The sequence below is a fragment of the Eretmochelys imbricata genome, chromosome 20 (genome assembly GCF_965152235.1).
Source record: "Eretmochelys imbricata isolate rEreImb1 chromosome 20, rEreImb1.hap1, whole genome shotgun sequence".
NCBI classification, from domain to species: domain Eukaryota; kingdom Metazoa; phylum Chordata; order Testudines; family Cheloniidae; genus Eretmochelys; species Eretmochelys imbricata.
The window spans coordinates 11768163-11840084 of record NC_135591.1 but is presented as its reverse complement, the minus strand read 5'-3'; positions in this window follow the sequence as shown (position 1 = coordinate 11840084).

Genomic DNA, 71922 nt, shown 5'->3' with positions numbered 1-71922 from the left:
TATTGATCTTTTAACCATTTGTAATTCTCTTTTAACAATAAGTCTTAGGTTTAGTTATTAAGGATTGGCTGACAGCATGATATTTAGGAAAGACCTGAGATTCACATTGACCTGGGCATAAGCACCTGGTCCTTTATGATCGGTGAACCTCACATATAGTGCGGGGTTACTGAATACCTGATTCACCATATTAGACTGGGCTGTTTACATGGGAGCCAAGATCTGGAATGCCAAAAAGGGACCGTTTTTGGCATCTTGTTAACTAGGGTGCAAGCTCCTCTGCTATTGACTTGGTGAATCTAATTCTAGAACAAGCCATCAGTTTGGGGGATTGTCTGCCCTCTACTTCTTGCAGTCTGCCTGGAGTGTGGTCACAGCATTGTTGTGTAAACCTCTCTTATGGAAGCAGAGGGATCTTAGTAACCTTGAGATCCCAGCTGTTGCCCTGGAAGTATTTTTCATGCATTTGCATTGAGTGTCAGATCGGATATAAGCAGGGAAGTCAGCTCAAGGAAGAGGAAAGCTATAGTCACTGTGCTATTAACTGTCTCTTGATAGGCAGTCAGCAGCTGGATGGTGGCCTGCAAGGCCCTTTCTCTCTCCCACTCCTTCGCTGAACTGAAGGATGCCTCTAGTAGCTGTTGGTAGAGCACGGGATTGGACAGAGTTAGTACCAGAAAATCCCTCCCAAACGTTCCTCTTAAACAGGTTTAATTGTCACTAAAATCCCTCTCCAAAGCATCTGACCTCCATGGAGCAAAGGAATTACATGTTTAATGGAAGAGCACCTTAGATATTCAAGTCCCAGGGACCAGATTCACCTCTGGTGATTGAAGCCAAAGGAGTTCCATGAGAGATGAATCTAGGCCTGTGTAGGTGATGTCTCCTGTAGACTGTCTGATGGGAGTGGTCTACCACATTGCATGCTGTTCGATGTCTGCTGCTGTGTTCTGTTTCCTGGGCAACTTCTCTCACGTTGAGTGGCCAAATGACAGAGAGGAGCATTTCTTTTTATTAATTTGAAGAAGAGCAGAGAAGTCCCCCCAGCCCAGCTCCTTTTATGACTTCATTTTTGTACTGAAGGTGCATCAAACTCCCCACCCCTCAGCTCTTCAAGATATTCTGTTCATGTCTGAGGAACAGGAAGTCTCCTCTGAATGAGTTTCCATACACAGGGTGTGACTCAGTATGAATAAATTTCTCTTCGAAGAAGTGATCAGTTTCAATTGGTTCTCTTGGATTTGTCTACTGCAGTGGTGATTTTCTTGCCAGTCCAAGTAGTGTCAACTACATTGTAAGAACTTGGTCCCAATCCAGCTCTGGCATAAAATGGCATAGCTTCGTGGATTTCAATGGGGCATATGCCCGCTTATCCCAGGAAGAATTTGGTGCTTTCTCCCTAAAATTCACTCCATTGTGGAAAATCCCTCCACAACTGAAGCTTGACCCCCTAAATCTCTGACTCTTCCCTGCTGTAACACAAGAAACAATCTCCACCACGGTTCAATGGTCTACTCACTTGAAACATTTCCTGGAACCAGTGTGTGGTTGGTTCTTCCTCCAGCAAAGTCTTCATTAGCTTGCCAAGGGCTTTCAAGGACTCTACGTACAGTGACTGAAACCAGAAGAGAAGGAGTGAGGCTCAGCACAGATAATGTGTGTTGGGGCTGGGGAAAGCTAACCATAACCTTGCCAGGGAGGCCATGTGTGACTGCCATCACCCAGTGCCTGCTGGGCAGAAATACAGTGGATGGTGCCTGCGGAGAATTGTTGTCACGTACCTGTATAGGCAGAGCATCCTTTACTGTCTCGCCTTCCTCTTTCATCATCTTCTCCAAGGGAGGGAGGGGAAACAAACTTTTCAAACACTGATCAAGGAGCTCACAGTTTTCTTCCAAGATCAAAGATGGTTTGAGTTTGCTGGCAGAAGAAAGAGAGAGAGAAAAGTCATGCATTAGACTCAGTACCACTTCCAAGTAAAAGAAATGGGTCCAATGACTGGAGATTGTCCCAATCTAATACCCCACATGCAAACAACACTTCACTTTGCAGCTGAGCACCTCTTTGCACCTCTATTAAGTATTGGCTCATCGAGAAGTAAAGCTAAAGCTTCAAGTCCCCTTTTTAGAGAAACCCACAAGCTTCCTTCCCCCTGCCAGCTAGCCAGACAACTCCCTCCCCATCTGAACTCTCCTGCATTGGACTGCATGCCCCACAACCTCCAAGTTTGTGTCTTTCAAGCACAAACCTCCAAATGGACACATTCAAACCCTCAAGAACTAAAGTTCTGCTGGTGAGCAGCATGTGAGCCAAACCCGGCAGGCATCAGACTGCTCCCAACCTGACACTCATGAATTAGCAAAGAGGATGATGTCACAGTGCCAGGAAATATGGCAGAAAATAGCCTACCTCAGATGTCCAATGGCAAGAATTGCCTTGTAGCAAACTGGACTTGAAAGGCAGAGAGGCCTTCCTCTCACACCCTGAAACAGGGCCATATGCCAGACCTGTAATAAACAGACACTGTGCTCGGCAGGCTCTCTCCCTCAGAAATGGACCATAGGGCCATCTGCAGGCTATACAGAAAGATAACTCCCCAGACACAAGCCATTACTGCCACTTACAGCCCACAATAGGTCGGCATCCCTGCCAAGCTCAGAGTGGACCCAGCAGCATTCTGGGTGCCATGCAGGTAGCTTATGAGACTGCAGTGGTACAGTCACAGCCAATGGATAAAACAACATCTACCTGGAAACCCAGTCTTATGACATTACAACAAACTCCTTTGTACTTCAGTCCTCAAAGCTCCTCATCACTCACCAGCATGTAGCCAAGGAGCTCCAGTTTGTAAGAGAATTCGAACTTCTGGGAGTCTCTGGTCTCCAAAATGGCACAGCTAATCTCCATGACATTCTGGATGAAGGTTAATTTTAGGTACATGTCCTACATAATCCAGAAGGAGAAACAAGAGGATGTGGATGAGAAACGGAGAGAAGAACCAGAGTCCAGAAGATAAAGATCAGGAATTAAATCTAGCCTCAGCCCTGGTCTACACTAGGACTTTAGGTCGAATTTAGCAGCGTTAAATCGATGTAAACCTGCACTCGTCCACACAATGAAGCCCTTTATTTCGACTTAAAGGGCTCTTAAAATCGATTTCCTTACTCCACCCCTGACAAGTGGATTAGCGCTTAAATCGACCTTGCCGGCTCGAATTTGGGGTACTGTGGACACAATTCGATGGTATTGGCCTCCGGGAGTTATCCCAGAGTGCTCCATTGTGACTGCTCTGGACAGCACTCTCAACTCAGATGCACTGGCCAGGTAGACAGGAAAAGAACCGCGAACTTTTGAATCTCATTTCCTGTTTGGCCAGCGTGGCAAGCTGCAGGTGACCATGCAGAGCTCATCAGCACAGGTGACCATGATGGAGTCCCAGAATCACAAAAGAGCTCCAGCATGGACCGAACGGGAGGTACGGGATCTGATCGCTGTTTGGGGAGAGGAATCCGTGCTATCAGAACTCCGTTCCAGTTTTCGAAATGCCAAAACCTTTGTCAAAATCTCCCAGGGCATGAAGGACAGAGGCCATAACAGGGACCTGAAGCAGTGCCGCGTGAAACTGAAGGAGCTGAGGCAAGCCTACCAGAAAACCAGAGAGGCGAACGGCCGCTCCGGGTCAGAGCCCCAAACATGCCGCTTCTATGATGAGCTGCATGCCATTTTAGGGGGTTCAGCCACCACTACCCCAGCCGTGTTGTTTGATTCCTTCAATGGAGATGGAGGCAATACGGAAGCAGGTTTTGGGGATGAAGAAGATGATGATGATGATGAGGTTGTAGATAGCTCACAGCAAGCAAGCGGAGAAACCGGTTTTCCCGACAGCCAGGAACTGTTTCTCACCCTGGACCTGGAGCCAGTACCCCCCGAACTCACCCAAGGCTGCCTCCTGGACCCAGCAGGTGGAGAAGGGACCTCTGGTGAGTGTACCTTTTAAAATACTATACATGGTTTAAAAGCAAGCATGTGAAAGGATTACTTTGCCCTGGCATTCGCGGTTCTCCTAGATGTACTCCTAAAGCCTTTGCAAAAGGTTTCTGGGGAGGGCAGCCTTATTGCGTCCTTCATGGTAGGACACTTTACCACTCCAGGCCAGTAACACGTACTCGGGAATCATTGTAGAACAAAGCATTGCAGTTTATGTTTGCTGGCATTCAAACAACATCCGTTCTTTATCTCTCTGTGTTATCCTCAGGAGAGTGAGATATAATTCATGGTCACCTGGTTGAAATAGAGTGTTTTTCTTCAGGGGACACTCAGAGGAGCCCATTCCTGCTGGGCTGTTTGCCTGTGGCTAAACAGAAATGTTCCCCGCTGTTAGCCACAGGGAGGGGGGAAGGTTGAGGAGGTAGCCACGCGGTGGGGGGAGGCAAAATGCGACCTTGTAACGAAAGCACATGTGCTATGTATGTAATGTTAACAGCAAGGATTACCCTGAAAGAGTGTAGCCACTGTTTTATAAAATGTGTCTTTTTAAATACCGCTGTCCCTTTTTTTTTTCTCCACCAGCTGCATGTGTTTCAATGATCACAGGATCTTCTCCTTCCCAGAGGCTAGTGAAGCTTAGAAAGAAAAAAAAACGCACTCGCTATGAAATGTTCTCCGAGCTCATGCTGTCCTCCCACACTGACAGAGCACAGACGAATGCGTGGAGGCAAATAATGTCAGAGTGCGGGAAAGCACAAAATGACCGGGAGGAGAGGTGGTGGGCTGAAGAGAGTAAGTGGCGGGCTGAAGAGAGGGCTGAAGCTCAAATGTGGCGGCAGCGTGATGAGAGGAGGCAGGATTCAATGCTGAGGCTGCTGGAGGACCAAACCAGTATGCTCCAGTGTATGGTTGAGCTGCAGCAAAGGCAGCTGGAGCACAGGCTGCCACTGCAGCCCCTGTGTAACCAACCGCCCTCCTCCCCAAGTTCCATAGCCTCCACACGCAGACGCCCAAGAACGCGGTGGGGGGGCCTCCGGCCAACCAGCCACTCCACCACAGAGGATTGCCCAAAAAAAAGAAGGCTGTCATTCAATAAATTTTAAAGTTGTAAACTTTTAAAGTGCTGTGCTTAAAGTGCTGTGTGGCATTTTCCTTCCCTCCTCCATCACCCCTCCTGGGCTACCTTGGTAGTCATCCCCCTATTTGTGTGATGAATGAATAAAGAATGCATGAATGTGAAGCAACAATGACTTTATTGCCTCTGCAAGCGGTGATTGAAGGGAGGAGGGGCAGGTGGTTAGCTTACAGGGAAGTAGAGTGAACCAAGGGGCGGGGGGTTTCATCAAGGAGAAACAAACAGAACTTTCACACCGTAGCCTGGCCAGTCATGAAACTGGTTTTCAAAGCTTCTCTGATGCGTACCGCGCCCTCCTGTGCTCTTCTAACCGCCCTGGTGTCTGGCTGCGCATAACCAGCAGCCAGGCGATTTGTCTCAACCTCCCACCCCACCATAAACATCTCCCCCTTACTCTCACAGATATTATGGAGCACACAGCAAGCAGTAATAACAGTGGGAATATTGGTTTTGCTGAGGTCTAAGCGAGTCAGTAAACTGCACCAGCGCGCCTTTAAACGTCCAAATGCACATTGTACCACCATTTTGCACTTGCTCAGCCTGTAGTTGAACAGCTCCTGACTACTGTCCAGGCTGCCTGTGTACGGCTTCATGAGCCATGGCATTAAGGGGTAGGCTGGGTCCCCAAGGATAACTATAGGCATTTCAACATCCCCAACAGTTATTTTCTGGTCTGGGAATAAAGTCCCTTCCTGCAGGTTTTGAAACAGACCAGAGTTCCTGAAGATGCGAGCGTCATGCACCTTTCCCGGCCATCCCACGTTGATGTTGGTGAAACGTCCCTTGTGATCCACCAGAGCTTGCAGCACTATCGAAAAGTACCCCTTGCGGTTTATGTACTCGGTGGCTTGGTGCTCCGGTGCCAAGATAGGGATATGGGTTCCGTCTATGGCCCCACCACAGTTAGGGAATCCCATTGCAGCAAAGCCATCCACTATGACCTGCACATTTCCCAGGGTCACTAGCCTTGATATCAGCAGATCTTTGATTGCGTGGGCTACTTGCATCACAGCAGCCCCCACAGTAGATTTGCCCACTCCAAATTGATTCCCAACTGACCGGTAGCTGTCTGGCGTTGCAAGCTTCCACAGGGCTATCGCCACTCGCTTCTCAACTGTGAGGGCTGCTCTCATCTTGGTATTCATGCGTTTCAGGGCAGGGGAAAGCAAGTCACAAAGTTCCATGAAAGTGCCCTTACGCATGCGAAAGTTTCGCAGCCACTGGGAATCGTCCCAGACCTGCAACACTATGCGGTCCCACCAGTCTGTGCTTGTTTCCCGAGCCCAGAATCGGCGTTCCACAGCATGAACCTGCCCCATTAGCACCATGATGCATGCATTGGCAGGGCCCATGCTTTCAGAGAAATCTGTGTCCATGTCCTGATCACTCACGTGACCACGCTGACGTCGCCTCCTCGCCTGGTATCGCTTTGCCAGGTTCCAGTGCTGCATATACTGCTGGATAATGAGTGTGGTGTTTAATGTGCTCCTAATTGCCAAAGTGAGCTGAGCGGCCTCCATGCTTGCCTTGGTATGGCGTCCGCACAGAAAAAAGGCGCGGAACGATTGTCTGCCGTTGCTCTGACGGAGGCAGGGGCGACTGACGACACGGCTTACAGGGTTGGCTTCAGGGAGCTAAAATCAACAAAGGGGGTGTCTTTACATCAAGGAGTATTTCAGGCAAGACTTCACGGAGGGTTCCAATAAGAAATGGTGCACCTAAGTTATCGTTCTTATTGGAACAAGGAGGTTAGCCTGGCCTCTGATTGATACATGGCTAGATTTACCTCGCTGCACCTTCTCTGTGAGTGACTGCAGTGTGACCTAGAGGAATGAGTCCCCTAGACAGGGGAGGGGGGGAAGCAAATGAGTACAAAACAAATCTGGTCTATTTCTTGTTTTGATCCACTCCATCTATCTTTTACATCTTTGGCTGGCAGCAGATGGTGCAGAAGGACTGCATGCCATCCACATCTCATGGCTGCTCAGCAGAAGATGGTACAGTACGACTGCTAGCCATCCTCATCTCTTGCCTGCCCGGCAGAAGATGATGCAATAGGACTGCTAGCAATCCGTATCGCCTGCCTGCTCACCATAAGATGGTTCAATAGGACTGACTGCAGGACTAAAGAGAATGACCTGGTCAAGTCACTCCAAATTTAGTCCCTGCGCCCATGTCTGTCCAGGCGCTCCCGGCCAACGTGGCCAGGAGCACCTTGGACATGACAATGAGGGTTACCAGTGCTATTGCACCGTCTGCTGCCACAAGGGAAGGGGTTGCTGCTACTGTGTAGCAAAGCCGTACCGCGTCTGCCAGCACCCAGGAGACATAGGGTGAGCGGGCTCCATGCTTGCCGTGGTATGGCATCTGCACAGGTAACTCAGGAAAAAAGGAGCGAAACGATTGTCTGCCCTTGCTTTCACGGAGGGAGGGAGGGAACGGGGGCCTGACGATATGTACCCAGAACCACCCGCGACACTGTTTTAGCCCCATCAGGCATTGGGATCTCAACCCAGAATTCCAATGGGCAGCGGAGACTGCGGGAACTGTGGGATAGCTACCCACAGTGCAACACTCCGGAAGTTGACTCTAGCCTCGGTACTGTGGAAGCGCTCCGCCGAGTTAATGCACTTAGAGCATTTTCTGTGGGGACACACACACTCGAATATATAAAACCGATTTCTAAAAAACCGACTTCTATAAATTCGACCTTATTCCGTAGTGTAGACATACCCTCAGGAGAGGAGAGAGGTGTCCCAGAAGGCAGAGGACCCCGGCTCTGCACCTACCTCAGAAGAAGAGAAAACCCAGGTTCATGAAAGAAATCCAGGGCCACTTACACCAGAGCAGCCAGGACTCCTGCTTGATGTAGCAAGGAAATCAAGCTCTGAGCAATTTAAACAAGCAACTTGAGTATAGAAAAGGCAAAGATCTGTGGGCAGATTATTTAGAATTTACCTTGTTTGTAACAGCGATGCCCAGCACCTGAAAAACAAAATGCAAAACAGCTATTAGCAATGTCTATAGTCCCACATAACACACATCCTCAAAATGGCCTGGCTGGCGAATATGGAGCAGAAAGAAATCATGATTGTTAAATCTTCCAAAAGGCAGGAAATGTATCCAGAGGGGGTGTTTTGCAGAGATCAATATCAGGGGCCATCCTACGGAATATTTGCATTTGTGAACTCCTGGAAGATATCCGTTTGGTTCAACTTTTTTGACAATGGCTAAATGAGAGTCTCACTTAGACAGGGCAGAATTGAATGGCAAAGTGAAATGGCGATTTTGCACGGAGAGGAGAGTCAGTACCAGCAGTCAGACACCTAGGGAACAGAAATAATGAGCACACAGACAAACAAGACAACAGAGAAGAGGTAAGGGAAGTAGTGAGTCCAAGAAACAGAGTGACAGCAAATAAACTAAATACAAGTTAGCACCATTCTCTCTTGGGTAGCAAAAGATAGAGCTAGATACACATACATATTAGGGGAGTTAGAGTGTTATTCTGAATAGCCTGAGTGTGGCTGCATCTGAATTACTGTGTAGCTGTGGGTTGACAGAATTTCAGAAGAATATAGAAAAACTAGAGAAAATACAAAGAAGAGCAACAAAAATGAAACAACATGTGACAGCTCATGCTCCATCCATTACAGTTTTAAATTTCAGTTATGTGACAAATTATTGCTCAAAGGAGAGTTTTAGAAAATACAAGCCCTCTCTCTGTAAACTCAGAGGCAATGCTATAACTTCAGGGTAATGCCCCTCACAGTTGTCACGCAAAAGCTCTTACCTGATAACTGGTTCTGTAATGGTGAAGGACGTTCCCTGTGATGTCTGCCTCTACTCAGGATAGAAGCTGCTTTTTTGGAGCATGGACAGCCACGTTGCTGTATGTCAGCATCAGGGTGCTGCGAGTCTTGCCTCTTGTCCCATGGTGGTAGTCCTAGACAATCGGAAACGTCACTAGGGACAATGTCACTTCAGATTCATTTGGCCTTGGAATTCTGATCCGCTGCTGACCAAGAAATTGCTCACAGCAGCAATATCAGCTCGCACTTGCAAAATTCTTTTCAGCCAAAGATCTCAAACCACTTGCAAAAAAGTATTTAAGCAATATAATAACTGTGTGAGGTAGGGAGATTAGTATCTCCATCATTCCCACTGGGTAGCTCTGACACAGAGAGCCAAAAAGGCTGAACCGACAGCAGTGAAATACACGGGAGCTTAGTCACTGACACTGGTGGGCAGAAGATCAGGTGCTAAATGTTTTGCCTAAGGCTGCACAGAGAGTAAATGGCAGAGCCAGCAATGGGAGCCCAGAGGCCTAGTCTCCTGCTCTATCCTCTAGATCAGTGGTGTTCAACCAGGGGTACTTGTGTACCCCTGAGGGTCTGCAGAGGTCTTCCAGGGGGTATATCAACTCATCTAGATATTTGCCTAGTTTTACAGCAAACTGCAAAGAAAGCAATTGCAAAGTTACTAACTCAAATTTCATACAATGGCTTCTTTAGACTACTCTATATACTGCCCACTGAAATGCAGGTGCAATATTTCGATTCCAGTTGATTTATTTTCTAATTCTAGGGTAAAAATGGGAAAATAAGCAGCCTTTTTTCAGGAATAATGTGCTATGACAATTTTATGCCTGATTTTGTAAGCAAGTAGTTTTTAAGTGAGGTGAAATTTGGGGTACACAAGACAAATCAGACTGCTGAAAGGGGGACACTAATCTGGAAAGGTTGAGAACCACTGCTCTAAATCAGAGGTTCCCTAATTGTCATCCGTAGACCACTGGTGGTTTACCTAAAGCGGGTTGGTTAGCCACATGTCGCTTGCAACACCTCCTCATTTCCGGGTACTAACCTGGAATAAAAAACAGCTACAAATACCTTCAAAGCTTTTCCATGCAAGCGACTGATGTAGCTCCCACACATTGTGCATGGGACGGGCGCTCAAGCCATGAGACAGACGATAATCATTTGGGAACCCCTAAGCTCCAGATTGTGCTCCTCTCTGCTTAACTGCAGGCATCACGTAGAACGTGTACATTGGGGGACAATGCTAGCTGAGCAGAGCCGACACTACCATGGGGCTGCTGCCCCTGCTTTAGAGGAAGAGGAAGTTTGAGAGAACCCCCTGGCTCCTTTACCTTCAGGCGGCCGATGAACCCAGAAATCTTAACCTTACTCACTGCAGCCCCCAACTCCTGAAGTGCATTCAAGGTGAGGTCCAAGTGGCTCTCAGCACAGACTGTGAGGATGGAAATGACTCCCTGTCACCCAAGAAAAATACGGGTTAGGATCGAACCAGGTGTCTGATAGATCCCACGAGTGCACTCCTTTCACCTGAAGTGGCGTAAAGTGAAAATCAGGCCTGAGACACATGGGGAGCGGGGGCTGAGTGAAATAGCAATGAAGAGGATAGGAAACAAAATGGCATCTGTCCCAGACCAACTCAGAGCAGAGCCCCACAGGGAGTATTCAGGAATTACTTGGTAAAGAGTGGGAGGGACAGAGTCCTCACCTGTCTCTCAGGGGCTTCCATATAATCTGTTGTCTGTATGAATTCAGAAGTGTATGAATTTGTGATTTCACAAGGACCAGGTCCTCACAAGCTGCTAAGGACGTTCCTAGCGCCTTATACAGGAAGGTCTGAAAGAAAGAGACCAGCACTGAGATATCAGTAACACAACGTGCCTCTCAGTACAGACTCAGCTCAGCAACACTCAGGAAGGAACAACTGAGCCAAGTCCAAGCACCATGTTGCAGAAACATCCTATCATCTAGCCCAGCCAGAGAACCAACAATGCAGTACAGACAAGCAGCTTGTCCAAGCAAATATTGGAAGGGCGGGGGGCAAAAGAGCAGCGAATAAGTACAAACAAATTTTACATGCAGAATAGAATATAAAGTAATGAAGCCTTGAGAGAAGCCTTATGCAGCCCTCCAGCCAGAATTTCAAGGGAAAGTAACTAGAAACTAAGCCTTACCAGAGAACAAACCATCTCTTTGGAGGGGCTGGCATAGCTGGCCATCTGCCGGCTCAACTCAAGGCTTCTCTGGCTGCTCCAGGTGTGAGTTCCACCTATTCAAATTATAAGCGGATACTTGGTAATGGTGTTTATGATGGTCCGCCATTTTGTGTTTGTAAAAGGACAAGTCATCTGCCATGTTGGAAAGCCTTCTCGTTCCCTTCAGGAACAAAGAGGCGGGAAATCTAGTGGCCCATTGCTAGGCAACGGGGGATGGGGAGAGAGGCTGAGAGGAGGTTGCTTCTTGCTTCAGACCTTGGGAAGCAGTCAGACCCCGTTATCCGCCTAGACAAGGGCTCACCTCTAAAGGGAAAAGGTCTGGTTTATTGTTGGGGTATGTCTGTAATTTTAAGGGAAGCATACCTACCTTCACGGGGTATTACCTCGAGTGATTAGGGCTCACACTCGCAGACAGGACGTTGCAAAGGGGGTCAGGGTGGGAAGCTAGTTAGGCCTCTCACCTGATGCATCGTCGTCCATCCCCACCCTCCGCTGTGGCAGCGGTTCCAGTGGTGATCATGGTCCGGGAGGTCGGTGTTCTTGGTCTCAACAGCAGCTTCTGGACAGGGTCCACAGAGACCAGTTATCACTCATCCCATCGTAATTCCTGTGTGAAAGAGTGTGTGGTTGAATCTGTTCAGTATTAATCATTTCCCCCCCCATTCCCTTGGTTCATCCCATTCCAATTCCCCCTAGTTAATAAAAGATCCGTTGTTTCAGTGGTGGTTTCTGTAATCATTTTTTATATAAGCTCTGATAGATGGGCTACACTGAGGGAATCTTGGGAGACTTCTGTTGGCTCCCTGCAGTTTTCTGAAAATAGGGTCCTGAAATAAACAAAAACTAACAGAACTAACACAGGCACGGTCGTCTACCATCTCCAGAGATGTGCTTAGGAACTGAGTGTAAAACCAGAGTTAAAGCAGATGGCTAATCGCAAGAATTTTGGGGTTGTTGTGGGGTTTGTTTGGGTTTTTGTTTGTTTGTTTTGCTTCTTTGTTCTCTGTTCTAAACTTTCCAATATTCAGGTGTCATGGGAAGATTTCCCTATTGAGAACTAGAAATATCGACAACCCAGACTTCCTCTGCCTGTTCTTCTTGAACCTTTGCCTGAGTATTCCTCTCAGTCCCCAAACCCAGATGGACAGTGAGTTAGAGAATGAGATGGAGCCAAGACATCTGACCATTGAGGAGTGATTTTAGAGTGGATGGAAGATGGGTCTAGTCAACTTTGAACAAAGGGCCCTGGACTACAAAGGACCAGACACCTTCTCTGAAGTGCTATGGACCCTTTATGACACCTCCCGAGGGTACCCAGGGTTGTGAGGGACCTCACCACCACCTGCCCTTACCATGAGGAAGCCTTCTCTGTGCCTGCCAAGTGTCAGCTCCTGACTCTGCCAGTCACAGGAAACACAAGCACACCCTTCTCACCCCATCCAGGCTCCACTGTCCTACAGATAAGCAATCGGTACCCTCCAACTGCCCAGCCCTCTGTGCATCCCCAGAATGTCCAGCCCCTGTTCCACTGGACACTCACAGAATTCAGAGGTTTGCTACACACCACCTTACCAGTTTCACCTCAGCATCACCGCTCCATTTCACACACTTAGATACGTTGATAGTGAAAACAAGTAGAGTTTAATTCACAAAGATCAGAGATTTGAGAAGCAGCAAGAAAAATTAATGTAAACAAATGGTTACATAAAAATAAAATCCTAACACACTTCTAGAGCTTCAACTTAAATAACCAAACATTCCCCTGTCTCACAAAGGATGGCTCCCCCAAATCTCTCTCTCCCAGCATGAAACACCCAGACCACATGTGATCCTCCATTCATAAGACAAGCCAGCTAGCAGTTCACCCAATAGGAGAAGGATACCTGGTGCAGGATACCTCTGGACCTCCAGATTCAGTTCCAAGCATCCATTCTCTTCACTTCTAAACACGGTACCCCCTATTGTTTGTTTGTTTTTCGTGTATTGAATCTCCTCTGGAGACTTTGCAATCACTTGATTAGAATTTTGCTCTATTGATTAGCATCCACTGTGAATAATTACTCAGTCTACATACAGCCATTCAGGCATCTCCTGCCTGAAAGAAACTTCTTTATCACCTTTCTGGTGACCAGCCCCAACTCACAGACCTTCAAAGCATCAATTTCAGTAGACAACCATAATGCTTTAGATATTATCCACCCAGTCACTGTACAATGATTATGAGGAGCAGTGTGGCACAGGCATCCAGTAAAGGCTTTACATGACACCCTTTGATTACATACACCGCCTTTCCATAGTGCTTTCATTCTGAGCATCTCAAAATGCTTCACAAACATGAATGAATTTTTCCTCACAGCACCTCTGTGAGGTTGGCATTAATTACTCCTTCATTTCACAAGTGGGGAAGCTGAGAGAGAAAGATCAAGTGATTTCCCCAAGGTCACATCAGAATTTTCATGGCGAGCTGGGAACAGAACCCACATTTCCTAGCTCCCTCCCATGGCCGTGTTGTAATCACAAGACCATCCCTCATCCATTTTAGCCTCCTGATTGCAGATGAGAGAACTGAAGCAGACTGAACCTGTTCATTTCATAGTTCCTGGAGAGAAGAAATGAAAGAGTTTCTGTTATAAACCTCATCCACTGTAGCTGAGGCAAGGAGCTGTTTCTCCTTCCTGCTGCTTTTTCTCAGCCAGTTCCCTAAGGCATCTGCAGAGAGGTTTCAAAGTACCAGTGTACTGAGCTGGCACCACATACTCCAGAAGCCTTGGCCATAACACCTGCAGAGAAGAGTGAGACTGTTCAGTACAGAGCTATTTCCATTCCCCCACCTCTAGTATTCTGCTGTCTGAATCCCTCCCTGTCAAGTAGCTTCTCCTTTAAAAAAAAACTTGACTGAAGCCTAGCTCATTCCCTGCTCTGACTCCACCTCCCGAAGGGCAACACTCCTAACCCACAGCCCGTGCACAGCAGAACCTACAGCCCACTGGAGCCAGCCCACCTACACCTGGGGTCAGAGATCACTTATGTCAAACTCAGGGAGGGTGATGGTGAATCTGAGCAGGGCTGTGCTGCTCCTAATGGCTCTGGCTCTCTCCTGGGACACCCTGGACACTAGCCAGAAGTTGACATGCTGTGGGGGAAGGAGGCAGGTGAGGATCAATGAACAGGTGCACATTCTGTGCAAATGAGCTCCTTCCCATCCCCAGGGGGCTGAGAGATTGTGCACCCGGGGCGGGGGGGGGGGGTTTGAGAATATCTAAGTCATTGATCATAGAGCTTTAGAAGGGGATTCTTGCTCCCAGGACAATGCTTGTATTCTGCAGGTCACAAATTGTCATTGTCTCTCTAGATTGGGAGATGTTCGGTTTCGGGGCTGGTCCCATCCTCCTTGAACTCTTGATTCCTGAACAGCTCACCAGGAAGGAGACAGACCCCTCACCGGCTCTAAACTCTTTGGTGGGCTGAAGGAAGTGACTGTGAGCACAATCCCCTCTGGAATCTCAGGCCCTGTCGGAGAGAAGGACTGATTCCCTGCAGCCTTCCTGTTTCTCTAGGAAGGAGCCTGTGCCTCTTCTGAGGACCATATCCTGGATCTCACTTCAAGGAGGAAGGGCCTGACACTTCATTGCACCAACTGCCCGGACCCAGGACGGCCCACTGGGGGCCCAGCTAGGAGGACAGACTGGAAAAATGGATCTTCCAGTCTCTCCTTACCATTCCTCCTAAAAGTTCAGTTAAAATTGCCCCCTGCTTCTCCACATGGGGCTCAACTCCAAGATGTAGTGGAGCCTGTCTGTGTCTGGGGACCCTGCCAGCAGGTACCCCAGCATGGCACCCACGAGCTCTGGCAATACTTTGTGCAGAGCCTGCAAAGCAAGGGAGAGCCATGGGTCAGAGTTAGGGAAACTGGGGCTACACCTGCCACAGGTGTTATGCAGACAAAACTACACAGGATTGTTTCAGGGGCAAGACAAGATGTCACGTTTATTATAACACAATTTTGTTTATGACCAATAACTAATACCTATGTACACACACACCCACGCACACACACAAAATGTTCTGCAGCTGCTAGATAGTTACCAGTCCTGAATGTAGCTTGAGTTTGTGGCTTGGGTTTGTAGCTTGTGGCGGCTAACTGGCCAGGAAAGCCGGGCACGAGGAAGAGCTGGGTCTCTGTTGGGCATGCACCAATGCCCTTCCTTGTTGGCAGCAGAATGTTACCCTCTAAAGTCTTCCATCTCACCTATCCTTTTTGTCGGCTTTAGTTTGAATCCAGAGTCTATAGGTGTTGTAGCTAGAAACCAGGGCTACCCCTGCCGCAGGATGGGAAGAGGGGTCTCTGGGAAGCACTGGTGAGACCCCCAGACACATATCCTGGCCGCTCTCCCCAGACACATCCCACTGCAGGCAATTAGCAAGGGTTCATGACAGGATGCCAGCTGGCTCTTTGATCCATGACCTAAGCAGGCCTCTGCGGAGGGCCTCGCAGGAGTGCCAGCTTCCATCCAAGCTGCTGTGGATGGAAGCTGGGCGGGACACAGCATGTGCAAGGAAGGAAGGAATCCCCCAGGGAGGGGTAACATGATCCCCCTGGAGGAAAGGATCCAACTCTGCAACTTGTTCCATCTCTGCCCACCCCACCCATATCTCTGGAGCTCCAGTGAATCAAGGGAGTAGGGCCCAGAGGCCACTCCTGCTCCTTGGAGTTGGGTGGTGTCCTTCTCCGTGCCCAGGGTGAAGACGGCATGCAGGGCAGCTCGCAGGAGGTGGGTCTCCAGCTTTAGGGCAGGATTCATTGTGCTGGCAAGGGAAAGGGGCCTGTATTAGACTGTGCAATGTGGAGGTGGGATTGGCACCAACATCGACATAAAACTGCAGGGAAATAGGCACAGGTTGGAGAGAATGGAAACTGAGGCACCAAGTCAGGGAATGAAGAGTCCAAGGCCTCACAGACCGATAGTGGCAGGGCAGGAATAGCGCCTGTTCCCTGGACCCTGCTGCCCCTCCTTATCTGACCCCAAGAGTAAGCCTCTCACCAAGGCTCCTGTAACATTACTGAAGCGAAAAGAACAGCCCAGCCAGGAGAGAGTAAATTTTCCAGGCCACCTCTGCCAGAGGAGCCACCCTTGGGAGGTGACTGGGGACAGGGAGGAGCAGGGACTCCCAGCCCTGGCCCGGAGCAGCAATGGGGTTAGGGGAGCCGGGGGGGGGGGAAGTGTCTCGCTACCTGAGGTTGCCCACAGTGATCAGGGAGTTGGCAAGGATGGCACCAGGTGGAGAGTCATCAGGCAGCTCCTCAATGAGCTCCTGTGTGAGACCCAAAGGAGACAAAAGAGCGTGAGAGATTCAGGCCCCATGGACACTTCCTATATCTTACAGTCAGCACCAACAATAGCTCTGAGCAGATTCAAAGATGCCACACAAACAGCCTGATTCTAAATCTTCAGCTGTGAGTGCAGAAATGCTATCAGTTGATCAGGAGAAGAACGGGCTGCAAGGGAAGAAATCACATCCTCCGGCGAGGACTCCTGCTGGGAATCAGGGCTAGATTCCTGGAGCCCGTGAATCCCACACAAGAGGCCACAGAGCCGTCCTGCCCGGCTCCGCTCCTGGGCTGGGTCCCGCCCATCCAGCTGCATCCTGGGCCAGCTCCATTTGGGCCTGGCACCTGCTCCAGTAGGTAGCAAAGGAAACTCGGAAGGCTGGGCACTTCAGCTCCCAGCCAGGCCAGGAGGTGGCTTCCCCGCCAGCGGGGACAGAGGGGCTGCTCTGCTCCTGGGGAAGATGGCGGCTGCTTCCCTCAGGCTCTGGGGCCACCTGCAGAGCTTGGCTATCCTGGAACCAAGCAGGGAGCAGGCGTGAGTCTGGGTTCAAGTCCCTCCCCATCCCTTCCCCAGCCAGAGCAGCTCCTCCTCCCCCACAGGTGTGCAGGAAGTGCAAGCTACACACCGACAGGAGCTCAGTGCATGATCTGCTCCCAATGTTCCCTCTTGTCATCCCTGGGGCTGCAATACCCCAGGAGTCTACTCCTTTGAGAGCAGTGAGGTCAGTCACAAAGACCATTGGTCACTTTGGAGAGGCAGCCCCCTCCTCCCATCCCAGGCCACACTCCCACCCAGGCAAGAGAAGGAACATAGCTGCTGACTCCGTGGGTGCTCCGGGGCTGGAGCACCCGCAGAAAAAAAGGATGACCAGCTGTTGGCCGCTAGGGATCAACTGTTTTGCAGGTGCCTCAGCAGATGAGCTGTTTCACATGGGTAGCCTGCTGTTTGGCGGGCAGGCTCAGATCAATGGTTTTGTGTCTCCCTGCTCCAGCAGGGGCTGAGGGAGTCTCAAAAAAAAAAAAAAAAGCCTTAGGGTTGGCGTGGGCAGGAGTGCTGGGCTATCAGCAGCAGCACAGCCAGCCCCTGCTCACCTAGGGCCACCCCACACCTTTTGGGCTGATGGCCATGGCATCCACCTGTATGGTTGCTCCCTCCCAGCCAGGCTCAACTCTGGCTACAACAGGCAACAGGTGACCCAAGGAAGCCCAGTTAGGCTAGGGCTGGGGTTGGGTGCAGTGGTGGATTCAGGGGAGGAGAAGCCCTGGAGTCTGGCAGGAGCCACGCTGGGTGCAGGGGGAGGAGGAGCCCCGGAGCCTGGCAGGAGCCACACTGGGTGCAGGGGGAGGAGAAGCCCCAGAGCCCGGCAGGAGCCACGCTGGGTGCAGGGGGAGGAGAAGCCCCAGAGCCCGGCAGGAGCCACGCTGGGTGCAGGGGGAGGAGAAGCCCTGGAGCCCGGCAGGAGCCACGCTGGGTGCAGGGGGAGGAGAAGCCCCGGAGCCCGGCAGGAGGTGTGGGACTGAAGCCCCCAGCTCGGCAGCCCCAGCCACCCTAGTGGCTGAAGCCCTGACCCCACTCTGTGGGTCTCCCATCCCCCCTGTGGAGCTGGCTCTCTCTCAGGATGTGGAGAAATTCAGCCCAAATCTACCCACCTTGGTATCTCCATTCTCCCCACCACCATCACCACACAACCATGAGTGGATTTAGCCTGGGAAGCAGGGTCAGCATTAGCCCCATTGGCAGGTGGGATCTAGGGTACGCAGTGGTGAAGTGACTTTCCCAAGGCTAAGCAGGGAGTCTGTGGCAAAGCAGAGAATCAAACACAGAACACCTGAGCCTGAGGCCTGTGCCTTAACCACTAGGCAACCCTTCCCACTCAAGGAGGGGGAACCTCCTCTGCCACTTTGAGTGTGTGGGTGGGAGCAGGCACTAGACAGACACCAGGAGGTGGTGAGCAGAGAGAGATGGGAAAAGGGACATGGGTGGGAAGCAAGAAGGGGGAAACATCAGGAAGAGGAGCAAGGACTTAGAGAAGAAAGAAGTGAAAGGGATAGGGGCAGGGAGAGCGATAGTCACTTAGCCCTTCTGTACATCAGTTCCCTGCCATTAACATTAACACTTTAGAAAATCAAAATGACGTGAGGCCTATGCCCGGTGTGGAGCACTATGGTGTAGAAAGCATGATGCCCAGGGAAAAAGCAGAGTTTCTCAACTGGTAGCAGGCCCACAGGGAGAAGACGTTTGACTTGCTCGCGTATTACTGTCAGCAGGATGTCAAAATTTTGAGACAGCCTTGTATCCTATACAGAAAAGAGATTATGAAAATGATGGAGAAGAGAGATCTAGTAGAGAGAGAACCTGGTAAATTCACTGAGATAAAACGGTGTATAGATCCATTCTGGTACATAACACTGGCATCTGTCTGCATGGCTATGTACAGGTTTATGTTTTTGGAGCCTAACTCAGTAGCTCTTCTCCCTCCAGACAATGATCACAGGCAGAAAAAGATATTTGACCCCATCTATTCAGTGGCTGTTGTATACCTCTCACAAAGAAACTATATAAATACGGCATGCTTTACAGGGTGGGGAACTACAGGTAGGCCCCTACTCTTTAGACGGTTATGCCAGTGTTGACAGGGTACACACAGCCTTAGAGTTTAACGGGTGTTCTTTTCCACGCTTGTGCCACCTGTCATTGTGAAAAAGCACAAAACCCTATGACGGGGACAACTTTTGGGTTTCTTTATTACAAGACGCAGCTCAAGACCGACTATCTGAAACAACTTGGTTTTGTGGTGAGGAGTCTTTGGGAGCCCGAGTGGGAAGTGATGAAAGAAAGAGACAGGGAGCTTGCAGGTTTTTTAAACTGAGCCCAGTTGCTCTAGCCACTCGAGCCTAGGGATGCTCTTGTTGCCGGCACTCAGTGCCGAGAGGCAAAACAACAGCAGGGGGTCGTTATCCCAGTGTGTTTCACGCAATAATCACAACGGGGTGGAGAAGCAGAAAAGTTTATTTGCAGCTGCAAACAAGGTACAGGGAGAATAGAATCTCAAATCCTGCACACCAGAGCAGGTCATTACACACACTTTTATATTCCTTAATGCTACTGCACTGCACATCAGCCAATTAAAACTTTGCACAAATACTCTGCCTTCCTTATATGGGTTACAACAATGTTTATTTCCTGCAACCTCTAACAAGCATTCCTAGGAACTTAAACAACCAGCACGTTCTGTCTGGCCTTGTAGTTGTTTCTCTCCTATTATCTTCAACTTGGCGTCAGCAAACCTTACACTATAAGGCATTATCTGTGGCTGCAACATTGTTTTAAGAGCAAAAGAGCTTACTCAAACCAGCCAGGCCTGAATTCTATTAAGGGGGGTTGAGAAGAAGCCCTTAGGCCTTCAGCAGGGAGACCTCCTTGACCCTTATGGCCTTCCATCCCCTCGACTTAACTAGTGGCCATGCCCTGGGGTCTCCAACACTCTTTTTGGGGGGAGGACCAACGCTATCCGCCTATATTACAAACTTCACCCCAGGGAAGAAATCTACTATTATGATTTTACCAGCTTCTACCCTTTCATAAAGAATACCCTCTCGGACACTCCGATATGACAAATGACAAATTTAGACCCCTTGCAAATTATTTTGGAATTGCAAAAGTTAAAGTGTACCCCCCCACAGGGCTTCTTTTTCCCATTGTTACCTGTCAGAGTGGGTGGCAAGCTTATATTCCCGCTATGCAGAACCTGTGCAGAAACGGAGCAGTGGGAGACGTGCATCCATACTGACGAGGAGAGGGCCAACCTGGGGACTTGGTGCATGGTGGAATTGGACGCAGCCATAGTGAAGTGGCTAAAATATAGGAAATCTGGCATTTTAATGAAAAATCTGATGAACTCTTTTCAGAGTATATCAAATGACACCTCCGCCAGAAACAAGAGGCTTCCGGGTATCCCAGTTGGTGCACAGACGAAGAAAAACAAAGTAAGTACATGAACGATTTCTACCAGAAAGAAGGCGTGCGTTTGTGCCAACACGAGATCAGGTTTAACCCTGCTAAACGCCAAATCGCTAAACTGTTTTTAAATTCCCTCACGAGTGAGATCCCGCCAGATCAACACATTACCGAGTTTGTGTCGGCAGGCCCGAAAACATATGGGTATAAGCTGTCAGGAGGAAAAGCCTGTCTGAAAGTCAAAGGTATTACCCTGAACTTGGCAAATTGTCAAAAGATCAACTTTGACAGTTTGAAAGACAGAGTCCTGGACTATTACACGGGCCTGCGAGAAAACACCTCAAAAAAGAGAGAGGTGCAGCAGCCCTCTATCGTAAGGAACAAAAATCAGTGGTAAATGGAGACAAAAACCCTTAAGAAAAGACAGAAAGTCATTTACAACAAGAGGGTCCTAGGAGAAGGGTTTAAAACCTTGCCCTATGGCTTGTAAAATGGATACGAGGTGGGGGGAAACACCCCTTTTCTGCAATTCTCGCGGGGCCTAGCAACTGTGGGAAAAGGTACTTTATAAAAAATGCGTTGGATAATGCCAAACAAAATATTGTCTGTTATGCCTGAGAATATTGGATAACATGGCTATAAAAAGCATTGCAAGATACACGTCTGGGCTTGTTGAAACACATTTTGAGCAAGGCTAGGCATGCCCAAGAATTTAAAATTTATTTTTTACAAAATTCATCACCATCCGGTCGTTTTAATCATAGAATCATAGAATCATAGAATATCAGGGTTGGAAGGGACCCCTGAAGGTCATCTAGTCCAACCCCCTGCTCGAAGCAGGACCAATTCCCAGTTAAATCATCCCAGTTTTGCACTAAGTCATTAGAATACAATTTTAAAATCCGGTCAAAAGATAAACCCTTACTCCGATGATGTAAGAAAAACACTCAGTGATAGCTGCAGGCAACAGAGCGGGGGTCTTGTAATTGTCTATTGTGAAACACAATGCCTGTGGCATTTTTGTTTAAAAATTTCATAATGCTTTTAGGAAACAACATGCTCTTCGGGGGGTGCCCATATGAGTCTAAAAACTCTCCTCCATTACGCTCCGCCAGACACAAGACAAGCCAGTGTTCACCAGGTTGGTTGTGTGGATGCGTGTTGACCACCAAACCTAGGGGTCTCTGAGACAGCTTGTCGCCAGGGAGCCAATGGCAAGGGAACGCACCTAAGAAATTCTTTTTCGTGTAAGGCACATTGATAAGACACGAGAGCTGCACGGTGTCCATGTTCACATATACTCAAACAGAACGTCTCTCCTCTGATTTCTCTCTATGATGTTGTCAAAAACACCATGCACGATCAGATTGACAGTGATGGTTAAAGCCTTCCCAAAACGTGTTTCTGCTGTCGGGTTCCTGGTTTTAATCAGGGAATAGTTATAGGCGCATTCCTGGTCAGGAGACAGGTCAAAGGCAAACAAGGTGTAACCCTGTGCAAACTCCTCACGGTCGATTAACAGAGAACGATCTGTCATGTGCTTACCAGCGTCTGTACCAGATTCATGTATTCTCTCACGCAGCGTCCTGCCTCAAAGTCTGATTGCAGAGGCTTGGTTGGTATCTGTTCACCATCCACATACAAGGTCACAAAATTAATATCATAATGTTTAAAATGAAAGGGATTTTTCGTGTAACTTCCACTCAAGGCATAGGACAAACCCTAGGACAAGCATTTTGGGTAACTGTCCCAAAAAACAGGTTCTCCTGGTTATTGACCCTGCTGCACACGGGGATGCAAAACACTTTCATTTGCACACGGTCTACGGGATATTTAGCATTAGTGGTAAGCAGGGACTCCGCGTGCCCGAGACAAACGCTCAGGGCCACCCGTACTTTCTTCACAAACGCGATGCTGATACAATACGCAATTTAAAGCCTTCGGCTGCACTGCCCATTAAACAGAAAGCGTCTTTACTGCGCGTCAGTTTAATTTTCAAATCAACTCCGTTCAACAAATGAGATGCATCTGTTCTGGTCTGTCTTTATTTCAATGGTAATGGTATCGATGTGGTGTTTTCTGACAGGAACGTAATGAGGTTTATCGTAGGTGATGGTGACAAACTCGTTGTTCCTTCCTCAGACAGGGACACAGCGTAACAGGGGAACAGAAAAGTCCCTCACAAACTGGTGTTCTACAATATCTGTGTGCAGATACAAGGAATTAAACCCCCCTGTGATGTCTGCCCAGAAGGAGAATTTTTGGACTCTGCGCTTGGGGCCCAAACCTAGAATGTTAGCTAGCTCCCTGCTGGTAGAAAACATAAAAGTAAAATCAGTGGATTTAAGGCTAACTTTTCTACCCACAGGGTCGTAGTTCATGACCACCTCAGGCGGTGCGGGATGACGAGCCACGGTACTGTTCATATGATCCAATCATTCGGGTATGGACGAGTAATAACCTCGTCGTAGGATAAAACTCTATGCCATATCTCTAAAGGTGATTTCAAAAGGGGTGTCCTCGCTGATAGTGTTCCAGCTGTGAGGTTATTTCCATTAACCCCACCTCCCAGGCACCTGGGAGATCCAAGGGCTTAATTAGCTGTATTGTAAAGTTCGAGCTGGTGTTTTGAGGAAAAACTGCAGAGCTGGCATTGCTGGGCAAAGTCATATAAAACCCGCCGTCGCTCATTTTTATCTCCCTCAGTCTTTGCAGGAGGAATCTTTTTGTTTGTTTGTGTCTAAATGTCAGAATTGAGAAGCTTCCACCCAGCTGGTAAACTTATCGCCCCCCACTCCCTCCCCCCGCAAACCATTTCACCAGTAGCTGCTTTTTTCTCCCTTTTCCTTTCTCCGCTAGAACTTTTTCGATCCTGCAAATCCTGTCTCGTTTGGGGTTTACTTTTTGTAAATCTTCAGGGTAAAAAGATCCAGTAACTGTCTCACCCTCATAATCTTTTAATCAGTATACAGGTCTCTGGCTCCCGGTTAAGGCTTCATCCACTATAAATATCTCATTGGTAAACGTCTGTTCACAACCTTTTTCAAAAGCTCCTTTGGTTTTAGATAGTCTCACGTGGTCGCCTTTTCTAAAAGGGGCAAGAACTGGTTTTATTGTAAAACCATCTCTATCAACCGGTTTCCATATCTTCAGAGAATCGGAAGGGTTAACATCAGCAGGTCTGGTATGTAGAGTTCTGTAAAAGCTCTGGTTGTAACTCTTCATAAAGTCAGGTAACCGGTGAATGTGGCGAAAGGCATTATGGGCCGTAAAATATCTCCATATCCTCCACATCTTTTTAAAGTTCTGTTAAATCGCTCCACAACCCCTGCTTTGACTTCATTATTAGTAACAAAAAGCGTTAACGCTGTGCCGTTTTAACAATCTGCTAAAAGGTTTGTTTCAAAATTCTTTCCACCATATCCATATTTGGATAGAATGTCTATCACTGTTAAGATGTACTTAAAACCGCTGTTGTGTTTGGAGAACTGGTGCATATGGACCAAATTTGCCTGCCATTGCGCGTCCACATCTGAAACAACGGTCTTGGTTCTTTTAAAACGTATTCGAGCTGGTTTGTGTAAAGTGTAAGCATCCTGGTGTGAAAGCCAAGCTCCTACCTGTCTTCTATTTAAATTTTTATGATGCTTTTTGGCCACTTGATAAAGAGGATTTACCCCGTCAAAGCCCCCAACTTTCCTGGGGATGTAACAGATTTTCTTTAACAGAGCCATCTGTGGAGACATGACTGTTCCTGGGACCATCTTTTACGAACACAAGTATGGAGCGGGACATGTTCATTCTGACACATTTAAATACGTTTTATTAATCACCTGGTTTAACACAACCTTTTACAGCTGCCTGTAACAAAGGACGCCATGACCCCTACCATGAGGGAGTCTGAGCTGGTTCATTCTTCCATTTTTGTCCTTTTCTGGATTTTCCTCTTGAGATCTGGGTCTCAGACAGGAGCAAAAACAGCTGATGCGCGATAGATTTACTCCCACAGGGCTACCGATGTGTAACTTCTCAAAGGCCTCTAGAAAGGCATCGTCCAGCTGTTGAGAGATTTTCAGACAAAAAACACAGTGTAAGCACCCCACTGCCTGTTTTTAGATTTATGCAATGCCAGGTCGATTCCTAACCCCATTACACCCCCATGATCGACCGTTGCTTCTTAATCATTCATTTACCTGAGTGCCGTCTTTCCCGTTCACCTTGTGACTCCCCCAAGCCACAATTGCCTTCCAACTTTAGGGCATGGACAATGAGAGGCTGTCACACTCATCGGGGTGCCTCACAAAGGTTTGGATTTTGGGGTCGGGTTCCGATGTATCCATCAACGGTTGAGTCAAAGGGCCCTCCTCGGAACTGTCACTGCCGTAGCGCTTTCTCCACACAACTCCAAAGATCCTCGGGGCTAAAACAAAATCTGAAGTTCTCACGGGGGTGGTAAAGGAGTTCATGTTTCCTCTCAGCCTTTGCACAATTTCTAAAACATGTCTTCTTGGTAAGAGATGGCTTCCTCTGCCCGGCGCTGGGACTTATGGGGTGATGGTGCTGCACTCTGATTGGCAGAGGGTGTTGGGAGGAGTTCTTAGAGTGGTCACACGACACTCTTCTGGACAGTTCACCCAGTCCGAGAACCTGCCCCATTTTGGTCAAATCTCTTCTTGGGGCAGTCCTCTGCAGCCGAAACCCATCGCGATTGGTAGAAGGTGGTGGGAGGAGTTCTTAGAGGGGTCACATGAAGCACTTCCAGACGGGTCACCCCACCCCGGAACTCCCCCCAGTTGGTCAAATCTCCTCTCGGGGTGGTCTCCAGTGGCTGAAACCCCTCCTGATTGGTAGAGGGCGGTGGGACGAATTCTTAGAGGGGTCACACAAACCACTTCCAGACAGATCACCCTGCCCCAGAACTCCCCCTGATTGGTCAAATCTTCTCTTGGGGCGTTCCTATCAGGGCGAAACCCATCCCGATTGGTAGAAGACAATGGGAGGAGTTCTTAGAGGGGTCACATGACACACCTTGCTTCCGGTCATTTGTCTGCCTTGACCCTGGAAGTAATACCCCATGCCTTGGGACTTCCAGTGACAGGTGGGCAGGGCTTATGGGGGCCAAGGGTGGGGTTAAAGTTTGATTGACGGTAGGGCCCTTATACTACATAAACATATACATATATGTTTATGTAGTATAAGTATAGTGTATAGTTTTATGTTTAAGTATAGTTTATGTAGTATAAGTATATAAGTATAGTATATACATATATGTATATACATATACATAAAGATTCCTCTCTTTATGCCTCCAAGGATCATTTCAGCCCTTTTGGCCACAACTTCGCATTGGGAGCTTATGTTCAACTGATTATCTGCCATGACTCAAGTGGTTTTCAGCATCATTGCTTCTTGAGATAAAGTCTCTCATTCTGTAAGTATGGCCTGCATTTTTTGTTCCTAGATATAGACATTTACGCATGGTCATATTAAAGTGCACAGATTGTTTGCTTATGCCCAGCTTAGCAAAGGATCCAGCTTGCTCTATATTGACTGCAAAGAGGTTACTCGGGTATGTGAGAGAGCAGAATTTGGCCTAGTGCATTGTATGCAGCCTCTGTAAACTCTGAACAACTATTTCTCTTGGTTTCTCTAGTTATGCTGCATTCTAGTCAGTATTCTCTCTTACCTTCTCAGGCGCCCCATAGGCTAAATTTCCCAGGCCTCTTTCAGCCATCTGACGGACAATGCTGTTCTTATCATGTGACCTTTCTTCCAAGATGTGTAAGACTGGCTTAAGGAACTTCTTCTCCCTGAGCATGGGATCACTCATTAGCTGAAAGAAAATCAACCTGTCCATTAGCCCCAATAGGATCAGTAAGATTGGGAATAGAATTTGAGCAGACATGTCATACACTAAAAACAACAAGGAGTCCTCCTACAGCCCCAGTCTTGTGGATACAGACAAATATGGCTACCCCTCTGATACTTGGCACATAATACACTGTAACTTTAGTATTCCACACAAATGAGAAAGGTCTACAAAACATGGAGCTTTCCTTTTGGGCACTAGAATAGGGATCCACTCACCTCTTGAGAGCCTCTTAGTGGCTGGGTATGGTATCACAGTCCTTTTCTCACCCCTGGTGCACCCTGCCAGCCATCCTCAGTGAGTCTTCCGTGGCTCAGGCCTCTGGCTGAGTCCCAAAGTCCAAATGAACCCCTTCTGGGGTAGTCCAGAACAGTCCCATTGCCCTCACTAGGGTCTCCAGCCCCAACTCTGGGTCCTTTACATTCTGCCCTTTGTTCAAGCTCTCCATTAGCATTGTCCCTTCCGGGGGGCTTATACCACTGTTGGTGGTAGCGGAACCTGGGCCTGCCCCAAACTCTGGGTTCCAAACCATGGACCCTATAAACAGGAGCTAGGCACAGCTTGACTTCAGTTCATTGTCGCTTCTTCCTACCGGCCACTTTTAGCTTCACCCTCACCTCAGGGTTAAAGTTCTTCGGGACTCTCTTCCTGCAAACCCAGCTTAAGTAAAGGCTGCCAGAATCAAACTCTGACTGTCCCCTGAATTTCTGTGGCCAGAGAGCAGCACCCTTTCTTGCCCCTCCAGTTCCTGCCAGGAACTGACCTGCTAAGGCCCTTCAGCTCCTTTTAGCCGAGCCTGATGGGCTCGGATTGGCTGCTTTCATGAAGCCTCTCTAGACAGACCCAGACTGGGGACTCTTTTCCTGGGGCAGGGTGTAGTAGGATCATGGGGCCTCTTGTAAGGAGCCTCAAAGCCCAGGTACAGCCCATCACAGGCACAGAGAGTTTGTTTTTCTTAGAACCGGATGAGCCCCGAAGATAGTTGCTTAGTGTAAGTGGGAAATATGACGCAGACGTTGGAGGAAGGCTGTGGAAAGGGAAGATGCTCCAGCAGGTATCACACTAGCCTAGGACTTAGGAGACCCAGGTTCAATTTCCTGCTCCCTCAAAGACTTCCTGTGTGACCTTGGGCAAGTCACTTAGCCCTTCTGTGCATCAGTAAAATAGGAAGAATAGTGCTTCCCTACCTCACAGGAGTGTGGTGGGGATACAGACATTAAAGAGTTTAGAGGTACTCCGATACTAGAGTAATGAGAACCTAAGATAGACGTGAATGTAGTTGTAGGTTGCTTCGTTGGTAGCATTAGGACACTAGGTTCATTCAGAATATCTGCTGAGCGAAACCAAAATCAGGAGCTGTTGGTTAGGATCAGCACTAGGACTTGGCAGAAGAGATCCAGTCATCCAAACTCTGTCTGTATCTCTCTCAGCCAGCACCTGGTTGTGTAGCTAGTATAGGCAATGATGGCAATAAAAACCACAGAGAGAGAAGGACTCAGAAAGGTGTCGTGAAGTTCCTGGTGAGGTTTCCATATAAAGGAGGACTTATTCTACTGTCTAAAATGAGAATTACTCCTATGAACTGAACTGTACAACTCCCGAAAGAAAGGCAGACAACAGTCTAATGGTGAAACTGCTCCTCAGAGCCCTGTGTCTTACCTGGGCAAGGAAAGCTGTGCTGGTGACTCGGTGGTTTTCTGTGGGGGAATTCACCCAGGGGAGGAGGCGCTGTATGATCTCAGGTGTTATGAGTCCAGATCTTAGCAGAAGACTGGAAGACAAAAGAAACCGCTCATCGGCTAGATTGCACACTTCAAAAACTCAGCTGCTCTGATCATACAGCTCTGATATCTAGGAGTGAGAGCTGTGTGTTTCCACCCAGGACACCCCCACCCACAAAGCTATAAACGGGAGGTTCCCTCTCAGCCACTCTATTGGCTACTGATTCCCAAGGATAAAATGATGCCTCCTAGATCTGTTACCTCACCAGCAGACACACTCCCTCCTGGTGAGTCTTGGGGTTTTCCAGAAGAATCCATGTTCTCTGCTTCCTGAGCGCTCTCACCAGTCTCTCATTCCCACCCTTGAAAAGCACAGACTCTAATGCTTTGATAGAAAGCCTGGGGAAAGAGAGGCACAGACCTGCAGCAATCAGGAGGAAGGTACAGCTTGAACAGAGAGTCAGGAAGCCGCGGTTACTTCTCAGGTCTGCTGTTCAATTGACAGTTCATCCATTGGCAATATCCTGGACACCAGTGTCCCTGGAAGGACTTGATGCTGGGAGGTAAGTTTCAGTCTCATACATCTCATAGGACTAGTTTTGCTAGGGACAAAAATTTGCAGTCCTTTTTCTCTTTCTGCAAGCAGTATGGGCACTAGGAGAGTACAGTGATATGGAAAAGATACATGATCAGGACCCAAAAACAGGGGGTATAGAGTGTGGTGATCACTAATGGACATTTTGGGGTCATATCTCCAGATATGAGGTGACAGAGTGCTGAGGGTTTGCACTTGAGTCAGCACTCTGGTCACTATTCGTACTAATTCGGTTCCTCACAGAAGGCCTAATTGGATAGAGGTGTACCTGATTACGAGGTCAGATTGGGGCTAGTGAGTCAAGGAACCAATCATTCCATTAACAGGGAATCTGTATAAAAGGACATGGGCAGGAGCCCTTTGAGGGGAACAGACAGAGAAAGAAACTTGGGTGACCAGATGTCCCGATATTTGGGGCTTTATCTTATACAGGTGCCTATTCCCCCACCCTCACCCCCACCCCCGTCCTGATTTTTCACGCTTGCTGTCTGGTCACCCTAAGAGAAACAGAAAGACAAAAAGCTGGGAGAGCCTGACAAAGTGAGGTCTCTGAGTGGAAACACCTTACCCTCCCCACACACACCAACTTTTGGAGAAGAGTTTAGAAAGTTGAGATACAATATAAAGGTGCTATGTATTGGTAGGGGGATTAAATAGACTATATGTTGGTGCTTAGACGGAAAAAAGTCTCAACGCGGTCTGTGTTTGTGGAAAATGTGGGGGTGCAACGGCCCTCTCTGTCACAGCTGGGGGCTCATCAGGGATTTCCCTGTTATCTATGCAAATGGAGAGCCTGTTGGAGAAGCCGGTGTAGAGGTTTGCTAGTCCGGGTGATGGAGGGAACACCGAAACGGGTGATGAAGCAGCAAAGAGAAGTGTAGAACAGGGGTTCTCAACCTTTCTGTTTCTGAGCCTCCCCACACCCTCAACATGCTAGAAATACTCCATGGCCCAGTTCCAGGCCAGTTCCAGACCTCTGCCCTGCCAGGCATCAGAGTCTGGGGCTGGTACGTACATTCTAGTTCACTAAAAGGTTGCCCCATGAGTCTCAAATAAAAGCCCATGTTACCAATATCATTGTTAAACGCAGGTACAGATGCTGCGTCAAGAGTTATGTATATGCACTGAAAATTACATTCTTAGGATCTGTGTCTCGGGACTAGTCACCAGGAAAGGTGACAAAATGGTTTTCTTTCAGGCAAGAAATGTTTATCCATCTGTTTGTTTACATGTGCATTAAGCATGTAGGGTTCACATTCAGTTGAGAAGGACTGTGAGAACTTCAAAGAAAGAAAAGTAGCAGGAAGTAGACAGGGGGTGGGGACCCAGTTTTGGGGTACACATCAAAGGTTTGCTCTAGTATAATTGGAGGACATCTTTCGCTTAGGAAGTAGATGGACAGCGAGTTTGCTTGATGAAAGAGGGGTCACTATCAGGCTTGGTTGAGAACTTTGGTTGAGAAACATCTTTAGACAGGAGGTTAACGTGTTGGTTAAGTTTAGTTTCTAGGAGCAGCTTATGATTTCATTTTACATGTAACCATTTTTGGCTTGCATTCTTACTGACAATCACTGGACTCTCTGCTCTTTGATAATCTCGCTTCTTGTTTTCACTAGAAATATATCTAAGTGCTGTGTGTTTTGCAGTATAGAGTATAAGAAATAAAGTATCAAGTATAGAGTCTAAAGTAGAAGTAATAAACTGGTGTGTACTGTTCCATTGGGAACAGCAGGCCTGACAATTCTGTGGGAGTTCAGTGGATAAAGGGCTGGACACTATACGGAATGGTCAGAAGAGTCGGGGGTGGGTGTGTGCCTGTCATTAACCTGTACAAAGAGACTGAGGTCTGAGGAGGCCTGGGTGGCAGTGTTTGTTTTGCCAGAGCCTGGTAGTTTCAGGGAACTGACCCACAGCAGGCACAGACAAGACTTCCTCACTCGAAGGGCACGTGATGGTAAGGTGCCTCGTAACCCTGGGAACTCCTGGGGAGCATCACACAACTCTCCTGGAATTCTCTTGGTTTCTCTCCCTTCCTTCTAATTACTGGCAAGGGTTGCCCTCAGTAAGTTGTAGTCCTTTTCGGAATCACCTCGGGCTGCTTCTCGTTGGCAAAGGCAGCTTTTGTCCGAGGGTTTGGCTGACCTGCTGCAGGAGAACAGGAAACAACTCTGGGAGCAGTTCCCGCACAGCTTTGCTCGACTGCAGGGCTGACACCACCTCAAAGATGGCACATGTTGCCTGAAAGGAGAGCATGGTAAAAAAGGAGATCTCTTCCCAACACCATCACACCCTCTCTCCCCGTCTGATATCTGCTGTACTAAATTCTCCCTTCTGCCAGTAACTTGAATGACAGCAAGCAACTCGCTTAACTCGTGGCTCAGTTTCCCACATCTGTACAAATGTGTATGACCTCCCAAGGCATGTCGTGAGTCCTAAGGAAGAGTTGCAAAGCACTGTGAGAAACCTGCTCCAAAGACTTTCTAATGGCCAGATAGTATGAAGTAAAATCAGTCACGTACTCTAAAACTGCTGTATTTATTCCACAGACAGCAGAGCCGGACTCAGGGAAACAGTCTGCCAGAGGAGAAGTGCCCACACAGCAATATTATACCACACTTCCAGCTTTCCATCAGCAGGATTGTCACAGGGCACAGGAAAGCCTGAAAGACGTGTTTGTCATCTAACTTACTAAGAGAGGTTCAGCAGCTGCCAAATGCCTGTCAATTTGTGTCTCTGAGGTGATGCTGCCCTCTTTTCTTGTTGGAGTCTTTATCTTCTCTATTGGCACGTGTAGGATTTGAGTGGCAAGCAAGGGGTCTCCCCCCAGAGATCTCCACTGCTCAGCGATGTCACTGCAGTTTAACAGAAGTTACAGGTGAGCCCTGGACACTTTTGTGGCTCACACTGAATACATCATATTTTAGTAAAGACCAATGTTCTCCTTGCCTATGATGAGAGAGTAGGAGTCCTGTCCTCCTTTAACGCTCCTCCTGTTTACATATTGAGTTTCCAGTTACAGAACTAAGTTAAGTGACCTAGTCTTCGTGCAGCCTAACCATTAATACTAGACTTCAGAAGGACAGGACACAGAGCGCCAACCTCACTTCCTGTTTTCCCCACTTCCCAGTCAATATGGAATCATGAACATGTGGCTCCCAAAGAGCTAGGGTTTGGAAGGCAAGTGGATGAAAGAAAAGCCAGATTCCTACTAGATGGACATACAACTATGAGAACGAATATTCATGGCCATCCTATGTCCCCTTCACAAATGTTGTCCCTTCCCTCTGTTTGCCAGAAGCTGGGACTGGGCAACAGGGGATGGATCACTTGACAATGACCTGTTGTGTTCATTTCCTCTGGGGCATGTGGCACTGGTCACGGTCGCAAGACAGACTACTGGGCTAGATGGCCTTTTGGTCTGACCCAGTATGGCCCTTCTTATGGTCTTAGATTCCAGCACTGATAACTGACAACTCAGTTAGGGATCTTTAAATGAAATGATGGATCTGCTTCCAGTGCACTTTTAAGCACCAAGGATGGCAACTCTGCTCTAGCAGCCACACCCTCACTGATACCAAGCAGAGGTCTGATGATAATATTGGCCCTAGTCTTTGTAATCAGCCAGGGATTTGCACTTGAAGCTGTCATGCTACCAGGAAACCAACAGCCACTGCTTAATTTCTCTCCGCACCCCACCGTAATATGTTCTTGGACCTTGCTGCAGAAAGAGCCAGGCTATTAACCCTTAGGAATTATCCCAAACTGCCTGCTGCCTAAATGAAGCCCTACATCTCCTAGTAAAGCTGTGGGATCCGTGTTTTACCAAGATAAATGCAAGAGGTGTACAGGTAAATACCTGTCCATCGGCAGACATTTGCTGAGGAGGCTGGAGATCACTGCCTCTCGGTGATGGTGAGCTAGAATGGACACTGCCTCCATCAGGAACTGCCTCAAGCCGCCCTCCTGGATAGTAGGCATGTGGTGATATAGTATAGCCAGGATATCTGGCACCTGGAAGGAACAAAACCAGAAAGAAATGTCCATTTTTCTTTATCTCCATTCAGTCTACAGAATCAAAACCTTTATTTAGCCATTTGCTGCTTTTTTAGAAATGCCTCACTTTAAGAAACAAATGTTCAAATACGTCTGTGTAACTTGAACCCACACAAATTGCCCACACACGGCTGTAAAAATTAACACTGACACACACATAGACATACCAGGTAATTTAATGTGGTGGTGCCCAGCTACGCATTACCAGTTCACATGCACAAAAGACGGCTTTGCTTGCCCAGATTTTGCAGGTGTGATTTAAGCAGCCAAATCTGACCATTTGCCTCGAAGAATGCAGAGCTCATCAACAACCACAAGCACAAAATATGCAAGTGCTTTAAAGACAGTGTGTAAATGCCTGGGACTATAAACAGGTGACTACCTCTCATATTCATTCCTAGCCCTTCACATCTTCAAAACACTGTGCAAACATGGCAGTTCTGCTGCGAGGGTTCCCTGCCCTGAGGCCTTTCACCAGCCTTGTTAGATTTGTGGCATGCTCCTTTCATCTAGCCCTAATTCACTGGGCTCCAGAATAAGGCATATAAATAGTGGATCCCAAAGACACTAGAGTTTTCTCCCTCCCTCCTTCTCTTCTCAAAGGGTACGTCTACCCAGCAAAAAAATCCCACAGCAGTGAGTTTCAGAGCTCAGGTCAACCTGGGCCTGTGGGGCTTGCACTATGGGGCTAAAAGTGGAGCTGTTCCTGCTCGGGCTGGAGCCCAGGCTCAGAAACCTGGCAAGAGGGTGGCAATAGCCCAGTGCTCTTTTTAATCCATGTAGCCCTTAGCCATAGGCCTCCTAATAACTGGAGGCCTCCAAGTGTCAGTCATTCTGTCTTCTTGTATTTTCCCCAGAATCTGTTTTCTCAAACCTTTCTTGGCTGAATACTGTGGCAACAAGCAAGACCAATAAATAACCAACCATCTTCCTTTTCCCTTGGATTATCTCAATTTCCTGCTATTGATTCTGCCATTGCCTGACAGCAGACCATCCAATGTGGCCTCAGTAAAGTCTGTGGCCTGTTCCGAGGGAAAGTACTCACTAACAACCTGGGAACAAATCAAAAACAGGAGAGACCGCAATGATGTTTGGCTCCAGCACTTTTAAAAATGGAAAAAAAGATACCTGCATCAGCAAATGGTGAATTAGCCTCCTGTCTAGCTAGCCATTTGGGATTACAATTCTCTCTCTTGTCTATAGACTACATTTTTGTATTCTACACTAATGATATCAGGTTAGAGGCAAAGACTCTGTCGCACAGTTAGCACAACTTTGTACTGGATATGCAGGTATACCTGATATGCAGGTATACCGGAGATATACCTGCTCCGGGGCCCTTCCTGTAACCCTGCTCAGGCACTGCCCCTGTGCCCATTGCTCAGGCCAGGGTGCCCTCATGTGGCTCCTCTGGCTGCCTGGCTGCCCAGTTTCCTGGCCAGGGGGTGCTGTGGAGTTGCCAGGCCTCCCTATCTGCACTAAGCAGCAGTAAATGGTTTGGGGGGGCAGGGGTGGGGCACGTTGCCCTCCCTCCAGCTCAAGGCCTCACAGCCTTTAAGAGCTAGGCCTCAGCTCTGACACTGCACCTGACTGGCCGCAGAAGGGGGAGCCCAGATCAGGGGGACGGGGGCTCCCATTGCACTGCCAGGGGGAACTAGAGAGATCCCTGACCCCAGCGCCCGAGACAACCTGTTGAGGGAGGAGCAGCAAGAACCTAAATTCGATCATTAACTGTGTGGGGTCCAGTGGATTAGAGCGGATGGTGCTGGGAGCCAGGACTCCTGGGTTCTATCCTCAGCTCTGGGAGGGCAGTGGGGTCTAGTGTGTTAGAGGGGGGCTGGGAGCCAGGACTCCTGGTTTACCCCCAGCTCTGAGAGTGGTGGGAAGAGCAGGATCTCAGGATTTGATTGGGGAACTAGGACTCCTGGGGCCACGGACTCATGTACCTGGCTGTGGGTGCATCCCAGGGGTGCTAGCACTGACCTGTCACTCCCTGTGCAGGTGTGGACAAGGAGAACCTCACCAAGCTGATCCAGCATGCCAACACCCAGCAGCAGAGAGACATCATCCACAACATGCAGTTCCTGGGCATCCCTCTCATGCCTGGGGTAAGGGACTGGGGCTAGGGGCCAGCAGCTGAACCCATGCCAGGGGGCAGATCTGTGCTGCACAGGGGAGCCCAGGCCATCCTGGAGGTGCCCCCCTATGGGAGTGACCTACTCCCAGCACAGAGGTGGCCTCTGCCCCTGTACAGTGGGGTGATGCCCTCCCCATATGAGGGTGACCCCCGAGTTATTCCCCATCTGGGGTGACTTCTTCTGCCCCTGCAGAGGACCCTGGGGATCAGGACCTCAGATCGCCAGGGAGCTGGAGCTGGTGACCACTGCATGGGGTGGCCATGTGGCAAATGGGGGGAAGCAGCTCTGTTCTCCCATCAGTCTCTCTCCCCTCCTCTCTCTGTCTCTGTCTCTGTGTGTGTGTCTCTCTCTCGCTCAGTGATCCATTCTGTTCTTTTCTCTGCCTCTCCACTCTGCCCGGCTGGAGCGACTCAGGTAGGCCACGCTCTCCCTGTCTGCCCCCGTTCCCACCCCGCACCTCCTCCCTGCTGCCTCTCACCCCCTCTCCCTTCCTCCCCCAGAGCGGGCAGCTGCGACCGGAGAGGAAGGCGCGGCTAGAGTCCACCTACCAGCTCTCCCGCTGGACCCCCATGCTCAAGGACATCATGGAGGTACCGGGCCATCTGCTTCCTGGCCTTGAGGGTGGGGGTCACAACTGGCAGGCTGGGTCCAAGGGGGTGGTTTGGGGTCAGCCATGTGTAGAGCCCTGCATATCCGCGCCCCATTTCTGCGGATAGTGGATCGGCTGCAGATACAACTGTGCAGGGCTCTACTCCCCAGCAGCGCCTGGCCCGCGGCATCCAGCTCAGGCAGCCCGGGGCCGCCGGCCCACAGCCAGTGGCTAGGCAACACGTCGGAGTTGGGGCTGTCCGGCACCCACTCGCCCCGCCGCACTGCTTCCTGTCCAGCAGCTCGAGCAGCACCAGTGTCCCCACCAGCTCCTGGGCAGCAGGATTTGGGATTGGAGCGGGCGGGGCCCCGGCACCCCACCCCTCCACCCCACTGTGATGCAACATGCTCTGCTGCTGCCATGTACGCTTGTGACCCCCCAGGAGCGGCACGTGATGAGAAACCCCTTCCCCCCAGCCTCCACCCCCCCACACTGCCTCTTCTCCTCAAGACCCCGCCCCCACACTACCCCTTCTCCTCGAGACCCTGCCCCCTCCAAGCTGCCCCTTCTCGAGGCCCTGCCCCCTCCACGCTGCCTCTTCCCTGCAAGACCCCTTCCCCACCCTCGCTAGCTGCTGGTGGTGAGGATGCGGTTACAGGTAAAAGGCGGCTTGTGGATCGCGGGCTGATGCAAATCCACATTTTTGTATCTGCGCAGGGCTCTAGCCATGTGAGGGGCTCATCAGAGAGTCCTCTCCTGCTGCCATCCTTAGGGGTCTTAAATCATAGACACGAGTGCAGGGGAGTTGTCTAACTCGGTGCCGAGATGCTGCCAGCTCTGGGGTGGGCCATGGGCGGTATATACAGGGGTCCCTCACCGGGGCTGAATTCTTCCTAAGGAGTGGCAGGCAGCTGTTAACAGCCGCCCAGCAGCGCTGCCCAAGAGTCTAGGGCAGGAGGTGATCAGTGTGTGGGGCTGGAAGTGCAGGGGATCCAGGCAGCACACTGTCATGACTGGCACTGGAATCTGAATGGCTGGCAGGGTCCTTGGCCTAACCTCCAGTGAGGAGCAGCTGTTTGACGCTCATCTAAAGGATGAACTCCTGCAGCACAGGACTGGTCACTGACTGACCGGGGAGAGCGCCCCCTGCAGAGCCCCCCGCCCGCTCCCTGCAGTACAGCACCCCCTAGCGCCTCTGCTGACTCACTCGCACCCCCCAGCACCCAGTGGCTTTTCCTTAGAGGTCTCCTATCCAAGCACTGCCTGGGCCCAAACCTGCTTAGCTTGTGAGAGGTGACAGGGTCACTCCTTCCCCACACCCTTGCTGGGGGCTGAGCCCCTCATCACCCTGTCCTGTGGGACACTCCTCAAGGGGGTGGGGGGGCACACTTAGTTGCCTTCAACCTACTGGCTTAGGGCTCCTCCAGGCCAAGAATTAACCCCCCCCGACCGGAGCTCCTGTCCCTGGCAGATCACAGGTGGGAGGCTCCCAGGCCCCTGTTCCAGCGTTGTGATGGTTCCTCCTGTGCGATTTTGGGACAGGTAGTTGTGGTAACCTCAGTCCCATGCCTAATCCAATCAGGGGCGCCCCCCTCTGTGCCAGCCACAGCTTGGCAGGCCTTAAGCTTCCCTGTACAAGTCAACGCAGCGGACTAATGTAAAAGCCCCTATTATGTGGCATTAGGATGTATCATAGCCTAGGCCCCCTGCGTGGCTGGGACACACCTCATGGAGCAAGAGGCAGGGCCTGGATCTGCCTGCAGCAGGGAAGGGCATTGAGGGCAGCCCCCTGCCTCCCCCGCCCCAAGTGAGGGGCTCTGGATCCGGCTGCAGGAGGTCTCTGCCCTCCCCATAACGGTGGATGGGTGGGGAGGTCAGAGCAGGGCACTGAGCAGCTGAGGGGGATGTGGGGAGTTGGGGGGCATCACTGGAGGAGTCAGCATGCTCTTTGCTGGCTCTCCATGCCCCACCCTGGAAAGGGGGCCCCAGGCTGCTGCCCCCAGGGACTGTCAATCCTTCAGTGAGGAGCCGTCCCAGCCCCTCTGCCCCAATGGGGCCTGGCTTGGCCACCAGGTCCGAGGTTCCTGCTGCTTGGCCCCTGCTGATCTGTCCTCCCCCTCACCCCACCAGGACATACTTGAGGACAAACTGGACAAGAATCTGTGGCTCTTTGTGTCGGACCCTGTCCCTATCACCAGCTCCCAGGCTCCTGTCCCCTTCGTGTCAGACCCGGTCCCTACCAGCAGCTCCCAGGTTACTGTCAGGTAAGGCTGAGCCTGGTTGGGCTGTGGGCGGCAGAGCCCTGACACACACACCCCAGGGTGTAGGAGCCTATGTGCCTGGGAGTGTGTGGCCAGGGCCTTGCCCTCTACAGGGGAGGGGGTGCCCAAGAGCCTGGAGCCCTGGACCCTTCTTACCATGTCCTCCGCGCCCCAGCAGTCCCTCAACACCCCAGGGCCCAGGATAGAGGAAAGGGACTGGACGAGCTTTAGACAGCACCCCCAGCCCAGGGCAGGTGCCACCCTCCCTTTCTCCCTTCTGCCTGCTTTGGACTCCTGTCCCACTCCCTTGGGCAAGGCCTGCCCCCCAGCCTCCTCCAGGCTCTGCCCTTCCATCCGGCATTTCCTCAGCGAGCCCCTGGTATCCACACTGCCCCTCTCTCCCCCCAGCCCCCGCTTCAGGCATTGGCGGAAGAACAAGCCAGCGACTGAGTACCAGACGGGCCCGTGCCTCATCATCTACGTGCTGGGTGGGGTGTCCATGTCTGAGATGCGCTGCGCCTACGAAGTGACCCCGGCCACCAAGGGCAAGTGGGAGGTGGTGATCGGTGAGTAGGGCGAGTCCTGGGGGGAAGGGCGGCTGGAATGCCCAGGTCAGGGACAGTTGGGACCCCCTGGGCGGGGGAGACCCTAGAACTGCCTTGTTCTGCCTCTGGTCCGTGTGCCAGAGGGACCAGGAGGGAGCCCCAGGAGTCCCCCCAAGCCAGCTATAGGATCCCCATCAAGTGTGGGGTTGGGGCAGGCACTGAGCAAGCAACAGGGCCCAGCCCCCGAGGCTGGCCCCCACAGGGAACCATACCCACCCAGCCCCTGCCCCTCCCAGAATCAGCGCTGGAACCCAGCCCCCTGCGTCCCAGCCCCTGCTCTAACCACTAGCCCCTGCTTCCCGCTCAGATGTGGGACACAACACCTGCCTCCTTGGTCCCCCTCTCGGGCCTGGCCTTTGCCCCAACCCCCACCTTCTCCATCCTCCTGTGCCTAGAGCTGCCCCAGGGTCCCGCCACCCCGGCTGCTGCTGGCCCCCAGCTCTTGGGGCCCTATTCCTGCGCTGGCACCTGCATTGTGTGAGCAACTATGTAGGCTCTTCCCGTCAGCCAGGCCAGGCCTCCCCTCTGGCACCCTCTAGCCTGTGCCAACAGCTGGGGGTGCAGTGGCAGTGTCCCCACCCCCCTCCTTGTTGGAGGGTGAAAGGAGCCAAGGAGGGGCTGTGAGAGAGCCCCATTCTCCTACCCTTCCCGCACCCTGCTCCCCCGGCTCAGCTCGGAGACTCGTCCTGCCTCTGTAGTCAGTGGACATGGGGGTTAGCGCCATCAGCAACCCCACCCCCACCAGCTGGAGACAGTGAGAGACCAGTGCCAGGTCAAGGACCTGCCCCAGGACCCGGAGGAGTATGGGGGATCAGGGCCCAGACCAGGGGTGACCGTGGTGGGGGATCAGACCCATCACTCATGAGGGTTGGGGGTTGTCTAACTTCTCCTCTCAACCTGCTCGCAGGCTGTGACCCCTCCTGCCCTCTCCCAGCCCATCCCCTGCTCCCTTGGTGCCCAGTGGGCACTCAGCTAGCCGCACATGGTCGCGCACCCCATGAGGTGGGAGGGAGGCTTCAGGCCTGTGAGCTGTGCTGTGCCAAGGACCAAACCCACCTTACCCAGGTCCTGGGAGATTTTCGGGATGCACAGAGTCACTGCTCTGGTTGCCTGTGACCTCTCCCGCCCTGACCTGCGGTGTTCCAGCCAGGCCAGTGGGGCGGAGTGGGGGGAGCAGCACGGCTATTGCAGGCAGTTGGGGAGGGCGGGGGGCTGGAGGGCACTGACTTGGCCATGCAGCCATGGGTTGGGGCCTGGGCTGAGCCAGGTTTGGCGCAGGGATGGCCTGGCTGGGAGCGCCCTGTTTGTGATCATCTGGGCCTGGCCTAGGCCACCTTAGGCTAGCACCCGTTCAAGCCCAGTGCCCCCGGCTGGTTCACGGGAGGGCAGGCGGCTGCTTCCCAGCCCAGCTGGGGGCTGCCCTGGGTGGGAGACAGGCAGAGGGAGAAAATGCAGTTCCTCTCCGCAGCACGAGGGGACCAGCCAGGTCAGGCACTCTCAGCCTATGCGCTCCCTGCAGCCCAGACTCTGCATTGCACCCCTCCTGTGCCGCTACCCATCTCACCCTGCCATGGCTCCCCAGCACCTGCCAGCCTCAGAGTGCCCCAGGCTTGGCAAAAGACGATCCCAGCCCCCCAGGGGGCTTGGAAAATGCCCAGCAGCACCCATGTGACATGAAACCTCAATAACAGGCACCCAGAGCAGGAGTGACTCACATGGATTTGGGGGCAGAGCTGGGCATGGAACCCAGGAGTCCTGCCTCCCAGCCGCTGATCTAATCCCTAGACCCTACTCACCTCCTAGAGCTCAGCAAAGAACCCAGGAGTCCTGCCTCCCAGCCCCCCCTGCTCTGCCCATCCTTCTCTCCTCTCATACTCCTGCTAATAATTGCACACGCAGCCTGCTGGGGAACGTGCCCCAGCACAGGTCAGTCCCGTAGAGCCCAGCAGGCCCTGTTTCCCCTCCCCCTGGGCCAGCTCCTGTCTCCCTGCTGGGCAAACGAGCCCTGCCAGCACTGCGTGCCTGCTGTGGACGGGGTGAGAGACCCTGGCACCTGGGATCTGCTGCTCGGGCCCAGCCCCAATCTGCTCAGCTGCGGAGCTTTCCATCCCTGATCCCCGTGGGGAATTATCAGCCACAATTAACAGCCATTTGGATAATTGCTGCGCGGCTGCCAGGCAGGTGGGCGGTGGATTGGGGGGTGTGGAATTAAAATGCTCCAGCAGAGACACCTGCCCAACTGTGGGTTCGCCAGCTCCGACCATGGCTGCCCTTACAGCTGGGCTGCCACTGGGGCTCCGTGTGCACCCCAAGCCTGCACCTTGAGCAAGGGGGACCCCAGCCACACACGCTGTACCCCTCAGCCTGCCCCCAGAAACATGAGGGGCGTGCAGGCCTGAGACAGCCAGCCATGGTCCTGGTCGGTGCTAGGCGGGAGGGTGGGTCTGGCAGACAGGCCCAGCCTCCAGTCCCTCTCAGGGCAGAGTGCAGGATGCTGCCCTGGCTCTGCCATGCTCTGCCCCAGGCCCTGGTGAGGGCAGCTGGAGAGGGCTGCACGCATCAGCCCATGCAGTGGGCCTGGGGGAGCTGATCACTGTGCTGGTCCCAGCCCTGGGGGCTGGTGGGAATGGGGTGCCAAGATGCCCCTGTCTCCCAGTGCCAGCTGTGCCAGGGCCCCCAAGACCTTTGGGCCTGGATTGGGGGGATCATGACTAGGGCGGAGCTGGGACCCAGGGCCAGGTGAGGCTGCACCAGGCTTGCAGTAGAGCTCATCCTGCAGAGACCTGCATGCAGACCCTGCTGGAGGGAGAGTGTTTGGGGCAGAGCGGGGTGACTTGGGGGGCTTACAGCAGGGCTGGGGGGAGGCAGTGGGGGTAGCAGGGAGGGGGAGAGGTTTACAGTAACTGCAAGCTGCATACACTGCATGGGTGGGGGGGTCAGGGGTGATTTGGGGTGGGGCAGTGGGAGGCAGGAGTGGGGGTGGGTGACACCCCCATGCAGTGGCAGTGCCCCCTGTAGGCAGCACTGGTGCATCCAATGGGACCCTGAGCAAATATTGTCTAAAGATCGGAGTTAACCAAACCCAGGCTGAGCCAGCCCTGCCCCCAACCTGCCCATCCCTTGTGGGTGTGGACTGCAGCCCGGTGCCCCCTGCCCTGGGCCTGGCCATGCTGGGGGCTGAGTGATCCCAGAATGATGCCCAGCGCACACCCCTTCTCCCGGGCAGGGACTCAGCATCTTTTCCCCCAGCCCTCCCCAGAATCGGCCCCCAACCTCCGGGGCTGGGCGGGAGGCAGGGAAGGCGACCGGCCTGAGCCAAGTTCACAATTATGCAACCAGTCCGTGTGATACTGCTTATCATCTTACCGCGCAGCCCAAAGCCGGCTCACCTGCCACTTTAGTGGCATTTCATTGCCTGAAATTAATCTCATTTCCTAATTACTGGGTGGGCTCCATCTGCTGGGTTGGGTTGGGCTGGGCTTTAAGAAGGGGGCAGCGTAGTGTGATCAGCATCAGTTACAGAGACAGTCTGTTGGAGTGAACCCCCCCCGCCAGCCCGAGACCCCCCCTCACCACAGCCAGCCCAGTATCCCCTCTCCCTGCTATGCTGGCTCTGACCATTGTCATTAGGGTGACCAGATAGCAAGTGTGAAAAATTGGAACGGGATGGGGGGTAATAGGAGCCTATATAAGAAAAAGATCCAAATATCGGGACTGTCCCTATAAAACTGGGACATCTGGTCACCCTAAGTGTCATGTGGTGTGGAGCAGCTCTCAACGTGGGTGCCAACCTCAGGGCAGCCCCAAAATTGGCTGGGTGTTCTCAAAAGAACTTACAGCAACCAGGTACTGGCTGTGAATTCCTCCAGCCCTGCAACAGCCGCAGACAGTCCCCTGGGGCACCCCGGTCTAGCAAGCCGGCCTCAATGATAGACGGGCCCAGGGTTAGGTTCCAAAAGGCAATAGAAGCTGCTGTCACGTTCAAGCTCTGTTTCTCTTTCCGGGCTAACCCCAGCTGAGCTGCTTGGGGATCCCTTGCTTACACTTCGAAATCTTGCCCTCCCCAGGTGCCAAGCTCGGCAGTGCTACAGCTCTTTCTGGCCAGGCATTTTATTCCTTGTTCCCAGAGCTCAAACTGATGGAACGAGTGTCGGCACCTGGTTCCCCTTCAAGGGCATGGGGGCTGCAGTAGGAAGAGAGCCTAAAGTAGGAGCCCTTGTATTAAAGGCCTGGTACAAGGCCTAAGCTAAAGTAGGGGCAAACTTTGCTAATAGAAAGCAAAAGTCAGGCTGTGAGTGAACGTCAGGCCCTGCCCGCTGGCACGTCAGGCCCCGCCCTGCACTGATCGTGCAGAAACGCGCAGTCCTGGACCGTGCTGATCACAAAGGACTCACACAAACCCACTCCAGAAGCGTGGTACGAAAACCACAATATCAAGAATGGTGCAAAAACATTCCCCAAGGATAACAGGAACACACTGAGCCCTCCTAAAAGATAAGGTCAAATACAATGTAATAAATAAAAATGTTTTAATCAAACCAACATGTACAAAAAAGTGGACAATAACTAGCCAGGTCAGAGGACAGTATCTAAGTCAGAGGGGCAGCTTGTTTGTATCAGGGTATCTCTGAGAGAATGTGTTGGTCCAGCCAAGGGGGCAATGGAAAGTCCCGCCATACACTGAGCTGCGTCCATTGTCACAGGCATACATGTCTTAGTATCCTCGTAGAGTCTGCCAGGTGCTATTAGCATGCCTTGTCAACAATAAACCTGGTCGGGTGCCTTCGTCCCTTAACGGATCTTGTGGTCATTGGGCGGTTCACTCAAGGTCTGCTGTGCTGGCTGTCTGCACAGAGCTGGGGCAGCACACAGGGAGAACACACACACACACACGCAGTAAAATATCTAACAAGAGAGGCAATCAGTAAGGTCTTTGATGTTTCACAATGGCTCGTTTGGTTTCAATGGGCAGGCCCACCACTTTACACTAATTCATGCTTCTCCCCTGTTGGGGGAGTTACACAGGCCATGGCTAAACTACAAAATCAAATTGCCCTGCATGCAGCCGCCACAGTAGTTACAGCACTTGTGTGTGTGTACACCTGGCTCCTTGTGTCTGTGGTGTGTGTTATCGATTGTACTGTCAGTGTGGGGCATTGCGGGACAGTCGATGTAAGCAACGCAGTACGTACACTGACACTGCATTGACCTAACTACGCTGACTGGGGGAAGTGGCATGATTAAGTCGGCAAAGCAGGTGAGTTACATCAGCGGGAGCCAAATTTTAGTATAGACACAGTGTTAGGTGGATGTAAGCTGCCTTGCAAACTCAGTAGTGTAGAGCAGTTACAGAGGTTTACAGTGCAAACATTCATTCTAACTTTATACCATGGGCTACAGAGGTTATGGGAGAGATCAATCCTGCAAGCAATTCCACAAGTCAAAACACTCCACACACGCTGATAAGCAGCTGTTTTAACACGGCTAACACACAGGCTGGGTCAAGCTCTGCATTTGTCAGTGTTCAGTGAGGCTTAAGGGCCTGGGCATGAGCTGGTCTGCTAGCGTCACAGGACCCATCTAGCCCAGAACCCCACCCTCTCCCTGCTGCCTCCTTCCCCAAATCAGATCAATGGGGCCAGACACCCCAGCACCCCCGCTAGTTCAGAGGAAGGTGCAAGAACCCCCTCCTAGTGGCTAATGAGGACATAATCAGTGGGGGGGTCAGGGGGGCATATCCCCCTCATCCTGACAGTCAGCAGTGGCCTTGTGCCCTGTTTTCTAAATTCTGTCCTGACACCCTTGCTCCCCAACCCCCCACCATCCTTGTCTGAATCCTGCCAGGCTCGCAATGTCAGTGACATCTAGTGGCAGTGAGTTCCCCTGGCTAATTATGTAACTTCCCTTGACATTTGCTTTCACAGAGTGTCCCATTGCTCTTGCAACACTGGGGCAGGTGAAGGGGGGCAAATAGGAGCACCCCTCTCCTTTCATTATATTCTGTACCTATTTCAGCCCTGCTTCTTTCGCTCCTCTTTAAACTAAAGCCTGAGCTTTTTTGTTGGTAAATTGGCCTTTTTCTTGACAGTGTTGTAGAAAAAATTTGCTTCTTTCTAAACGTTTCAGGTTTTTGATGAGCAATTTAAAAAAAAACCTTTGAAAAATTATCCCTCCCTCCCCCATTTCTCTGCCCTTAGTCCTTTTCTCATTTGCCACTGGAAAGTGGATGGGAGGGGATGAAAAAAACCCACACATACAAACACACACACACACTCATTTTGGGCTTTTGAAAAATTTTTGCAAGAGGTAAAAACATAAGGGTTCCACACACACACCCCCAAATTTCCAAAGCAGCTCAATTGTGGGGTTGCTGCTCTTCCTGCTGCCCTTCTAGTGCCAGGGTAGACCAACACCCTGTCACACTTTAACCCTTAAATGGCCAGCGTTGCCAACACCCATCATTGCATGGTGAGCCCAGCAGTGGGTGGGTGGGTGGGTGAGTTGGAATGGGATCAGTAATGAAGAATCTTTGCTTTCGTTAGATAAAGTGCCCACCCTCGGCGTGGCGGAGAAGACCCAGACCTCGCTCCTCCCAAACACAGCCATGCCAGGATGCAAACAAATATTAAAATCTTGTGATTTTTAAAGCAAATCTCATGATTTTGAGGCCTGACTAATGACTTCTGAATGTTGGGGGGCAAGAGGGGCACCAAAGCTGATGGGCCTGCTCGGCCTTCGTGCCATCTGTAGAAGAAAAAAACAATCTAGGGGAGTTGTTTCTTTTTCCGCTTTCTTGCAACGTACAAGAAGATTTATGGGGATTTTTTTTTAATGAAAGAAAGGGATGGGGTTCTACTTGTTTTTTCACTTGAGAAGTGTCAAGAATGTCTTCCCTGTTTTGTTGGAGCTCTCCTTTAGAGGAATCAGAATTAAGGATTTCAGAGTATCATTATGGATTGGGAGCTTTCAGCTATAAATTGAAGGGGTTAGGAGTTGATTCTTCCAATTGTTTGTTAGACATTTGAATCAAATGCATCTGAACAGAAACCAACAAGGAAATTTTAAACACTGTAATTATGAGGGGAAGTGATTTTTATTCAGTCTTGTTTCACTTCCTTAGTATCTGTGAAATCCATACCTACTAGTCATCCATAGCTCCTCCAAGAAAAACTGGGAAGATATGACCTGAATTTCCATTGTAAAGAAAGCAGCAGACTGATTTATTTATTTGTTTAGAAAGGAACCCACACGTTGGGCCTTTTTTTACAAAAAAAACAATTTTCTTTTCCTTTGCAAGACACCTTTAAAACAGACAGATGGCTGTTCTCTCCAATATAATAATTTTTTGGTCTGGTTTTCTGGGATTTTGCTTCTTTACTGATAAAAAGACAGGCCTAACTGAGAGACTGAACCCATATTAGGGCCAAATTCTGCTCCTCGGTTACATGAGAACGTCGCTCCCTGACTAGGGCCCAAATCTGTGTAAAGAAGAGTAAACCTGGTCCCGAGGGAGTATCGAACAACTTCCAATTGTTTTTATTTCCTTGTCTTCCAGCAGACGGTGGTACCAATCAATAGTATTGTTCATGCTGTAGCTGTATTACATTTCCTTGACTTTGGCTTGCTCTATGATCATTTTATATTTGTTATCAGGGCCAACCCCTCAGCTAATGTAAGTCATATCATTTCATTAAAGTCAAGGAAACTTTGCTAATTTACCCCACCTGAGAATCTGATCTTTGCAGTTTAATACCAGTCTCCTTCTATATTTACAGGGAATCATGTTTCCTCAAAGGGCTTTAAATCTGATGTCAAATCATTTCAAGTTTAAATTTACAAAGTTTAAGTTTAACAAAGATTAACTGGTTCAAGTTAACATACTTGGAGGCCCAGATATGTTACAACTGTTTGTTTAAGAAGGGTGGTTGAGTCTAAACTATAAAAACAGTTCCAAATATGGACCACAGTTCAGGAAAGCAGCCTTATTCATCATAGCCTATGAATGATGTAAGCAAGTTCTGAAAATGTGGATCTTAGATCATGGTCATAATTTAAAAAAATTAATTGACACAGCTGGACACCATTCACATTTGAAACATAAAGTAGCTTAAAACTGTCCTAGCTTGAAGTGGTTTGAAACTACTTCAGGAAATGTGGTCCTCTTACAAGTGTAGATGCGAGGTTGCATATATGGTAAAGCCATGTATACAGAATGCATGCTGATTTTAGTCCTACAGATTTCCTAAGCACTATACAGAATATCTAATTGCTTATTTTTAAATCCTAATCAGAGAAAAATTAAAATGATTTGTGCAAATAATTGAATTCTAAGGATTGTGTAACAACAAACACTTATTTTCTAGATCTACTGAGAGCTAGCTCTGAACCAACAAAACAGTATTTTTAGCGTTTATGGTTCTTTACTGAAGCAGGTCTATTCTTTATCTAAGAACATGAAAACAAAAGAATTCATAATATTGTTATCCCTTTTGACCTGAGCAATTAGTGAATATTTTCGGTCTTGTGAGTTGTTTTCACTTGGGGGAAAAATGGATGATGGAGTCAGGTATTTTTTTTGACGCAATCCTGTTTATTTACAAAGAATGTACACAAAGTTCAATTTCCCTAATGACAGCAGGAATAGTTACTTGGCTCACAATTCCAAGCGTCTTTCTATCCAGCAGTCTACCCTAAAGATCTCTCTCTCTCTCTCTCTCTCTCAGCTTTTTCTGAGATCACACTACAAATACTTCTCTGGGGCTCCTTTGTGCTTCTGCGGTGTCACACTCCCTCTCTTCCTCCCCCGCCCCGAACCCCATCCCCCTGCATTTGCATTCAGACCCCAGTGAAAGCCCCTTCCACTGTATGGCTCAACTCCTATTCCAGCTTTACTTGATGGTGGCTTCTATTATGTCAGCCATCTATTCCACAGAAGAGCTTGATTGTTTTTTACATTGATCCTGAATAAAGGACAACTGGTATGCCCACCAGCTTCAATAAGGCTTCTCCTTTCCCCAGCATAACTACCTGCTTTCATGTTGTTTTTATAAATCTGTATCTTGTAGACTTCCGCAAAACCCACAGCATTCTTCTATTTTTACTAACCTGAAACAGGATATTGAATGCATAATTTCAGTTACACCAATGTAAATCTGTGGTAATTCATTAGAATTATTCCATATTTATCCTGGTGGCAAAATATGTTAGCAAGTCACTAGAGAAAACATGACACTTTTTGATAACTGTTATAACAGATCTATCACAAGCCCAGAGAATTGAAATGATCATTTTTGGTTGGAAAATGTTGATGCAAATTAAACACTTTGTGAATTCCCCCCCCCCGGCCCCATTTTCTAACCAGCCCAACAAGTAATGTTTATAGCCCAAAAACCTAAGGGGCATTCAGAAGGGGCAGCTCCAGGAATTTAGTAGAAAGAAAATCGTATGGTATTAAGTGATGAGGAGGCTCTTTCTATAGCACTTAATTTCCAGCAGATTTGGATTCAACAAGACAAATAGAGCATGCTTGCAGGTATCAGTAAAGCTATTGCTACATGGATATCTTCCAAAGCAATTGCATGTTAAATTAAATAGTTATTCGCCACCCTTGCCTCAATCAGTGGTTCGAGGCAATAAGTTGAAGATAAACATCTGTCTCTCTGACAGTCAGTGTTGTTTCTTCTCCTTCTCTCTCTTCTCTTTACAGATGAGGCTGCAGGTAAGACTTGTGACCCGTGACCGTCCCTGGCTGCCACTCAGATGGACAGCCCTGAGGCTGTGTCCAGGGCAGCCTTTTATAGGCATGCCCAGAAAACCCCTTAGAAAAGGCGGGAAGCCCTTCTGGGAAACCCCTTAGGAAAACTGGTTCTGACTGGAACTTGTTTACAGCTTCCAGGAGAACTAAAAGAGCGGGAAAATGGACCTATAGTGCAAAACTCCTACCTGCATCTCACTAGAGGGGCAGGGGGGTGGGATGGGGCCAGCTGGCCAACAGGAGGTGGAGGGGCAGGGCTTGTTCCGTGATGACATCAAGAATGCTACGCAGGCTGTGCACGCTGTCCCCAGGGAACACCTCCTTCACCAGGGTCTCCTTCCTATCCTGCAACACAGCAATACCCTCCTTAGGGAGCCCAATCACTCAATCTCGCCATCCCTGCCACCAAAACTCACTTGGCACCAGGTTCTGTGGAGGCCTGCTCCATGAGCCCCTCCCTGGAAGGGAGGCAGCCCCAGGGGAGCCTCCATGCCAACAGCCACAGAGATCCCGAAGGGCAGAGCTGCTTGACAGCTGGCCTCAGCCATTGTGTCCCACATGCCCCTCTGCCCCAAGGTGTCCCCAGGTGCAGGGGACTACCCAGCCAAGCGGTGCAGAGCACTGGGGCCACAACCAGCCTCCCCAGCTGTCTTGGGGCAGGAGGGGTTGCTGGTGGCTGCTGAGCAGTGAGGTGCCTCCAGCAGATGGACATGGCAGGGTGGGCTGGGACATGCCCCCCTCACCTACTGGGTCAGGAAGAGCTCCAGCTTGCCATCCTGCACCACGTAGGTGCTGGTGTCAGGCTGGCCAGGCCAGAAGACGTACTCACCCTGTTGGAACTGCTGGAAGAACATGTGCTTACAGAGCTCCAGGAACAGCGACTTCTCAAAATGGCCCAGCATCCTGCAAGGAAGGGCGGGTCATGGTGGGCAGAAGGGGGAGCAAAGCCTTCAGCAACTCATGGCAGGGACTTGGGGCTCATGTCATGAAGGGCCCTTGGGGCCCAGCCCAAGCTCCTTCATCACATGGGCCAGAGCACCTGCCCAGAGCCCAGCTGACTGTGCGGGCTCTGTCAGTCATCCCCCTGTTGCCGGCACCCAGTGCCGAGAGGCTAAACAACAGCTGGATTTGGTTCGCTACCCGGTGTGCTACACCCAATAATCACAATGGGGTGGAGAAGCAGAAAAGTTTATTTGCAGCTGCAAAAAGGTACAGGGAGAATAAAATCTCAAATCCTGCACCCAGAGCAGGAAGTTACACAGGCTTTTATACATTCTTTTTCACAGCATACTTATCCAATAGCAAGCTGCCCTAAGTATTCATATAACCAGCCAATCCAGTTCCCAGCTAGTGCCCTTGTGCTCTGTATAATTTCTTAAACCATACATAAAGCTGCTTTATTCGGCATTGTTCTTCCATATCTGCCCTGTTTGGCCTTGCTTAGTTTTAGGCAGTTTGACTCTGCAACATATTGTTGCAGATCCTCAGCATAACTGCTGTGAGTGCCTCCAGGCGGGGGGACCAAGGACACTTGGGCCTAGTACGCAGAGCTGCTGCGAGTGCCTCCAGGCGGGAGGGGGGGCCAAGGACACTTGGGCCTAGTGCAAGTGGACTTCATCGACATTCGTGGTCTTCCATCCCCTCGAGTTACCTAGTGGCCATGCCCCAGTGTCCCCAACACCCCCACCCCCATCTCAGTGCATGGGGGAGTGGGAGCTCCCCAGATGGTCAAGTCTCCAGTGACACTACCCTGCTCCAGGATCCCAGTGCCCACAAGCTGTCACCCCTAGGGACAGAGATCTCTCCCTGACCCCAAACACAGCCACTTCTGGGGAAGAGTCTGTCCGATGCAATAGCCCCACAGCAACACTGCCAGAACTCATTCAGGACGAATGCTATGCTGGGTCCCCACCACGAGCCCACAAGGGCATTTGCTCTCACCCAACAGAGTCTGCCTCCACCTGCCCTACCCTGGGGAGCACTAGCTCTGTATCAGCCAAGAGGGAAGAGTGCTCCCTACTGGAGAACCAGGGCCACCATTCCTGCTGCTCCAGAGCATTCTTGGCAACTCTCCCACCTATGGTCTGCCTGGGCTGAAGCCTGCACAACTTAGACCAGTTGTTCTCAATCTGTGGTCCGCAGACCCCTGGGGTCCACACATTATGCCTAAGGGGTCCACAAAGGACAGGTTAAAAACAGACTGAACAGAATTCAGCTGTATGTAAGATTTCCCAAGGGGTCCGCACCTGCATTCAAAATTTCCAGAGAGATCTGAACATGAAGAAAGGTTGAGACCCACTGGACTATATGATCTGACAGGCTCACACTGTGTCCAGGCCACCGGTCCCGGTTTTCCCAAGACCATGCTGGGAAATCAGTTGGACAGAGTGCTCCATTGCACATAGCCAGCTGGCCAGATCATGGGCTCAGGATCATCCCAGCTCTCCTGGATTTCGAACCTCAGAGGCGCCCACCCTAAGTCAAGCTTGCTTGTGGGGAGGGGGAAATGTGGCTGCAGCTGAGTCTGGGCTCGGGGCCCCGGTGCATGGGGGCACTCACCGGACGTTCTTCAACATGTACAGCACCTCGGACGGCAAGTGGGAGCTGGCCACATCAAACTCAGTCAGAAGGCGGTGACTCCTTCAGTTGCAGGAAGGGCAGCTCCTTCTTGATGCACAGGATCCTGGGCACAGGGACAGACAGGGTAGGGGATAGACAGGGCCAACCAGAGAGTTACCTGCAGGGGCAGATTCCCCCCCACACACCCAGGGCAGGAAAGAATCTGCATCATGCATCAAGGAGGCAGGACTTGTTCCTGAGTCATGGCACTCACTCATGCCAGGGGCCTGAGGCCCAAGGGCCTCAGCCAGAGAGCTGAGCAGCACCAAGCCGCAGGCTGGTCTGGTGCCGGTCAACTGCTCTGGGGGTGGGTTCTCGAGGCTGGTGTCCAGGATGGGGTGCAGCTGCTTTGCAGAGCAAGGAGAGGTCAGAGTTAGTGCTAATGGCTTAGGGGGGAAACATACAACCCACTCCCGCAGCAGGGCTAGGAACATGGGTGCCTCCACTACCCCTCATGGCAGGGCTGGGCCATCCCCAGTTGTCTCACACCATGGAGGGTGAATGAACCCACTAACTTTTTGGCAATGTTCAACATCTTGAGCTTCTTCTTCATGCGGGGCTGGGAGGTGCTGGAGATGGTTGTGTCCACAAGGGAGGAAGTTGTTGGGGACACTGGGGCATGGCCACTAGGTAACTCGAGGGGATGGAAGACCACGAGTGTCGATGAAGCCCACTTGCACTAGGCCCAAGTGTCCTTGGCCCCCCTCCCGCCTGGAGGCACTCGCAGCAGCTCTGCGTACTAGGCCCAAGTGTCCTTGGTCCCCCCCGCCTGGAGGCACTCACAGCAGTTATGCTGAGGATCTGCAACAATATGTTGCAGAGTCAAACTGCCTAAAACTAAGCAAGGCCAAACAGGGCAGATATGGAAGAACAATGCTAAATAAATAAATAAATAAAGCAGCTTTATGTATGGTTTAAGAAATGATACAGAGCACAAGGGCACTAGCTGGGAACTGGATTGGCTGGCTATATGGATACTTAGGGCAGCTTGCTACTGGATAAGTATGCTGGGGAAAAGGATGTATAAAAGCCTGTGTAACTTCCTGCTCTGGGTGCAGGATTTGAGATTTTATTCTCCCTGTACCTTTTTGCAGCTGCAAATAAACTTTTCTGCTTCTCCACCCCGTTGTGATTATTGGGTGTAGCACACCGGGTAGTGAACCAACCTCAGCTGTTGTTTAGCCTCTCGGAACTGGGTGCTGGCAACAAGGTGTACTGGGAAACCTACAGAGACAGCCCAGGTAAGCCACCAGCTACTCTCACGGACAGCACCCGCTGGAGCCAGAAGTCTGGGCGAGGAGAGTCGGCACTCAGCCAACCACGTGCTGCCAGCAAGCCATGCAGAAGACACAGTCCGGGAGTCCTCATGGAACTGGCCTTCTCCTGCAGGTCACCCCACCCCAGTGCCAGCCCTCCCAGCTCCTGGTGCCTGGTTCCCTGCCCCCCTGAATCCTCACAGGCAGTCAGATGATGGGCCTGGGGCAGAGGCCTTGGGGAAAGCCCAGAGCCCTACTGCCTCACACCGATCTGCTCATGAAGCAGCTCAGTGGGGAGCTGCTGGACAGGACTCCCAGTCGTGGGGATGGGGTTCTGCTCACATCTCTGGGATTAGTGACCCCACAGGACCCTCCCCAGACCCAGACTCTGGCAGAGCTATCTGCTGCTGTGCCCCAGGTCTTGGCAACTTGACCCAGCTGGGCTGCAGCATACCCCCCGCAGAAGCCCATCTCCCGCCACTGCTCCCAGCTGGAGTTCACTTTCCACCCCCAGCTCTGCCCCAGCTCACCCTCACTGCTTCCTGCAGAGACAACCAGCACCAGGAGACCCACCCCTGCATCCCAAACTGACCCGTGAACACCCCCCACTCCGCGTCTCGGCCAGCGCTGCCCCCCCTTTGCCCCCAGACAGAGCCAAGTGGGTGGGGAGAGCAGGGAGAGGCTGGGGATGTTAGTGCTTTGAAAACACTCTCCCCACCTTTGGAACATGAGCCTGGATAGGTCCCTGTCACCAGCCAGACTGTCCCCTTGGGGCAGGTGCCTGGGGCCCTCGCATGCTGAACCTGTCCCTCCCTCCAGGCAGGGCCCAGCTCCTGGCTGCCTGGGCAGACAGCCACATGCCCTGCCCTGTCTGCTAACGCCACTGCTGTTACTTAGTGTGACAAAGCTCTGGAAGGTGCTTATGAGCTGTCTGCACCTAGCACCCTGGCACCACTACCCGCTGGGGGAAAGAATTCATTCTCTCCCTAGGCCATGGGAGAGCTGGCCAGGGATCTGAGACAGAGTTGCTCGGACTTTCTGGGCTGGAATCAACATATCTGAGCAGCAGACCCTCAGTGCCTGGAGACAGACACCTGGTTCAGAGGCAGGTGAGCACAGCGTGGTTGGGTCCGGAGAACAAAACCAGGTGGCTGGGGGGAGAGCTGAGCTGGGGGGGAGAGCCTATGTCTACGCTGCAAGAAAAGACCTATGGCCCAACCCCAGCTGACCCAGGTCAGCTGACTCAAGCTGTGGGGCTAAAAATTGCAGTGTAGATGTTTCTGGCTGGAGTCTGTGCTCTGGGGCCCTCCATCCCTTGTGGGGTTTCAGAGCCCAGGCTCCAGCCTGGGCCCAAATGCCTACACTGTAATTTTTAGCCCTGTGAGCCCAAGTCAATTGGCCCAGGCCCAGCCTCGCAGCGGTAGGTTTTTCATTGCAGTGTAGACGTGTCCCCAGACACACAGCGCTGACCTGAGGCAGACAAAGGGACAGGGAAAGGAATGGTTCCTACAACAATTTGGTTTGAGGGAGGCCTGGCGCTGGTCAGCCTGAACTCGGTCTCCACTTTTTCTTCTCTATGCCAAGCTAGGATCTCTCAGAGCCCTTGAGCTGAGTAATAAACTGTCCCCTGGCTTGAACAGGCTCCTGCCTCACTGAGCACAGTGCCCCGAAGGGCCCAGCACAGGCCTCCCGCAGGAGCCTGGCTGGGACGTTGCACTATCCATGATTTTATGAAAATATGCTAATGAGTAGGAATATAATGTAACTGGAATATGCTTCATGGAAAAGGTCTCTTGTAAGGTATCATTACAAAGCTTACAATCTACCGAGTGTGGGCATCCTATTTGCATAAATGTATCACTCTTGTATCTGAAACTAGAAATATGAAATCTAACTCTGAGGGCCTATAGTAATTATGCGAAGAGTGAGCCGTTAATGGTGGTTTGGAATCTTGATGGCTCTCATCAGCCAGGACAGTTGACTGTGGATGGCTCTGTTTGCAGGACGGCCTTTCTGTGAGTCAGGCTGGGAGGAATGAAGGCTTGGAGTCTCACAGGAAATGTGACCATGTCACCTGGTACTGGAATCCATCTTAAACTTGGTGCTTAACAATTTAGAAGGGGGGGAGCGACCCAGAGAGACAAAAGATTCCTGCCTTGTGCCAAAGCCATATAAGGGGGTGGAACAGAACAAAGGGGACTGCAATCATGAGAAATCCCCTAGCTACCACCTGAGCTGGAACAAGGGCTGTACCGGGGAAAGAACTGTGCCCAGACTAGGAAGGCGTCCAGTGTGAAAGAAACTTATTGAAACATCTCTGAGGGTGAGATTTTTTCTGTATTCAGTTGTATGACTGTATTAGAAATAGATTTGCGTGTTTTATTTTATTTTACTTGCTAATTCACTTTGTTCTGTCCATTACTACTTGGAACCACTTAAATCCTACTTTCTGTATTTAATAAAATCACTTTTTACTTATTAATTAACCTGGAGTATGTATTAGTACCTGGGGGGGGGGGGCAAACAGCTGTGCGTATCTCTCTATCAGTATTAGAATCATAGAATCATAGAATATCAGGGTTGGAAGGGACCTCAGTAGGTCATCTAGTCCAACCCCCTGCTCAAAAGCAGGACCCATACCCACTTAAATCATCCCAGCCAGGGCTTTGTCAAGCCTGACCTTAAAAACTTCTAAGGAAGGAGATTCCACCACCTCCCTAGGCAATGCATTCCAATGTTTCACCACCCTCCTAGTGAAAAAGTTTTTCCTAATATCCAACCTAAACCTCCCCCACTGCAACTTGAGACCATTACTCCTTGTCCTGTCCTCTTCCACCACTGAGAATAGTCTAGAACCATCCTCTCTGGAACTACCTCTCAGGTAGTTGAAAGCAGCTATCAAATCCCCCCTCATTCTTCTCTTCTGCAGACTAAACAATCCCAGTTCCCTCAGCCTCTCCTCATAACTCATGTGTTCCAGACCCCTAATCATTTTTGTTGCCCTTCGCTGGACTCTCTCCAATTTATCCACATCCTTCTTGTAGTGTGGGGCCCAAAACTGGACACAGTACTCCAGATGAGGCCTCACCAATGTCGAATAGAGGGGGACGATCACGTCCCTCGATCTGCTCGCTATGCCCCTACTTATACATCCCAAAATGCTATTGGCCTTCTTGGCAACAAGGGCACGCTGCTGGCTCATATCCAGCTTCTCGTCCACTGTCACCCCTACGTCCTTTTCTGCAGAACTGCTGCCTAGCCATTCGGTCCCTAGTCTGTAGTTGTGCATTGGGTTCTTCCGTCCTAAGTGCAGGACCCTGCACTTATCCTTATTGAACCTCATCAGATTTCTTTTGGCCCAATCCTCCAATTTGTCTAGGTCCCTCTGTATCCTATCCCTGCCCTCCAGCGTATCTACCACTCCTCCCAGTTTAGTATCATCCGCAAATTTGCTGAGAGTGCAATCCACACCATCCTCCAGATCATTTATGAAGATATTGAACAAAACCGGCCCTAGGACCGACCCCTGGGGCACTCCACTTGACACCGGCTGCCAACTAGACATAGAGCCATTGATCACTACCCGTTGAGCCCGACAATCTAGCCAACTTTCTACCCACCTTATAGTGCATTCATCCAGCCCATACTTCCTTAACTTGCTGACAAGAATACTGTGGGAGACCGTGTCAAAAGCTTTGCTAAAGTCAAGAAACAATACATCCACTGCTTTCCCTTCATCCACAGAACCAGTAATCTCATCATAGAAGGCGATTAGATTAGTCAGGCATGACCTTCCCTTGGTGAATCCATGCTGACTGTTCCTGATCACTTTCCTCTCATGTAAGTGCTTCAGGATTGATTCGTTGAGGACCTGCTCCATGATTTTTCCGGGGACTGAAGTGAGGCTTACTGGCCTGTAGTTCCCAGGATCCTCCTTCTTCCCTTTTTTAAAGATTGGCACTACATTAGCCATTTTCCAGTCATCCAGGACTTCCCCCGTTCGCCATGAGTTTTCAAAGATAATGGCCAATGGCTCTGCAATCACAGCCGCCAGTTCCTTTAGCACTCTCGGATGCAACTCATCCGGCCCCATGGACTTGTGCACGTCCAGTTTTTCTAAATAGTCCCTAACCACCTCTTTCTTCACAGAGGGCTGGCCATCTATTCCCCATGTTGTGATGCCCAGCACAGCAGTCTGGGAGCTGACCTTGTTCGTGAAGACAGAGGCAAAAAAGCATTGAGTACATTAGCTATTTCCACATCCTCCGTCACTAGGTTGCCTCCCTCATTCATTAAAGGGCCCACACTTTCCTTGGCTTTCTTCTTGTTGCCAACATACCTGAAGAAACCCTTCTTGTTACTCTTAACATCTCTCGCTAGCTGCAGCTCCAGGTGCGATTTGGCCCTCCTAATTTCATTCCTACATGCCCGAGCAATATTTTTATACTCTTCCCTGGTCACATGTCCAACCTTCCACTTCTTGTAAGCTTCTTTTTTATGCTTAAGATCTGCTAGTATTTCACCGTTAAGCCAAGCTGGTCGCCTGCCATACTTACTATTCTTTCGACACATCGGGATGGTTTGTCCCTGTAACCTCAACAGGGATTCCTTGAAATACAGCCAGCTCTCCTGGACTCCTTTCCCCTTCATGTTAGTCCCCCAGGGGATCCTACCCATCCGTTCCCTGAGGGGGTCGAAGTCTGCTTTCCTGAAGTCCAGGGTCCGTATCCTGCTGCTTACCTTTTTTCCCTGTGTCAGGATCCTGAACTCAACCAACTCATGGTCACTGCCTCCCAGATTCCCATCCACTTTTGCTTCCCCTACTAATTGTTCCCGGTTAGAGAGGGCGAATAATTTCTGAGTTTACCCTGTACAAGCTTTATTTATTTGGGGATTTATTTGGGGTTTGACCCCCTTGGGAGTTGAGCATCTGAGTGTTAAAGACAGGAACACTTCCTAACCTGTTTTCAATTGAGCCTACAGCTGTTAGGGGACGTGGTTCAGACCTGGGTCTGGGCTTGCAGCAGGCTAGTGGGTCTGGCTCAAACCAGGTATGGCACTGAAGTCCCAAGCTGCCAGGGCAGGAAAGCAGGGGCAGAAGTAGTCTTGGCACATCAGTTGGCAACCCCAAGGGGGTTTCTGTGATCCAACCCGTCACATTGACTCAGCCAAATTTTCTGCAGACAGGCAGGGCTGGCACCCAAGGACCAAGTTTTGGGCCCATCCTGTGTAACTGTGTGGTCCTTGGGACCTATCACACTGAAGGGGTCACTCCCAAGGGACTGGTTATAGGGTGGGGGGAGGCATAGGCTAGACCCTGTGGCTCTGTGACAGGGAAGATGACCGGGAGATCAGGCCCACCTGCAGTGATTCACCTGCTAGAGCCCTTATTCCTCAGCTACAGCGGGAGGAGAAGAGCATGGGTTGGGGGCGGTGCCATGGGGCCAGCTCACAGGGGCACCAGGCCAAGGCCAGGGCTCAACACCCTGTGGCAGAACAATCTCTGCAGTTCAGAGCCCCTGGCCGTACTGGCTGGGAGCCACCACCCTGTCCAACACCAGTGTCTAACTGTGAAATTGAACTACCCCCAGAGACGCCCTTCAGCTGGGCAGGGAGGGGACAGGGATTGGAGCACTACACCGGAGCTGGCAGAGCCATCAACACTTTCACTGCCAGCACCCACTGACTCCCCAGCCTGGGCCAGCGCATGGTGCTCTGCCCCAGCCCCATACCTTGCGCATGATCTTGCGCCCTTAGAACTGCACTTTGTCCCGCTTGCGGAATCGATACTTGGGTATCTCCTGATCCTGAACCGCTGAGAGAGAGGGAGACATGAAAGGCTACCAGTGCAGGGAACCCAGGGCCAGCAAGGGTTGGAGCCTGCCCCCTTCCCCACCAATCTGACTCCCAGCTTGCACGCCCCATTGCAACCCACCTCCCAGCCCAGGGAGGGGTGCAGAGGCCTTGGGGGTACAGATGGTAGAGTCTTGCCTCCCCCCGCCAGCCCCAGGAAGCTGGGCTGCCCGCAAAGAACCCTAGGAGCTTTATGCCCTACCCAACCAGTCCCTGGATACCCCTCACAATCCCTTTATATGTTGGGAAACTGAGGCACAGGGCAGTGAGTCAGTAGGAGAGAACCCAGGAGTCCTGGTTGCCAGCCCCCTGCTCCAGCTATTATGGTCTCACTGCCTATACAGGCATGCAGGCACTAAGCCCAAGATGGCCTGATGGGCAGCAGCGTGCCTGAGCCATGGCTGCGAAAGGGATCAGATTTGCTCCCTGCAGGGATTGGCACTTACTCTTGTGGCGCAGCCTAGGGACCAGCACCAGGGTCAAGGTGGCGATGAGCAACATGGAAACTCCAACGCCAGTCATGACACCCAGCACCTATAGGAAGAGGCATGTTCCAGACCCGGCTTCCAGACAGGCCGCAGGTGGGTCCAAGGCACCACCAGCCATGCTCTGGAGGACTGAACGGGGCAGGCGAGAGTAGCCCTCACCCTGTGGAGCACTTCTTTGGACGTGGAAATTCAGGCAATATTTTTATGAGCAGTGTGTGCCTCAGTTTCCCTGTGGGCTTTGTCCTGCTATGCAGCGAGTGGAAAAGGGAAGGCACAAAAATGTCTGACCCAACAAGCCACCTGCCTGGAGACCAGCATTCACATGAACTGAACCGATCCTACTGTCAGGGAGCCACAGGATCAGTGCTAGGCCCCCAGCTTTGGGCCACTCTCTTGGAGGAACCCCTTCAATGTGGAGACCCCCAGGAGAGATGGGGGGCGGGGCACGTGCAGTCATGTACTCTCCACCCCCCCGCCCCCTCCGCCCCCCCGCGATTTCTACCAGGGTTCACACCAGAACCTTTAATTTGTGCCCCGGCCCGAGCTACAGAAAGGCGTTGCCTCTGCCCAGCAGAAATCCGGGGGGCCTCAGGGCAGCGGGGATGGTCTCCGAGGCTGGCGCCCAGGGCGTGTCTCCCTCAAGCAGCTTGCCCTGCTCCAGCAGTGTAGCCCTGAGGGGCTCCAAGCGCATCGCAAGCCACAGCGCCCCGCTGGGAGCGAAGTGGGGATCCCCCACCAGAGAGAGGGGGAAGCCTTGCCATTTAATCTCCTGCAGCTGTGTGGGCATGTGTGTGCGCCGGGGCTGCACCAACACCAGTGTCCAACCTCACAGAGTCCACCCCAGAACCAGGAATAGAGCATGGGGAGCTGGATCCCGCGGCCAAAGGCCAGGCAGGACCGGGAGCCTGCAGCCAAAGGTGGGGCTGGCAGAGGAGGGAGGGCGGGGGGCGGGCAGGAGCTGGTTCTGAGCTGGGAAGTGGCCCTGCATGGCACTGAAGAAGGCACAGTGAGTGACTGGGAGGCCGTGCTGCAGCCCACAGGGCGTATGGCATGATACCCCCACGTGTCACCTCTGCTGCCAAGGTTCCTCCAGGGCAGGCCACGGAGCCGCACCGCCCGCTGAGGCCGAACTGCTGCGGTGCCGGCAGCACTCCGGCTTCACCCCCTGAGCTCTGCTCAGCGAGTCCAACGGAGAGATTCCTGGCAGAGTCCACTCCGCAGGGACCAATGCACCAGAGACACTCACCCAGGCGGGTTGATTCGGCAGCTGGAACCCAGCATGGGAAGTGCTCGCTTCACCATGAGCCTTAAAGCACAGGCAGTTCCCGCCAGCCCAGAGCAACGCCATGCCAGCTGTCTCTGACTCCCTTCCTTGGGCCAAGCAGTGAGAGCTCCCAGCCTCTTCCAGAAGCGCACTCTTTTCCCCCCACCTCCCACCACCCAGTCCTTTGGTCTCGAGCCAGGGTCTCTGCTCAGCTTCTCTGCTGACAGGCGGTGGGGCACTGGTTGCCAGTTGTCCATGTCCTGGTGACCGGGGTTTTCCACTGATATGGGTCGGCCTCAGCCAGTCCTGTCTAATGACCACTTCAGTCCATTCAGAGAGCGAGGACACACACACACACACCCCTCCCTCTTCCCCCTCATGTCTCTCAGTCTGCCCTGAGAGCAAACAATCCTTTTCCCACACTGGGTAGCCATGCAAAATATAGGGGAAACTGAGGCAAGCAGGACTCAAAAATATTACAGAAAATTCCCATTTTGTCACACCTGCCCCTGTGGTGGAGGATCCCAAAGAGACAACAGAGCCCCAAGGACTGAGCCGTTCACAGTTAAGCTGAGACAGGCTGGGCATGGGCATGCAGCCTGGCTGGAGACCAGGGGAACAGATGGCTGCAGGGTGCTTCTGGGAGCAGAGACTCCAAATGGGGTCCACGAGGATGGAGCTCAAAGGATCAAGACATGGCACAGCCCTGGCTCCCACCAAGACATACTGTCCCATGCTCACCTGTCTCATGCTAACCTAAGGGTCCCCAACACCCTATTGCAGGGGATTAGTAACTACCCCCGCTCTGGAAAGGCCGCACAGTGTCACTGCAGGTACTAGCTTATGCAGCAATCCCTGACAGGGAAATGTCCCCAAACATGAGCTCACTGTGAGCAGCAGGGGACACTGGAGCCCAGAGGCCCAGGCTCAGAGGTGCTGAGGCTGTGTGGCTTGCCCTGCGGAGACAGTGTGACCCCTGGGATCTGATGCATTACAGGGCTCACCCCAGGATGCTCTGCAGAGGCTGCAGCTCAGACCCCAGACCCTGTGAATTAGGAACAACTGGTCCCAGCACATAGTGCAGCACCACAAGCCAAGCACCTGACCTGCACAGGCTGTGACCACATGGGCCACATCACAGGGAGGGAGGCTGCACTGCAGGGTGCCCGGGCTGTACAGTAGCTGGGTTGGCTGCTCCATCAGCGAGGCTACCCCTGGCCAGGTCTTGGGAAAGTAGGAAGAACCCCCTGCAGCCTGCCCTTCAGCTAGTATCTACTCCCACCTGCCACACACCCCACCCCTGCTGGCGGAGGGACCAATGTGAGCGGGGCAGGGCAGCCACACACAGCACTAGAGGACCTGGAAGCCAGCAGGCTCCCCACAGCTCAAATCAGGGGGAAATTCTTTCCCAGCCCCTCCCCCAGTCCAAGAACAGTGTCTGACCCCATCAGCCCCTCCACCCACCTCCTGGGCAAGTACCAGAGCCTCCCATCCCACCAGGAGCTGTGCTGCCTTGGGCCCGGGACCGTGGGCTATGCCAGCGGGCCAGCACTTCCACTGCCCATGGGAGGGACCACTACACTGCTCCATATCCCTCAGGAACACAATTCCTCCAGGAGACACCACACCTGGCCCCAACTCCCAGGCATAACCCCCCAGCCCCCCTCCTCACCATGCTGGTCTGGAGCTGATCTTCCACAAAGACCTTAAGGTTGGGCAGCACGGCTATAAGCGCTGCATCCTGTGTGGAGAGAGATGCAGACAGAGCCTCAGCGCCAGCAGGCAGACTGATGCTGCCATCAAAGCCCATGGGCCCAGCCCTATGGCTGCTCCCCCCAACATCTGGCCATAAAGGTCTCTCTATAGCACCTTCCATCCCAACACGCCTTGCTGAGTGTGCAGTGTGTGCAGGGACCACTGGCCCACCACTGAAATGCAGCCACCACTGGAGTGAGGCTGACAGCTGTTCAAGGGGCACGTAACAGTGCAGACGTAGAAAGGACGTTGAAGTGGAGAGCAAGACTCCAGCAATCCTGGGACACTGTGTCCTGGGCAGGCCCCAGCAGGCCACACCTTCCCAGACACATCCCAGAGGGCTGCTGGGCTCTGGAGAGGCTTCTGCCAAACCCAGGACCACATCTGGGAAGAAGGTTCCCATGGGAGATGGGGGATCCTTGGAGCTGGAATGTGACCTGGATGCTGGATTTAACATTCCTAAGTCAGAGGGGAGGGGCACCCTGCTGGGGCAAGTGCAGGTCCTGGGGAGGACTCTGACTGGGATGCCAGCCAAGGTGCCCTGCACGAGGGAAGTGTCCCCAGCCCCCAGGAAATGGTGCTGGTGGGGAGGGTCTCTTCAGGTCCTTGTCCAGTCAGTGGACAGCACTAGAAGGGGGAGCTCTCTGAACGTGGGTGGCAGGGGTGGAACGAGGGGTTGAGAGGCTGGGAACTCGCTCGCTCCAGCGACTGCCAGGCTCCAGAGGACAAACTGCCAGGGGCCCCAGCAAGGAACTAGACAGCACCTACCTCCTGCTCATCCTGGGGCTCGGACTCACTCTGCCCCATGTCTGCTCTCGGCCCTGGTCCCAGAAAGGTGCCTGAGAACAAGCAGAGACCTTTATGCTGTGCCATTTGGGGGAAGCTGGGGTCCACCATGCCCAGCTCTCATGACCCCCCAGAACCACAGACCTCCTTATTAACCTTCCCAATAGTTTCCCTCCCTCACAGAGGGCCCCATTCCCCCCACCCCGCCTCCCCAAGACAGCACCCTCTCAGCCAGTCTGTTACCTCCTGGCTGGGAGCACAGGTCACGGGGCAACATGGGGCTGGCCCTTCCCTCACTGATCCTCACCCTACTGCCCTTGACCTGAACTGCAGACACACCTGGGGAGCAGCTGGCCCTGTGGGGCTTCCCACCAGTGCTAGTCCCACTGTTTGGGGCAGGAGTGTTGCTGCTTGATATCTGCCAAGGAGAAAGGTCCCAGGCAGAGTCCAGACCCTGCCCACTCACCTCCTGAGCCAGGGGTGTCCCTGCCCCATTCCAGGGCAGATGGGCCCTCTGCACCTGCCCTCCAAGTCACCACCTTGTCTATCACCAGACACAGACCGGAGATGCTTTGCCCAAGAACACAGGCACCATGACTCAGACCCCAACCCCCTGCCAGCCGTGCAGAGTGCGGGGTGTGGAGGAGAGAGTCCCAGTTCGCACTGTGGAAGTGGGCAATTTCCAGCTCAGGACAGGGCTGGACACTGGGGGTCAGGCCTGTACTGAGACATAGGGGCTGCCTCCCAGCATGGGCAGACAGGTACACAGGAGTTCGGCTGCTTCCAACAGCAGCACGGCCATGGCAGCCGGTTGACTCCCACCTGAGTGTGTTCCCTGGGGGTGAGCGGGATTGTACTCTGGCGGCCACCTGCACACTGGGGCCACACTGCTATTGTTCACGCGCCAGCTTGTGTAAAACTGTGCCTCTCTCCACCTGGCTAGGGAGCAACCTCCTAGCTGCTGTGCAGATAGACCAGGGTGACCAGCCTGAGAAGGAGCCAGATTTTACCAAGGTGCCTTGCCAAAGAGCCACAGTAACACGTCAGCAGCCCCCCGTCAGCCCCCCCCACCGCCCCCCGTGTCTCCCAGCCACCAGCAGCACCGCCGACCAGCGCCTAACTCTCCATCCCTGTGCCTCCCCCCGCCGCGATCCGCTGTTCTGTGGCGTGCCGAAGGCTCGCGGGGGAGGGGGGAGGAGGAGCAAGGGCGCGGCAGACTCCGGGGAAGGGGCGGGGGCCTTGGGGGAAGGAGTGGAGTGGGGCTGGGGGCTGGGGCTGGGGCAGAGCCCGGAGTTGAGCAGTGAGCACCCTGTAGCACACTGGAAAGTTGGCGCCAGTAGCTCCAGCCCTGGAGTTGGCGTCGATACAACGAGCCGCATATTAACCTCTGAAGAGCCGCATGTGGCTCTGGAGCCACAGGGTGGCCGCCCCGAGACAGACCGTAGGCAGGGAGAGGCCAGTTAAGGCCACCCAGGCTGTGTGTTGCCTGGGGCAGATGAGTAAGGATGTCCAAGAGGGGTGCCAGCCCCTAGAGAGGAGGGGGTGATAAGACAGACTCACTCATTCCCTCCAAGAGGGACAACCCCCCCACACCCCCCAATCCCTCGTTAGTAACATTCTCCCCCATGCTGTGTTGGCTTCCATCAGAGCAGCACTAGCCAGTGCTGCCCCTGCAACCTCTCCTGCCAATGTTGCCCTGCCCCAGCACCCCGTGCGGGCGCAGACCCTGGGCTGAAATGGCTCCAGCAGGATATTCTCGCTGCACACCAGGACCTCACCAGGAACTCACTTGCTGCAGCTTGGACACACGGGCAGGGCAGGCAAAGCGGCAATACACAGGGGCAGCTTAACCTTCGCCAGCCAAGGCAGAGCTCTGTGGTCTCAGGGGAAGGGGATCCCAACAGAGTCCTGGCTGGCCAGGGAACACATGGGAAAGGCTGTTGGAGGGCCAGGGCCAGCACCAGTCCCCTAGGGAGGGCCGCTCACCCAGGAGTAACCTGGCTCCAGTGCTGGATGCATGTGCTCAGGCCAGCTACTATTCAGGGTGAGAAAGGAGCTTGGACTCTGGGCCCACTGGGGAAATCCATTTTAGCCCTTCCCCCGTCCCAGGGATTGACACAGCAGAGGCAAGAAAGCATCAGGATAGTGCCCAGCAATGTGTCTGGCAGCCAGGGCTGAGGAGCAGGGGCTGCTTGGTGTGCAAGCTTTGGGAGGAGGAGCCCAGGCGTGGGTCATGTTTTCAACCTGGGTAACTGAAGTCGTGGGAACTGACTCCTGGGAACCCCTCACCCCCTTCCACTCGCAGGAGATTGTGCAAGAAAGTTCAGCCCCAAGGCACTACCTCTAGGGCTCCAGGAGGAGAAATCGGAGGAGAGCCACAACCACAGGGCCAGCCAGCCAGCCCCAGGGGAGCCGGATCTGGGCTGCACGGCCGGGGCACTGTGCAGAGTGCAGACCCCTCAGCCATGGGGACAATACCCGTCTCCCTGTGCCCCAGCCTCTGTGATGGGATGCAGTGCCAACGCCTTGGAAAGCTTCCCCTGTGAGCTGCTCCTGGGTTCGACCGGGCTGCACCCAGCCCATGCAGCAGAGCAGCGGTGACATCACCGCGAAGTTATTCTCCACCTCTGCTCCTCTCCCTGCTGTTTCTTGGAAAGTTCCTGCCAGCCCCAGCTTTTAACACAGAGCTGCAGGAAGGAGGCTCCACACAATTAGCTACCAGCTGGCCTCCTCCCTGCCCTGGCCTCCAGCACTAGCAGACCTGCAGAGCGTAGTGGCTGCATGGGAGGGGGAAGGGTCAGCAGGAACCCGATAAAAGCAGCCCCCAGGTTCAACCAAGAGCTGCAGAGCCAGGACAGAACAGTGGGTGCCTGCAGAGACCCAACCCCCACTCCCTGCCCAGAGGGGCTACAGCCCATGCATCCCCCTTGCCGTCAAACCACCCCACCCCACCCACAGAGTCACTTCCTTTGCCCAACTCAGCAGTCCCAGGTCTCAACAAGTTCTACCCCCCAACCCCCACCTTCCCCGCCCCACTACACACCCTCCCTGGGTCTGGGTTCCCAGAACTGGGGAGCATTTCTCCAGGGATTGTACTTAGTTACCCCTTTGCCTCTGGGGCTTCCTCCAGCTTTCCACCCCCTCACCCCCCAAGGCACTGCCCGTGGCCAGCCCACCCTTACCAGTCATGTGCTGGTAGCTCCTGCTGCAGGCATACCCTTCACCCCACGGCCCCAGGGTCTCACCCAGGAGGTGTGCTCCTTGGGCGAGGTCAGCTGTGGGCAAGGCAGAGAGCAACGCACTCCCAGAGCTGCAGACATGCCAGCATCTCTGCATCCCTCTTGCCATGTCAGGGCTCCCCATCCCCTGCTCCAGTTGGACAATGCCCCTGTGCTGCGGGCCCCGCTCTGGGGGTCCCAACTCAGCTTGCCACCTCTGGCAGCTCCCGGACCCTGCACCTTTGCATCCTGGCCCCATTTCTCCCTCAGGCCTCTCTTCCACTGGCCACCCACTGTCCGGTTCACCCCCACCCTCATTTGTGGTTTGGTCCCAACGGCAGCCCAGGAAATGCCTCAACGATGGACATGCGGTGAGCCCTGCGTGTTCTATCAACCCAGCCCCCTTTCTGGGCAGCACATGGGCAGGGCTAACGCAGGGAGGTGGTGCATGGTACCAACCACAGAGTCTGCTCAATACCCTGCCCCAGTCCTGTGAGACCTGTGGACATGCCATCCCCTTTCAACAATTCCCCGCCTCTTCCCCCCATGCTTCACCACCAAGGTTACAGGTTCGCTTGGACTCTCATCAGTGAATGTTGCCATGTCAGATCCTACGGAGTGCTGGGTAATGGGAATATCTCCAGAGCACGGATACGGCAACGCGGGTGCTACATTCATTTAGCTCTGCCTGGACTTGGTTTAGGATGAGCGCTCGCAGCCAGCACGTCACCAGCTCCGTCTGCCAAGGCCCCCACCGTCTAAATGCAGCACAATGCTGGTGGGCTCCACCCCAGCCAGCGACAGAGCAAGCGCTTCCCACTGCACACAGAATTTGCTGCCTGCAGTTCACCACAGGGAAATCTCGGTGGAGGAGTTGGACTTGCCAAGCCCTGGAAGCTGCAGCAGCTGCTGTGTTACAATCAGCAAGGTTTCCAGCTGGTTTCCCCCAATCAGCCACCTGCCTCCTGCAGGTAGGAGCAGCACAGCAAGCATGAAAAGGGGACTGGGGCTGGCCCCTGTGCCCTTTGAATCAGCCACACAGCACCCACTGAGCTCTGAGGCAGAATCAGGGCCTCGCTGAGCACAAGCAGCACCAAGGGTTCATGGAGAATAGGCCCAACAATGGTTTTTAGCCAAGATGGTCAGGGAGGCAGCCCATGGGTGCCCTAAGCCTCTAACTGCCAGAAGCTGGGAGTGGAGGACGGGATGGATCACGTGGTCATTGCTCTGTTCTGTTCATTTCCTCTGAAGCATCTGGCACTGGCCACTGTCAGAAGGCAGGATACTGGGCTGGATGGACCATTGGGCTGACCCAGCGAGGCCGTTCTTATGTTCTTAAGATACAAAGTCTGACTTTAGAGAACTGGCCTGGAGAGCAGGCCCCCGCTGCCCCAGTGGCAGAGCCCTTGCCCCACCCACAGAGTTCATTCTCCACATCACAGCGTAGAGACCCACCTTGTGGGACGCAAACAGCTGCACCGATTTGACTCAAACATTAAAAGAAAACCACTCACCACCTTCAGGCGAACACCAGGTGGCAAAGTTCCCGGCCCAAGGTGGCAGCATGAAGCAGAGTTCAAATCAGACGCCTGGTGTTACCGTAACACCGGCATGGGAGTCGGTGGCAGGTTGCCAAAGCTCAGGCTCCAGGCCCAGCCCTGCCCTCACCCTGTAGCCCCCTTATCGGCTAGGAAGAGGCTACAGATAACAGAGAGCGAGGGATCAATGAACAGCAGCTGCCCTCTATCCCGCACAGGCTCACAGACGAGCCCGTGATGCTGTTAACAGCCACCCAAGGGACAAAGGGTGTTGGATCAATGGGATCAATGGGACCCAGATTCCTGCCAGGGCAGCCATCTCCTCTCACCCCAAAGCTCTGGCACAGAAGGAAAGGCTGCCTGGGAGAACCCCTTGGCAGGGAGCTTTGCTCAGGACGCAAGGGTCCCTCTGCCGGCTCTCATTCAGGGTGCCCACTGAGGCATGGGGCAGAAGCAGTCAGGTTAATCCAGCTCTTGATTGCCTTTGAACTGCAGCAACAGCCTCTGAAGACTGATCAGCAAGCGCGGCCACGCCCTGATAACAGGGCTGGACGGACAGATGCTGTGTGGAAAGGTCAAGCAAAGTCCCCGTGGCCTTCCCCACCCCACCAGCCCAGCCTTCCCTGCCCAGCATCTGCCAATCCTAGCCTAGCCTTTGCCCCTCCTAGCCCACCACCCATGCCCCCCATGTCCCTTCCCACCCAGCACCTGCTTCCCCCAACCCAGCCTCCAACCAACACCCCTTCAATTTCCCACCCAGTGCCAGCCACCCTCCTTCCAGCGCCTGCTGCTGCCACCTCCCCACCCCCTTCCCCACAAGCCTTCCCTGCCACCCTCAGCCAGCCTTCCCTCCCCCCGCCCAGTCAGTCTTCCCCACTTGCCACCTCACTCTCTCCAGCCTGCCCTGCCCCACCCAGCATCCCACCCCACAACCCACCCTTTCCCACCCAGTGGCTCAGCTAAGCCTTGCAGCTCCCCTCATTAACAGTGTCAGCTACTTCAGAGGAGATCTCTGTGCTGGTTGTTACTAGCGTACTTTGGAGCTCATAGGCACATAGAGCCCACCATCTATGCAGCGTCACCAGCTTCAGAGCTCAGAAGTGAGGCCCCCAAAATCATGGGATTACAAAACTGATCAGTTTGGGTTCTTTATTCATCCCTCCATGGAGCTGCTGGACTGTGCTCCCCAGCCATGAGCGCTAGACACTGACTTCATTGACTAAGCAAAAGCTGGAATTCTCACAAATTCACATGATTCCAGGAGCTGGCACTTTAAGAAAGCCACCAGTTGTCCTGAGAGTCAGTGACCTTGGCTGTGCTCAGGGGAGGCTCAGCTCTGTTCCCAGGTACCCAGCTGTGTCCTGCTTGGGAGCACTCTGTCACAAGTGTGATATTGGTGAGAAAGGAGCACACAAGGGGCATGGCCCATGCCTGAGAGACAGTTGGACACATTTCCATGTGCAGCATCAGGTTTAAAACCTACCAGAGCGTAATAAAGTGGGAATTTTCTGTAATATTTTTAATTAATCCTTTGCATGCCTCAGTTTCCCTCTGTACTACACACTGTTACCCAATGGGTCCAGAAGGGTTAAAATGCTCATGGGGCAAAGCAGGAGACATGAGGTTCCTGGACTTTCAGAAAGTCTTTGACAAGGAGCCTTTGGTGAGGGTTCTAAGCAAAGTAAGCAGTCATGGGGTAAAAGGGAAAGTCCTCTCATGGATCAGTAACTTAAAAATCAGGAAACAAAGGATAGGAATAAATGGTCAATATTCAGAATGGAGAGAGGTAAATAGCAGTGTCCCCCAGGGATCTGTACTGGGACTAGTGATGTTCAACATATTCATAAATGATCTGGAAAAGTGGGTAAATGGTGATGTGGCAAAATGTGCAAATGATAGAAACTTACTCAAGACAGATAAGTCCAAAGCAGACCGTGAAGAATTACAAAGGAATCTCAGACAACTGGGTGATTGGGCAACAAAATGGCAGATGAAATTCCATGTTGGTAAGTGCAAAGTAATGCTCATTGGAAAACATAGTCCCAACAATACATATAAAATGCGGGAGGTTTATCGTATCAATGATGAGCTGTTACTACTCACGAAAGATCCTGGGGTCACTGTGGATAGTTCTCTGAAAGCATCTGCTCAATGTGCAGCAGCAGTCAAAAAAGCGAACAGAATGTTAGCAACCATTAGGAAAGGGATAGATAATGAGACAGAAGATGCCATAGTGTCTCTATATCACTCCATAGTATGACCACAAGTTGCATACTATGTGCAGATGATTGACCCATCTCAAAGAAGATATATTAGAGTTGGAAAGGGTACCGAGAAGGGCAAGAAAAATGATGAAGGGGGTAGAACAGCTTCCCGTAGGAGGGGAGATTAAAAAGACTGGGACTTTTCAGCTTGGAAAAATAGACAATGACAGGAGGTCTATAAAATCACGAGTGGTGTGAAAAGAATGAAGAAGGAAATGTTTGTTCTCTCTTCACATATCAGAAGAACCAGGGGTCACCCAGTGAAATTAATAGGCAGCGGGTTAAAACTACGATAAGGAAGTACTTCTTCACACAATGTGCAGACAAGCTGTTGAACTCATTGGAAGGGGATGTTGTGAAGGCCAAAAATACAGCTGGGTTCAAAAGGAATGAGAGAAGTTCCTGGAGGACAGGTCCATCAATGACTATGAGCCAAGATGGTCAGGGATGCAACCTCATGCTCTGGGTGTCCCTAAACCACTGAATGCCAGAACCTGGGACTGGATGATGGGGATGGATCACTTGAAATTGCCTTCTTCTGGTCATTCTCTCTGAAGCATCTGGCACTGGCCACTGTTGTAGGGGCATTGGCACCATTTTTATAGTGGAGGTGCTCAAAGCCACTGAACAAAACTAAATGCACTATATGAGGGAAACCACTTCAAGCCAGAGGGTTCTGCCACACCCCCAGCACTCCTGGTTCCAGCACCTCGGCACTGCTGGAAGACAGGATACGGGCTGGATGGACCTTTGGTCTGACACTGTATGGCCGTTCTTAAGAGGTGTTGGGTCACGCTGTCTGCAGTTGAATGAATGGGTCATTAAGGACTGGTTGAAACTGACCCATGTCAGTGGAGGATCTGAAAAGACAAGGGGAGGCCCAAAAGCCAGGGCAGTCACACCTAGCAACCAAGGAGGAGATGTCCCCCACCTCTCTGCAGGGAAGCAGAGCACAGGTCCCCCAGCCAGCAGTTTTATAGCCCCTCAGCCCAAGTCAGCTGACCCAGGCCAGCTGTGGGTTTCACTGCAGTGTCGACATACCCCCCCGTACACCCGCCCCCCACCCATCCACCCTCCCCGCCTGCTCCCAGAGCTCAGTGCAGAGTCTGAGAAGTGCAGCACACCCAGCCTCCTGAACCTGCCCCTGCTGCTGTCTAGGGCCACAGGAACTGCCAGGTGGGATCAAAGCCAGGGTCCCTCTTGCCCAGCAGCTGGTGCGAGCCCCACACTGATGGCATCTCTTCAATCATGGCCTGGCCTGGAGCTGCAGGGTCCAGCTCTTTGTTCACATTAGGGGCTGTGTCCACACACAACACATTAGCTGAGAAGGGCAATGTGAAAAAGAGACTCCAAGTGGGGAGCAGCGACCTGTGAGGAGAACTGCTCAGGGAGTGACCTCACCCCTGCACAGGATGGCAATGCCTGGTGGGAGGCAGTGAGGTGTCAACTTGCTCCTGTGCACAAGGTTTGTGCCTTCGGCTGCAAGCTAGATGCAAAGGAGGATGCTCCAGAGGGCCAACAGCCTTAGTGAGAGCTGGTGCCGGGCAAAGGAGGGAACTCAACACCCCAGTGAAGCAGCCCCCACGCTGGGCAGATCAGCCACAAGACAACTGTGAGATGGACGCTGACTGCACCCCCCAGAGGGGCTGACAGCATTGCATGCCGCTGTTCAGACAGAAGGGGGAGTTGGCCACAGACAGGCTTCTGAAGGCAGGAGATCTGCCACCCTCCTTAGCTGGAGTTGGGGGCCCAGGCTGGCATTCCCAGAAGCACTGGTATCAGGCTTGGCATTCATTCTGCCATTTTCTCTTTTCAATTCGTTGCCAAGTACACTTTGCCCTGGTGACTGGCCCCAGCAGAATGGGCACTGCCGGATGCTCCCCATCAGGAACCAGCATCTGCCCTTACAGCAGCAGCAGGAGCAGGCAATGCAGCTGCAGCAGGGTGTAAAGGCCGGGCTCCTGCTGAGAGCTGCCGCAGGGCGTCTGGCATGGGAAGTGCCAGGCATGTCTCTCCCACAGCAAAGGAGGCAGCGTGTCCACACCAGCTGTGAGCAGCAGCCCGAATACCCAGGCTATGCTCTCGCCTGGCCGTCAGTGCGTCCGCATTGCTGCCCATGCACTAGACACAGGGGGCCTGGCACAGCCAAGCTGGGCTCCTCACACACAGCCGCCCCTAGGTTAGCTCCGCGGGCTGCACGAGTGCCCGTTCCCGAGCACGTTTCCTGGCCCTGGACCCACAGCAGAGCTCGGCAGCAGCACTCTCGTGACACTGGCATTCAGGCAGCTCACCGGTATGGTGGGCACCTGTTATTAATACTCGGCCTTTCATCAGAGACGCCACGCCCACCGCAAACCAGTTACTCAGCCCCAGTGCCCCCCCTGGGGGGATGACTGGCCCCATGTGACAGAGGGGAGCAACTCAGCTGAGGTCTCCCGGGAATCAGTTGGTGCTGCAGAGCCTGTCTCCTGGGCACTGTCAGCTTAGATGAGGGTGTTCATCGCATCACACACCCGTCGCTCGCCCAGCCCTTGCAGAGTGCAGAATTGGCTGCAACTCTGCCCGACCTGGCCCAAAGCAACACACTCAAGGGGGAGAGTTAGCAGTGGACACAGGGGAGCAGCCTCTCGACTCTCACCTCTCAGGCTCTGGCCTTCAATCCCCTTCTGCCCCACTATTACTCAGGGTAACAGCTGCACCTCCGAGGCTCAGGGAATCCTGGCCTTTCATGCACATTGCCCCTACAAAGGCAGGTGAACAGCCAGGCCTTCATTGGAACCATGTAGGTCAAACCAGATAAGACACCGGGGGTTGTGGAGCACCATCTCCCCTGGTGGGCAGGGAACCAGGACT